This window comes from Staurois parvus, unplaced genomic scaffold (genome assembly GCF_062004578.1).
Source record: "Staurois parvus isolate SC_StPar_1 unplaced genomic scaffold, SC_StPar_1.0 ptg000447l, whole genome shotgun sequence".
Taxonomy (NCBI): domain Eukaryota; kingdom Metazoa; phylum Chordata; class Amphibia; order Anura; family Ranidae; genus Staurois; species Staurois parvus.
Window position 1 is genome coordinate 1,138,408 of NW_028318243.1, and position 72,089 is coordinate 1,210,496.

General features: G+C 47.3%; 1 protein-coding gene across 1 annotated transcript; it reads right to left on the minus strand.

The window, feature by feature from the left end:
• Nucleotides 1-2,771: 2,771 nt before the first annotated feature.
• On the minus strand, nucleotides 2,772-52,768 carry LOC149453593 (ecto-ADP-ribosyltransferase 5-like). The gene is made up of 6 exons (XM_089688159.1): nucleotides 52,563-52,768; nucleotides 42,753-42,840; nucleotides 38,825-38,928; nucleotides 31,551-32,256; nucleotides 25,646-25,678; nucleotides 2,772-4,901 (listed from the first exon to the last, which is right to left on the minus strand). Exons 1-6 carry the CDS (start codon nucleotides 52,566-52,568, stop codon nucleotides 4,894-4,896), a joined length of 945 nt encoding a protein of 314 aa, XP_089544285.1. The 5' UTR covers nucleotides 52,569-52,768; the 3' UTR covers nucleotides 2,772-4,893.
• Nucleotides 52,769-72,089: the final 19,321 nt, after the last annotated feature.

Sequence of the window (72,089 nt, forward strand, 5' to 3'; positions counted from 1 at the left end):
ACCCCCTTTTGCTGCAATTCCAGCTGCAAGTCTTTTTGGGGACGTCTCTCTTAGCTTTGCACATCTAGAGAGGGACATTTCTGCCCATTCTTCTTTGCAGAATCGCTCAAGCTCTGTCAGATTGGATGGAGAGCATCTGTGAACAGCAATTTTCAGGTCTGGCCACAAATTCTCCATTGGATTTAGGTCTGGACTGCGACTGGGCCATTCTAACACATGTACGTAGATGTTTTGGTCTGAACCCTTCCATTGTTGCTCTTGCTAGATGTCTCAGGTCGTTGTCCTGCTGGAAGGAGATACTCCACCTCGGTCTCAAGTCTTTTGCAGACTCTAACAGGTTTTCTTTTAAGATTGCCCTGTATTTGGCTCCATCCATCTTCCCATCAATTCTGATCAGCTTCCCTGTCCCTGCTAAAAGAATTCATCCCCACTATATGACACTGCTACCACCATGTTTCACGGTGGGGATGGTGTGTTCAGGGTGATGTGCAGTGTTAGTTTTCTGCCACACATAGTGTTTTGCTTTTAGGCCAAAAAGTTAAATTTTGGTCTCATCTGACCAGAGCCCCTTCTTCCACATGTTTTCTGTGTCCCCCACATGGCTTCTTGCAAATTAAAAAGGGGACTTCTTATGGCTTTCATATGATGTCCTCCAAGAACGAGAGAACCGCCTTGCAGCCGTCATTTTACTATATGGCGCGCGGGAGGCAGTTAAAGGTCCTTTAGGTCTTTTCCTGGAATTACCCCCGCAGCCAGGCCCACAGTCACTCAACAGTACGGATCAGTCATTGTGTTCATTCATAACTGAAGCATGTGTAGCAGTGTGGGCATTATTGATGGAATAATGTCTGTTGGGATATGGACACTGGGGAGTGAGCTGTGACAAAGAGCTGGGGAGTGTGTGTAGCAGTGTGGGCACTGTGGATGGAACAATGTGTGTTGGGATATGGACACTGGGGAGTGAGCTGTGGCACAGAGACGGGGAGAGTATGTAGCAGTGTGGGCTTTGTTGAAGAGAAAAGCTCTAAAAGTAGTCAGATTAGAGAGGGGATCCTTTCCTAACACAGTATATTCAGTCCTGTTGGCAGAATCTTCCAGCAAGGAAAGAATATGTAACGGAACCGACCCTAGACAGCGCTTGGGAATTTCCGTTAGACTACCGCTTCCCCGTCCGAACACCACAGCCAACCAAACAAGACTAGACGACTGCAATCTTGAAGTAATCCAGAAGGTAGACTAGTTTATTTGAACACAGAAACAAGATATATACACTCAGGGGACAATCCCCCCTCCCTGCATAATGACATGGGGCGGGGCAATCTACATTTAGTAACAAGAGACACACCAACAGACAGTCCCATCAGGAGGGAGGGCTGCTGGAGACACCCACCCACCAAGCCAATACGCATAAACACATATATCCCATAATAGTTTGCTACCAAGCAAGACACACAACAATAGGATGCAACCACACAACACCAAACAATCTACAACCCCTGCCCAACCTACAGTGAAGGAAATAAGTATTTGATCCCCTGCTGATGTTGAATGTTTGCCCACTCACAAAGAAATGATCGGTCTAAAAATCGAATGTTCGGTGTATTGTAACACTGAGAGACAGAATACAACAACAAATTCAGCAGAAATGCATGTCTAACAAATAATGACTAATTTGCATGTTCATGAGGGAAATAAGGATTTGATCCCTTATCATTCAGCAGGATTTCTAGCTACCAGGTGTCTTTCATACAGGTAACAAGCTGAGATTAGAAGCAGTCTCTTAAAGGGAGTGCTGCTAATCTCATTTTGTTACCTGTATAAAAGACACCTGTCCACAGGAGCAGTCAATCAGGTTTCAAACTCTCCACCATAGCAAAGACCAAAGAGCTGCCAAGGATTGTAGACCTACACAAGGCTGGACTGGGCTACCAAACTATGGCCAAGCAGCTTGGTGAGAAGGTGACAACAGTTGGTGCAATCATTCACAAATGGAAGAAACACAAAACAAGTGTCAGTCTCCCTAGGACTGGTGCACCATGCAAGATCTCACCTCGTGGCGTGTCAATGATCATGAGAACAGTGAGGAATCATCCCAGAACTACATGTGAGGATCTTGTCAATGATCTCCAGGCAGCTGGGACCACAGTCACCAAGAAAACAATTGGTAACACACTACACCAGCAATGGGCAAACTACGGCCCGCGGGCCGTATACTGCCCGGCGGACCTTTTAATCCGGCCCGCGGAGCGTGATACTGTCAGGATGGCTGTCAGGATGTGTGTAGGTGGGGCAGCGTGAAGAACGTGAGGGGAGCTAGGCTCCTCTCACAGTCCGCCCTGAAGACCGGTGTAGCATGAAAATCTGTCTCCTATGAGGATCTGTTCCCCTCGACGTATCTGCGCATGTGCCGGAGATCGCCGATCGGCTGCTAATGCATGAAACTGGCACATGCGCAGATACGTCGAGGGGGACAGATCCTCATAGGAGACAGATTTTCATGCTACACCGGAACGGCGCGGGAACACGGCGAGAGGAACGCGCGGAGCAAAGGTAAGTGAATTGACACAGGGGGGACTTGGGGACTTAATATGGGGGATGAATTAATATGGGGAATGAATTACTATAGGGGGGATGAATTACTATATGGGGGATGAATTACTATAGGGGGGATGAATTACTATAGGGGGGATGAATTACTATGGGGGATGAATTACTATATGGGGGATGAATTACTATATGGGGGATGAATTACTATAGGGGGGATGAATTACTATATGGGGGATGAATTACTATAGGGGGGATGAATTACTATGGGGGATGAATTACTATATGGGGGATGAATTACTATGGGGGATGAATTACTATGGGGGATGAATTACTATATGGGGGATGAATTACTATGGGGGATGAATTACTATATGGGGGATGAATTACTATGGGGGATGAATTACTATATGGGGGATGAATTACTATATGGGGGATGAATTACTATATGGGGGATGAATTACTATGCTTACTATGGGGGAATATTACTATACTTACTATGGATGACACATACACATCATTCATCTACTCTTGGTCCGGCCCCCGGGTCCAATATATGAACCCATTGCGGCCCTCAAGTCAAAAAGTTTGCCCACCCCTGCACTACACCGACAAGGACTGAAATCCTGCAGTGCCCGCAAGGTCCCTCTGCTCAAGAAAGAACATGTCAAGGCCCGTCTGAAGTTTGTCACTGAACATCTGAATGATGCAGAGGAGGACTGGTTGAAAGTGTTGTGGTCAGATGAGACCAAAATCGAGCTCTTTGGCATCAACTCAACTCTCCGTGTTTGGAGGAGGAGGAATGCTGCCTATTACCCCAAGAACACCCTCCCAACTGTCAAACATGGTGGTAGAAACATTCTGCTTTGGGGTTGTTTTTCTTCTAAGGGGACAGGACAACTGCACTGCATCAAAGGGACGATGGACGGGGCACTGTACCATCAAATCTTGGGTGAGAACCTTCTTCCCTCAGCCAGGGCATTGAAAATGGGCCGTGGATGGGTGTTCCAGCATGAAAATGACCCACAATACATGGCCAAGGCAACAAAGGAGTGGCTCAAGAAGAAGTGCATTAAGGTCCTGGAGTGGCCTAGCCAGTCTCCAGACCTTAATCCGATTGAAAATCTGTGGAGGGAGCTGAAAGTTCGAGTTGCCAAATGTCAGCCACCAAACCTTAATGACTTGGAGAGGATCTGCCAAGAGGAGTGGGCCAAAATCCCTCTTGAGATGTGTGCAAACCTGGGGGCCAACTACAGGAAACGTCTGACCTCTGCGATTGCCAACAAGGGATTTGCCACCAAGTACTAAGTCATATTTTGTGAAGGGGATCAAATACTTACTTCTCTCATGAACATGCAGATCAGTCATCATTTGTTAGACATGCATTTCTGCTGAATTTGTTGTTGCTATTCTGTCTCTCAGTGTTACAATACACCGAACATTCGATTTTTAGACCGATCATTTCTTTGTGAGTGGGCAAACATTCAACATCAGCAGGGGAGCAAATATGCATTTCCTTCACTGTATACATGTCTACACAATATTAGGACAGATCACCTTGTACCCCTACCAGGCACAGGGTGACTTACACATAAGAGGGATATGGGGAGCTGAGACAGGGGTCTCCCCACCTCTCCAAAGTGAGCTGGGTTTCATGGCCCCCCCATCCAAAGTGACTCCCGTCACATAATACATTACCATCTCTTTTTTAGCTCATGGGAAAAAGGATTGAGACTCATATGTGCTATGGGCAGCAGCTCACAGCTTGATCATTGAGCACAGATGACAATAACGTCACCTAAAAAATAAGCCAGACAAGCTAATAAAAAAAATCTGAAAATCTAACTGATCTTATAATAAAAATATTTTTTCACAATAGGGTCAGGGGGAGTGTTACGGCATGATTTAGGTAAGGGTGTGGCCTAGAGAGGAGCCTCTCCTATACAGTAGATCACAACCATAGTAAGCGATTATTTACCAATTCAGTTACTCAGTCAAGCCTACATTGCTTTCAGGCTTAGCTCTGCTCTGTGCTTCAAATCACGACCAGACTATGGCATTTGCGGCAACTTAGGCCCGATGCTTTCGCTAACTTTTTTCCGACTGGCTTTAGGCTGGTCATATCCAACCGCTTCTTCCACCTTTAGGCCTTTATTTAAGCAAGCTTGGTCTAGGTCCTGGTGCCATCAGCAAACCCAACACCGACTGGGCTCCAAGAACCTGAGCCAACAAAGATAAATTCTTCTCCTGCCCCTGGCCTCGGTCCAGGCAGCCTCCCGTCTTTCTGTGACCCGAAGTGGTGTCCGGATGAGGTTAGAAAAAGTTTCCAGAATCAGTTTGGACCACTATTCAGACAACTAAGGAAGAAAAAAAACAAATGTTACACGCAATCCATTAAGATATACAATTCAGAATAGATTTATTTATCTTTATGTTAACATAAAATATTCATTATATGTTGAAAAATGTTCCAATATTGTAAAAAAAAAAAAAAAGAAACCCTCAAACAATTTAATAACTACTTATGTAGAGCCAAAACTTATTTTTTTTTAAGATTCGCATAGGAAGGGGTTAAAGCCTGTCACTTCTTGTTACATAGTTACATAGTTAGTCGCTGAAAAAAGTCCATCCAGTTCAACCATAGAAAAAAAAAATAAAAGTTATAATCCTATACTCACAGTTGATCCAGAGGAAGGCAAAAAAAAACCCCAGCAAAGCATGATCCAATTTGCACCTGCTGGAAAACAAATTCCTTCCTGATCCCCCGAGAGGCAATCAGATATTCCCTGGATCAAATAGACTAAAAAAGAATAGAATAGAGGTGCCTTACAAAATTCAAATTTTGAAAAGAATAAAATAGAATAAAACAAAATAGAATAGAAAAGAAAAGAATGGAGTAAAACAGAATAGAATAAAAAAAAAAAAAGAATAGAATAAAATAGAATATAGAGGAATAAAATAGAATAGAATAGAAAATAAAAGAATACAATAGATTCGAATAGCATAGAAAAAGCAATACAATAGAATAAAATGGAAAGAATATAACCGCATTCCGAAATCCGAATATCGAATAGAATAAATTTGAATGCCGATTCAATAGTTACATAAATTAGTCTGGCTGAAAAAAGACAAAAGTCCATCCAGTTCGACCATTAAGAAAAAAAAAAAGTTTTAATCCTACACCCACAGTTGATCCATAGGAAGGCAAAAAAAAAAAAAAACTAGCAAAGCATGATCCAATTTACTCCTGGTGGGAAAAAAATTCCTTCCTGATCCCGGAGAGGCAATCGGATATTCCCTGGATCAACTTTCCCTATAAATGTTATATCCAGTTATATTCTGTGTATCTAGGAAAGATCCTGAAGGAAAAACAGGAAGTGAGAGGAAGTCTCCACGGAGTGAGGAGACATCCCCTCAAAGAGCTGTCAGAAGAACAGGTGCCCCTGTAGGAAGACTTACCTCCTGTTCTGTTGACAAGTGCAAAGTTTTGGTCTCTCTTCACTTTCCGTCTTGGTGATAATGGTCACCAGGACAGCTGCAGCTTCACACGGATGCTGCCAGCTGTCCCATGTTGGTTCTAAGCCTGAGAACTGAATGATCATGTGACGTCTGATTGCTCAGTTCTTGGTCGCCTCAGAGCATCGATCTCCGCAGTGCTCCTACCCCACTCATTGGAGCAACAGAGGAAGCAAGCGCCGAGTGCTGAGAGGTGGAGCCAGATGTCAATCAGACAGCTGGGTGGATCCTGACAATATTGTCAGGACCCCTCCAGAGCCTGGAGGCAATCTGCCACATCAGCTGGCAATAGCTCGCTATCAGCTGATTCTGGGTCACAGGAGAGCAAAAGTAGGGGCACTCCTATGACCCACAAGAGAAGTATGGCCAAAAAAGCTTTGGCCAGGGGTGTCCAAACTATGGCCCTCCAGGTGTTGAGGAACTGCAGGTCTCATGAGGCCTTGCAAGACTCTGACATCCACAGGCAAGACACCCAGAGGCATGATAGGACTTGTAGTACTTCAACAGCTGGAGGGCCATAGTTTGGACACCCCTGGCTTTGGCCATACTTCTCATGACTTAGTGCTTATATGCCAACGTTAGGTTCTTTATATTTCAGGTTCAGTTGCTTGAAGAACTTTGCAGAATAGAGCAGATTGTTGTCCTCTGTATTCTTGGAATGGCTTGTCGTAGAACATGGAGACATGTCTCCGTGTTCTGCAATAAGGTACCTGGAAGTTTAGAGGTTGGACGTCAAGCTTTCAAGGTGTTCTGAGAGAACAGGAATTCCTTTCTCTTGTAATCAATGACGTTCCGCTTTGCAAAATCCTCAAGTGTATAGTTTGATATTTAAAATGTTTATTTCATGGGAGCGTTCTACATGGCAACTGTTTGGGATTGGTGGTTAAAAACCATCTTTTTTGATCAGGAGACCAGATCTTTGGAAACTTCTGCCATTTGTGTCCGAACGCACCACGTGCCACCCGCTCAGTGCTCAAGGGAGGCTTACCAGATGAATTTGACCATCATATTATAGAGTGGTCCTCCCCAGGAGCAACCCCATGCCTAATGCCATGCTCAAAGGTCCACTTTGCTGTGTCGCCCCTTGTAGGCTCGGCGCGAGCACAGATCCCGCGCTTGTGCGGTCCTTCACGGGCGGGCCCGGTGACATCACACGCCGTGCGGCACGCCGGGCCAGGGTGCATTTAATATCATTTTACTATATTACAAGGTAAAAAATTATCTAGGAACTGAGGCTATATTTTAGCATTTGCCCCTGTTCAGAAGGATGTTTTCTCAGTCAATTTATATGTCTTTTTCAGGCCATTTCGGTCCTTTATTCCTAGCCTGTAGCTGGGCCATTTAACACGTGGAAATCAATGGCCTTTGAGGGGCCCTATGGTCGTTGCGAAACATGTTGGGAGTTGCCTGCACAGCCTGAATATCCCCTAGCCCTTCAAAGGATTACTTTGTTGGTATTTTTCAGATTGTTACTATCCTACTGGTCGGTGGGTTATGGGATATCAGCTGAATTATGCAATAATATCATGTAAGATACTTTTTAGAGATGATGTGATGTTTAATAAAGGAACATTGATTTTATCTTTTTGTGTACAGAGTTTCTGTGCCTAGAAAGTCCATTTTCACATTCCTTCTTTCAATAACCATAGCCGGTCCTCTCTTTGGGATCTTCCTACATAAGCGTGGTGATGGACGTGCGCCCTTAATCTCTGATGATGTCATATCTGACGAAACGCGTCGGGTGGAGCTAGGGCGTACGTCACCACGCATGCACGCCTGCGATCATCTTGAAAGTGGTACACGCGGTTTTCTTGTCCTTATATCCCGCTGTGTTGGATTATCTTTGATGTAAGTGCAATACTTTGGTTTAAATAAAATTTGCTAATGGTTTTACACTATGGGAAGCTTTTTTGTCTATGTACTTGCCCTCAATATGCATAATATCGATCGTCCATTTGGAGTGCGGGAATGTTGTTTGACATATTTGAGTGTGCTTGTGCCCAGTTTGACCGCTCTATAATATGATGGTCAGATTCATGTGGTAAGCCTCCCTTGAGCACTGAGCGGGGTGACACGTGGTGAATTCGGACACACCTGATTATCTATAGTCACTGGAGACACATGATTGGATTTATGGACATTTTCTTTGGCACTGGGACTGATTTAATCACTTCACAGTGGTTGGTTTGCACTTATTTGTCATAATTTGTCCACAATTTATATAATTTTTGGTTATTAGCGCTGCACCTTTATATGCTGGAATTCATATTTTCCATGGAAAAGTGTTTATATCAGGATGATGCCCGCAACTGCAGTCGGCGTGACCTCCTAGCACCCGAGGGTCACCCCAACTCCTCAATAAATTATGACCGGCTGTGATTGGTCGCGGCCACTGCAACAGCAAATTTGCTATGGCATGGACATAAACAGCGCGGACCACTAAGAAACATGACACGAAGATAATGAAATACACCGCGTTCCAAATTATTATGCAAATTCTATTTAAGTGTCACAAATGTAGCAGGAGATATTAATCCTGTCTCATGGCTGTGATCTGCTGACTGGCCTCTCCTGTGTAACCTGACACTTGCCCTGACACAGACAAAGCAGTGAGGGATTTCAGCCCCCCCTTTCTCCTCTCAGACTGTAAGAGAGAGAGAGCCAATTATGAGAGCCATTAAAGGAGCCAATGTCAAGGACTCTTTCAAGCAGGAAGTGCAGCTGCAAAGCATTGTGGACGATGGAGTTTTGAACAGAAACGGCCTTATAGGCTAATATGGAGATAGAATTAAAAAAAAACCACGAAAGCCATCATGCTTAGGGAGAGTAGAGTGAAGGGGCCATCTTGGGTTTTCTCCTGAGGGAGAGGGAGATTGCATGTGGCAGGAGAGAGATTGGACCTGGCAAAGAAGTGCTGATGGGCAGTACACTGCATGCTTGGTGATCTGCATCAGACAAAGGAACATCCAAACTGAGAGAAGTGGTCTACAGTACAGTGCCTACACTGACAGTGTGAAGTGCTCCTCGTGAGGTGACCAGAGGAACCTGTCATTTTCAGGACGATCGTTTGGGCCTTTGTCACAGGATCTGGTGAGAGGGATTTCTCCCACTGTCATATGACAGGAACATTGCACACATACAGAGACATCATACCTTGCTCATATTCACCAGGCACTGGGTTGTGTAGATGGCCCTGCTGAACAGACACCGTGTTCACTTTGCTATACAAATACTGCCACAGGATTACAATTACACTTTAAGTGTTTAAGGAGTTTAAGTGCACCAACGAAAGTGGCTAGCTGAAGATTCCAACATTCATCCAGTTACAAAGAGACTGAAGTTACTGGTGTCATACGAGCACGCGCATGCGTAGTCAGGCCTCTATATTGCATGGTGTGTGAGGGAATAGCTTTACCTTGAAAGTAGCTATTAAGCATCAGTTGGGTACAGTGTTTTCCTATTGGGGTCATGGTGTCGGGGTTTAGAAGGAAGAAGTCTGACACAACAGAGAGTCATTCTTCTACTCTCCTCCTGCTTGGACATCATGGGGCCAAATTTATGAAGAGGAGTTAAATCCACTTTGAGGTTGCCATTTAAGTGTTTGCCTCTGCTCTTGGGGTTATTCATGGTTGGAATCCCCTGAAAGCAGCCCGAGTGTAAAAGTGAGTTATATTGCTTTCCATCACAGTATTTGTTGTTCTCTTGATTCTCCTAACATATACTGGTTGTTAATGTTTATTACTTCCCATAGAGGTCTACAGTAAAGCTGATCTCTGTGTTTTATTATAAAGTGTGTGCTTTTCATTGGTCCTTGCACTTACACTATTGCCAGGTGTGCCAGTGTGGGCTGAGACAGTTCTTGGGGTTGAAAGGAAGAGTGGCGGAGTGAACAAACTTAAGCAGCCCCTTCGGGGGTATCGCTACATGTGGGGGCTCGTCCGGGATTACTTGCTGCTCAATCACCCAACAACCACTCAAGCAGTGCCCTATACCAACTCCTAAGATGGACGTCGCAGCTGCGACCAAGTGGTGCAGCAGGGAAAATGCTTGCCCAGAACGGAGTGTAGTGGTCGAGTTCCCCAGAGAAATGGGGACCGAAGAACAGATTACCAAGATAGTGAATGCACTACCCACAGAGGGAAAGAAAACGTGGGTGATAGATGTGATACCCGCCTCAGACACCACCCTGGCATATGCCCTGCTAGAGTGGAAGAAGGGGATCCCTGACAGTTTCCAAGGAGCCAATATCCAAATAGAGGATGGGACAAGGCTCCAGTTACTTCAGTTGAACATCCCCAGGCCTAGTTGTGCAAAACCTGAGAGGGAAGAACCCCTGTCCCAGACACCTCTAGCCACCATAGGCCCGGAATTCCTCACTGCATTGGGGGACTTCATGTTAAAATGCCGCAAAGACCCCTCTCCATACACAGGGATGTATCGGAAGCTCCGATTCTTCTCGGGTAGGCAACCAATACCTACTGGGGAGGATGGCTTTGAAGAGTGGCTAGACCAAGCCATGCAAGCACTAAGTGAATGGGACATTCCTGAGGCCCACAAGAAACAGAGGATTACGGAGAGCCTAAGGGGCCCTGCATTGGAGGCCATTCGCAACCTAAAACTTAGCAAACAGGATTGCACTGCTCAGGGCTATCTAGATATTTTACAAGATGTATTTGGGCGCACTGAGAAGGCTTCAGACCTCATCTATCAGCTAGAGCATACCTACCAAAATGAAGGGGAGAAACTCTCCAGTTACATGGGACGTCTAGACAAGATAATACACCAAATTCTGCTAAAAAGGGGAATAGGCCCTGAAAGAGTAGATGAGGTTCGGGCGCAACAAGTCCTACGGGGAGCCAGGCCCCTAGACCCTATTGCCATTCTATTAAGAACTCGGCGAGATGGTGGCCTCCTGAACTATCCAGACTTGATCCGGACTGTGAGAGAGGAGGAAGCCATGTTGGATGACAAAGAGAGACAGTCAGACTCTGTTGTAGGGGTCCGGGTAGTCAATGTGGGAGGTGACACCCCTGAAGTTGAACTCCTTAAGACTCAGGTGTCCCAATTAATGGAGATGGTGACCTTACTAATGGCGGGACCGTCGGGTTTAGCAAGAGAGACGAGAGCAGTTTCTGAAAACCTGTCAGGAGTTGCCCCAACGCAAGCAACTAGTCCCACCATTCAAATGACCTGCTTTAATTGTGGAGGGACCGGACATGTCAGGAGAGTCTGTCCGAGCCCCAGGAAGCCTGAAGCTAAGCGCCAAAAACCGGCGGAAAACTTCAGAGGGCCCTGGTGAAGGAGCAACCCAGGGACCCCACCACCACAGCTAGCTCCACTCAACCAAGTAAAAGGGGGGCGAGGAGAAAATCTGGTCCTATCCAGAAGGACCCCACCATCCCTTACAAACAGCCTAGGGAAGATGCCACTTCACCTCAGGGAGTCAGTGCACACCTCAAACCTGGGAGTCAACCACAGCTTAGGCCGAATCAAAACTCCCCCAGGAGGGGAGTAAGGATAAGAACTGCAGAACAGAAGAAGACGGCTACCTGTTCACCACTCCCTGAGAATTTAGTGGGACCCTCCCCTGTCGTCCCGATTCAGGTAGAAGGGATTTATACCAGGGCTCTTCTGGACACCGGAGCCCAAGTAACCCTTCTGTATCGAGATTTCTATGACAAGCATCTGAAGCATTTGCCCTTGCAGAAGCTGGAAGATCTGGAAATATGGGGCATAGGAACCCAGAAGTTTCCCTATGATGGTTACGTATCGGTCAGACTAACTTTTGATCCTTCCATGACAGGGAAGGCTGAGACTTTTGAAGCCTTAGCCATCATCTGTCCCCGGCCGCCTGGGGCCAATAGGAGTTCCCTAATCATAGGGACGAACACCAATCTTGTCAGAAGGCTGTTGGCGCCATTGGTCGAAGAGCCCAATGATCAACCCACTTCTGTACATCCCATGCTGAGGCAAGCATATCAGCGCCTGGTACAAGAAAGGAGAACCCCAGCGGAAAGAATAGGGAAGATATGGCGCCTGGATCAACATGAGAAGGTGCTACAACCCGGAGAGGTGGCGTGTTTACAGGCATCAGTCAAATTGACCTGGAAGCAGCCAGGCCCCTTCATTGTCCTTGAGGCTGGTGGCTGTGAAGAGAACACAGGAGTGGAGATCCTCCCGGAGGTAGTGTCAACAAAAGCGCTACGGAGGAGCCACGGAAAGGTTTCGGTCAGTGTTCATAACCCAACTGCTGCCCCAGTGAAAATCCCAGCTCGGGTGCTGTTAGGACATGTGGATCCTGCAACTCCAATCTTGCCCACTGAGCTAGGGGACGGAAGAGAGAAAGAAATCCCTGTCGATGCGTTTTACCCAAGGAACACCCCCCTTTCCCCGGAATGGAGAGAGAGAGCGAAGAATCAACTCCTAGGGTGGCGGGCTGCATTCTCCAGAAGTGAGTTCGATGTGGGGTGTGCAGAGAGTGCCCATCATCGGATCCGGCTTCGAGAAGACGCTCCATTCAGGGAAAGGGTTCGACGAGTTCCATTGGGAGATTTGGAAGACCTGCGTGAGCAATTGGCAGAGTTGAAGAGGACAGGCATCATCAGAGAGTCCCGAAGCCCATACGCCTCTCCGATAGTGGTGGTCCGGAAGAAGAACGGATCTTTAAGATTGTGCATCGACTACCGGACGCTAAACCGAAGAACTGTTCCTGATCAGTATACCACCCCCAGGATAGAGGATGCTTTGCAAAGCCTATCAGGGGCAAAGTGGTTCAGTGTGCTGGACCTGAAGAATGGGTATTACCAGATCCCCATGCACCCAGAAGACCGAGAAAAGACCGCGTTCATAACCCCAATAGGGTTCTTTGAATTTGACCGGATGCCTCAAGGTTTGTGCAACTCTCCAGCCACCTTTCAAAGGCTGATGGAGAAGACGGTGGGTGACATGAATTTAATTGAAGTACTGGTGTACTTGGACGACATCATTGTGTTCGGGAAGACCCTAGAGGAACATGAGGAGAGATTGGAGAAGGTACTCAAGAGACTTCATGATGAGGGACTGAAGTTGTCTTTGGAGAAGTGCCAGTTTTACCAACCCTCGGTCAATTACCTGGGTCATATCGTATCTGCCGATGGAGTGGCCACTGACCCCAAGAAGCTGGAAGCTGTTACTTCGTGGCCGAGGCCCACAAATGTCACAGAGCTCAGATCTTTCCTGGGGTTTTGCTCCTATTATCGCAGATTCGTCCAGGGCTTCGCTCGGATAGCCCGTCCACTCAATGAACTGCTCAGAAACGAAGAAGACAATGATGATGCAGATCTTTCTAGACCTGCGAAGCCAGCAGTGGGACCCAGGAGGCCTAGGGAATCTATTCAAGGACAATGGACAACCCAGTGTGAAGAGGCCTTTGAACGGCTGAAAAAGAGTCTAACCACCGCTCCAATCCTGGCCTATGCAGACCCAGCCAAGCCGTATGAATTGCATGTGGATGCAAGTAGAGATGGGTTAGGGGGAGTCCTCTATCAAGAACAGAATGGATGCTTGCGACCTGTCGCCTATGTGAGTCGGGGTTTGGCGTCCGCTGAGAAGAACTACCCCACCCACAAGCTTGAATTCTTGGCCTTGAAGTGGGCAGTAGTGGACAAACTTCGAGATTACCTATATGGAGCAGAATTCGTGATAAAAACAGATAATAACCCCCTCACATACATTCTCACTACAGCTAAGCTGGATGCTACTGGCCACAGGTGGTTAGCTGCCTTATCGGAGTTCACTTTCAGCCTCAGTTATCGGCCAGGGATTGGGAATAGGGATGCAGATGCCTTATCCCGAAGACCTCACTGTTCCAAGGATTCCCCAGAAGAGTGGACTCAGGTGCCCTCTGAAGGGGTACGAGCCTTATGCCAAGGAGTGGAACACCGAACAAGAGGTGGGTCCAGGGCAGAAGACATTGGGATTTCGGCATCTGGCGTTCCCAGGTGTTATTGCAATGTCACCCAGGTTGGGGGTGAAGGCCTGCCCAAGCTTTCCAGGAAGGATCTGCGAAGAGATCAGTTGGAAGACCCCCTCTGCGGCCTAGTATTGAAGGCTTTAGAAAGCAAAAGCCCTGATTTGCTTCTTACATCGTCAAGGGAGGCCCGGCGGCTACATCATGAGTGGGATCGGCTACAGTTACGCCACGGAGTGGTCTACCGAAGGGGCCCCTCTGATGATCCTGAAGAGAAATGGCAGCTATTTTTGCCCGCAAAACACAGAGAAACGGTGCTGACTGCTCTCCATGATGACCATGGCCATCTGGGACCAGAAAGAACCTTTTGTTTGGTAAGAGACCGCTTCTACTGGCCCTGCATGCGGACAGAAGTTGAAAGTTACTGTCACTCCTGCATCCGATGTATTCAGAGGAAGACTCTGCCTCAACGAGCTGCCCCAATGGGCCACCTTCAAAGTCAGGGACCCATGGAGTTGGTGTGCATTGACTTCCTGTGCCTGGAGTCGGATCAGAGTGGACAGGGAAATATCCTGGTAGTGACTGACCATTTTACCAGGTATGCCCAGGCTTTTCCTGCTAGAGATCAGTTAGCATCAACTGTGGCAAAGATTTTAGTAGAAAGGTTCTTTGTGCATTACGGACTACCACAACGTATCCACTCAGACCAAGGGAGAGATTTCGAGAGCAATCTCATCAAGAGACTCTTGAGTCTACTAGGCATCCAAAAGTCGAGGACTACTCCATACCATCCTCAGGGAGATCCTCAGCCAGAGAGATTCAATCGTACCCTCCTGAATATGCTCGGGACTTTGACTTCAGTGCAAAAGCAACACTGGAGTAAGCATGTAGCAGCCATCGTACATGCCTACAATAGCACTGCCAACGACGCTACAGGATACTCTCCTTACCGGCTGATGTTCGGCCGGGAAGCTCGACTGCCAGTAGACTTGGCTTTTGGAACCTCTGTAGACCATACCTCTGCAGCTTCCCATAGAGGATATGTGGACCGCTTAAGGAAAAGCCTGAAGATTGCTTATGAGAAGGCTCAAGCCACCTCAGATGCCAGGGGACAGAGAAACAAAGAGAACTTTGATCTCAGAGTGCGAGTACAGGACTTACAATCTGGAGACAGAGTCTTACTGAGAAATCTGGGCATTCCTGGAAAACACAAGCTGGCGGATAGGTGGCGATCAGAGCCCTATGTCATCTGCAAACAATTGCCTGGATTGCCAGTTTACCAGATTCGACCGGAAAAGGGTGTTGGCCCACTCAAAACCTGGCACCGCAACCACCTTTTGCCTTTGTCAGATGCAGTCCGTCTACCATCACAATCTGATCCACAGTCTACCCCCTCAACTTCTCAGAGAACTAGACCTGTGACCAGGTCTCAACCCACACCACCTCCTGTAAATGAAGAGGACAGTGAGAGTGAGGAGGTAGGGACAGATTTGCTGTGGCCATCTGACATTTCCGAACCCACCACTCCTTGTTCCACTGGAGTGACTGACGTAGTTCCTCTTAGGCCAGAGGCTCCTGAATTTGTACCTCAGGCTCAACATACAGAAGATTTGCAAGAGCCTGAGCCTTCTCTACCCGAGTTAGAACCTGAAGACTCTGGGTCCATTGTTGCTGAGGGAGAAGACGTGGAGGAAGCTGAACTGGGAGAGACAGAGTGCGTTGAGCAAGAAGCAAGGGTTGATGAGTCAGTAGTGTCAGAACCAACATCGGAAGCAATGCCAGAACCATTGCTAGAGCCCAGAGAACAGAGAGAGCGTAGAGTTATTCAACCCCCAAAAAGACTGACATATGATGTGTTGGGTGAAAACTCTGAGGAAGTAGTACATGCTTCTAGAAGGAATCTCGTGACGCCTGGTTCTCCTACAGCAGTTTCGGTAGAGAACAGCCCCAACTCACCCCCTGGCACATCTGGTTGGGCCATTCCCATTAGTGTGGCCTATGGGCAGGACAACCCTCACTTTGCTACATGGTGGGAGGTTCCTCTGCCAGATTCTTATGCAAGTGTGAATAATTTAATTTCCTGTGTGTACTAATTTGTTTTCTCCGCGTGTATATATCAAGCATGTACCAGGTCAAGGATTGTTACTGCCTTTGGAGGACCAAAGGTTCTTTGGTGGGGGGAGTGTGTAGCAGGAGATATTAATCCTGTCTCATGGCTGTGATCTGCTGACTGGCCTCTCCTGTGTAACCTGACACTTGCCCTGACACAGACAAAGCAGTGAGGGATTTCAGCCCCCCCTTTCTCCTCTCAGACTGTAAGAGAGAGAGAGCCAATTATGAGAGCCATTAAAGGAGCCAATGTCAAGGACTCTTTCAAGCAGGAAGTGCAGCTGCAAAGCATTGTGGACGATGGAGTTTTGAACAGAAACGGCCTTATAGGCTAATATGGAGATAGAATTAAAAAAGAACCACGAAAGCCATCATGCTTAGGGAGAGTAGAGTGAAGGGGCCATCTTGGGTTTTCTCCTGAGGGAGAGGGAGATTGCATGTGGCAGGAGAGAGATTGGACCTGGCAAAGAAGTGCTGATGGGCAGTACACTGCATGCTTGGTGATCTGCATCAGACAAAGGAACATCCAAACTGAGAGAAGTGGTCTACAGTACAGTGCCTACACTGACAGTGTGAAGTGCTCCTCGTGAGGTGACCAGAGGAACCTGTCATTTTCAGGACGATCGTTTGGGCCTTTGTCACAGGATCTGGTGAGAGGGATTTCTCCCACTGTCATATGACAGGAACATTGCACACATACAGAGACATCATACCTTGCTCATATTCACCAGGCACTGGGTTGTGTAGATGGCCCTGCTGAACAGACACCGTGTTCACTTTGCTATACAAATACTGCCACAGGATTACAATTACACTTTAAGTGTTTAAGGAGTTTAAGTGCACCAACGAAAGTGGCTAGCTGAAGATTCCAACATTCATCCAGTTACAAAGAGACTGAAGTTACTGGTGCCATACGAGCACGCGCATGCGTAGTCAGGCCTCTATATTGCATGGTGTGTGAGGGAATAGCTTTACCTTGAAAGTAGCTATTAAGCATCAGTTGGGTACAGTGTTTTCCTATTGGGGTCATGGTGTCGGGGTTTAGAAGGAAGAAGTCTGACACAACAGAGAGTCATTCTTCTACTCTCCTCCTGCTTGGACATCATGGGGCCAAATTTATGAAGAGGAGTTAAATCCACTTTGAGGTTGCCATTTAAGTGTTTGCCTCTGCTCTTGGGGTTATTCATGGTTGGAATCCCCTGAAAGCAGCCCGAGTGTAAAAGTGAGTTATATTGCTTTCCATCACAGTATTTGTTGTTCTCTTGATTCTCCTAACATATACTGGTTGTTAATGTTTATTACTTCCCATAGAGGTCTACAGTAAAGCTGATCTCTGTGTTTTATTATAAAGTGTGTGCTTTTCATTGGTCCTTGCACTTACACTATTGCCAGGTGTGCCAGTGTGGGCTGAGACAGTTCTTGGGGTTGAAAGGAAGAGTGGCGGAGTGAACAAACTTAATCAGCCCCTTCGGGGGTATCGCTACACAAAGATGAAATATTTAGTTTTCAGTTTAACTCATGGATGGCATTGTGTGTCAGGGCTCTTTTGATCACTGAAAACAATCTCGGACTCCTGTGATAATTAGATTGGTCGGTGAGCCCAATTTAAAGAAAAACTACTAAAGGAGGGTGTTCCACATTATTAAGCAGAGCACCATTTTCAAGCAACATGGGGAAGAAAAAGGATCTCTCTGCTGCCGAAAAGAGTGAAATAGTTCAATGCCTTGGATGAGGTATGAAAACATTAGATATTTCACAAAACCTTAAGCGTGATCATCGCACTATGAAGAGATTTGTGGCTGATTCGGAGCACAGACGGGTTGGTGCAGATAAAGGCACATTGAGGAAGATTTCTGCCAGATCCATGCATCGGATCAAGAGAGCAGCTGCTAAAATACCATTACATAGCAGCAAACAGATATTTGAAGCTGCTGGTGCCTCTGGAGTCCCACGGACATCAAGGTGTAGAGTCCTCCAGAGTCTTGCAATTGTGCATAAACCTTCTATTCGGCCACCACTAACCAATGCTCACAAGCAAAAACGGCTGCATTGGGCAGAAAAATACATGAAGACTTATTTTCAAACAGTCCTGTTCACTAATGAGTGCCGTGCAACCCTGGATGGTCCAGATGGATGGAGTAGTGGATGGTTGGTGGACGGCCACCCTGTTCCAACAAGGCTGCAACGTCAGCAAGGCGGTGGTGGAGTCATGTTTTGGGCCGAAATCATGGGAACAGAGCTGGTCGGCCCCTTTAGGGTCCCCGAAGGTGTAAAGATGACCTCTGCAAAGTATGTGGAGTTTATGACTGACCACTTTCTTCCCTGGTACAGAAGGAAGAACTATGCTTTCCGTAATAAAATCATCTTCATGCGTGACAATGACCATCTCATGCTGCAAAGAATACCTCTGTATCAATGGCTGCTATGGGGATAAAAGGAGAGAAAGTCATGGTGTGGCCTCCATCCTCCCCTGACCTCAATCCTAATGAGAACCTTTGGAGCATCCTCAAGCAAAAGTTCTATGAGGGTGGGAGGCAGTTTACATCCAAACAGCAGCTCTGGGAGGCTATTCTGACATCTTGCAAACAAATTCAAGCAGAAACTGTCCAAAAACTCCCAAGTTCAATGGATGCAAGACTTGTGATCTGCTATCAGATAAGGGCTCCTATGTTACAATGTAACGTGACCGCTTCAAATGTTTACAAAGTTAAAATGTTGTTAAAAGTTTGATTGAAATAGCTTTTGATTTCAGTAAATATGCTGCAAACACAACAAATGACAATTTTCAGTTCTTTACAACCTATAAAGTGTTTTGAAACTTACTGTGCGGAATAATTTGGAACAAAAATCCTGTTATCATTAGGAGGTTTGTTCAATAAAATGTGAATTGTACTCTTAATAGTTGTAACAGAGAATTATGCTGACTGTTATTTACATCAATTATTTAGGGAAATGAGAAAAATATAATTTGCATAATAATTTGGTACAGGGTGTAGAACAATAATACGGGGATCCCAATACACAGTCTTTATTGCACTGCCCCCTGCTGGTAATCAGAGAAATAATCCTTCGTGGATAGCTTCTATACCGAAGAGTCAATTTTTGCGTCTAAGGCGTAAATCCACATGGAAGAAAAATACATTCTTACTATATTCTTCCCAAATACATTGACATATATTTCAAATACTACAAGTTTGGCCATATTCAATATATTTCAATATATTTGTGAATATATTGTTAACAATATATTCAGAACACACGCTGCTATATATATCAAAGTGTCATTTGGAATGCATTTACAAGTATATTTAAAAATCTATGTTGAAATGCATTTTTTAGATGTTCAAAATTATCTGGAAAATATGTTTTGAAAAATATATTTTTAAATATATGCCTTTGGAAAATATATTTTAATTTACATTTTTGGAATACAGGTTAAAATATATTCGAGTAGGCCAATATATTGTAAATATAGGTCGCAAGTATATTTTTTTTTTGAAAATATATTTCTCTTCCATAGGGGATATAATGATATCGATTTGGATAGAATTATATCAGAGGTAACTTGGAGGGACAGGAATTCATTATTAACAGAGATACCTAGATCATTTGCTGATCCTAACCCTTTGGGCCTCTCACTTATCACTTCCTTTTCTGCACAGCATTAGAAGGTAAAAAAAATCATCAAAAAACATTGGTCTGTGTTAAAGAACGATCGATTACTAGGCCCATCTTGCCCGAAAAGCCTTTAGTCGCTTTTAGGAGAGTTCCAAAATTGAGAAATAGAGTGACCCCTAACATTTACGATCCCCCTTTTTGCCCAGTATTTTTACATTACTATAAAGGTTTTTTTCCCTGTAGGAAGTGCAATATCCCACATGGAAGAAAAATATATTTTAAAAATATTCTTCCCAAATGCTACAATTTTGGCCATATTCAATGTACACTGCATGTTGAAATGCGTTTTTATTACAAAATATATGAAAAATATTTTTAAAAATAATTTCAAATACACTGTATGTCTTTAACCACTTCCCGACCGGCCGTTGCATATAAACGGCCGGACGGTGGCAGTGCAGGGTCGGGTGGCCGTTTATGAACGGCCTCCCCACACCCTGCTTGTGCGCGCTCCCTGGGAGCGCGCAGCACCGCGATCCGGTGCCCGCTGTGTCCTCCGGACACAGTGAAACACCGATCGTCGGACGGGACCTCTGTACGAGGTCCCGATCATGTGATCACTGATTGGCCAATCCGGTGCCCGCTGTGTCCTCCGGACACAGTGAAACACCGATCGTCGGACGGGACCTCTGTACGAGGTCCCGATCATGTGATCACTGATTGGCCAATCCCATGCAAAGTAGTAAGCAAGATGTCACTTGTGACATCATTGCTTACTACGTGTGAAATCTGTGAATGATCACAGAGGTCACATGGTACAAGGCTATTCACAACAGCCTTGTACCATGTGACAAGCTGTGACCAATCACAGCTCACTCAGTACTTCTCAATGAGTGCAGGAATGCACACAGAGAGAAAGAGAAATGATTGCTTTTACAACCTATATGGGTGTAAAAGCAATCATTGTAAAAAAAAAAATCTTCATCACCCCCCACAAGCAGTACAGTGTCACCATGGTGACACTGTACTGCTAGGGTGACAGTATGTAAAAAAAAATAAATAAATAAAAAATAATAATATAAAAAAATAAAATAAAAATGTAAAAAATTTTTTTAAAAATGATAATTTTTGGTTATAAACTAATTTGTTTTTTTTTTTTTTTTTTTACTAAAAAGATAACGAAATACATTTTGGCAAAGATTTATGATGAAATATTATTTATTTGCAAAATTTTATAAAAAAAACACTTTTGTTCAAAATTTCTGGACTTTTTCATTTACATAGCAAAAAAAAAAAAAAAATCACAGCAGTGAATAAATACCACCAAAATAAAGCTTTATCTGTCGCAAAAAAATGGTAAAAAATTAATTTGGGTACAGTGTTGCATGACTGCGCAATTGTCATTCAAAGTGTGATAGCGCTGAAAGCTGAAAATTGCCCTGGACAGGAAGGGGGTAAAAGTGTCCGGTCTGGAAGTGGTTAAGGATTGGCACCTTTGGGGAGGGGGGGGGCAGGTACCTGAATTTGACAGGTACCCGCTCCCACTTCTGCTGCGATCGCCTAGGCGATCGGAAGAAGTTATCCTCCTACCCTCCCTCCGCGTAGTCTTGTGGGACACGACAGGTCCCAGAAGACTACGGGACCATTCACAAAGCGCAGTGCGCGCATGCACAGTGGGCACCCGGCTGTGAAGCCGCAAGCTGTCACTGCCATGTGCTCACACTGAAGATGCCAGGGAGAGAAGACGGACAGGTGAAACCAGCGGTGGTGAGGACACCGAGGGACAGGTAAGTGTCTGTATTTTAAAAGTCAGCAGCTACAGTTTTTGTAACTGCTGACTTTTTTTTTTTTTTTTTCAGCTTGAACTCCGCTTTAAGCAATAAAAATGCCCCCGAGGGGTAAATGATGTAATTACACCCACAAAAAAAAGTTTTAATTTTAAATTAAAAATGAATATATTTAATTAATAATTAAAATAAAATAAAAAATGGAACAGAATAAAAATAAAATGACCTAAAAAAACAGCCAGGCGTCTCTGCAACACATCAAAAAATGGAAATATAAAAAAATACATTATACTTAATTAACAATAACTTAATTATTGTTAATAAAACAGTTAATGTCCCAATCGATATTCAAGCCGTATGGTACATGGGTCTGAAGGACATATACCCACTTAACCTCAGAACGAGATCTCTCTCTTTTGGCGTTACCACCTCTCCAACGAGGGATGAATTTATGACAAGGAAGGCAGCTCCTTCAGGGTTCTTATTATGGAAAAGGGCATAATGCCACAAAAACGATGCCATTGAAAAACCTTCCTAATGTTCGCCATATGTTCGTTAAAGCAAATATGTACTTCCCTAGTGGTGCGCCCTATATATTGTTTCCCACAAGGACAAATGAGCATATAGACTACATTCTTTGAATGGCAAGGGATAAAAGAATTAATGTCATAAGTCCTCAAAGTTTGAGTCAAACGGAAACTCGAGATCTTTTTATCTTTTAGTATAATAATTCTGCACATCCCATATGGAAGAAAAATATATTTGAAATACATTTTAAAAATATTCTTCCCAAATATATTGCCATATATTTGAAATGCTACAATTTTGGTCATATTCAATATATTTCAATAAATATATATATATATATATATATATATATATATATATATATATACACATATATATATATATATACATATATATATATATATATATATATATATATATATACATATATACACACTGCATGTTGAAATGCGTTTTTATTACAGAATATATGAAAAATATTTTTAAAAATACATTTCAAATATACCGTATGTCTTAAAAAATAGAAATCTACATTTTTGGAATGCATTTACAGATATGTTAACTTTTTTTATATGTTAAAAAAAATCTGAAGAATATATTTAAAAAATATATATATTTAAAAATATATATTTTAAATATATTCTTCAGATTATATGTAGATTTGCATTTTTAATGGGGAGCGGGGGACAAAGCATTAAAGTGGAACTTCCTTTTTTGGGTGGAACTCCGCTTTAATAGTTTTAATTTTAACCTTAGTGCTCACCTCTAGGGGGTTGAGACGTCTAATATTTATGCTTGGTTGAATATATTTCTCTGATTACCAGCAGGGGGCAGTGCAATAAAGATTGTGTATTGGGATCCCCGTATTATTGTTCTATTTCATTATCTTTGTGTCATGTTTCTTAGTGGTCCGCGTTGTTTATGTCCATGCCATAGCAATTTTGCTGTTGCAGTGGGTGCGACCAATCACAGCCGGTATTCTCTTTGGGATCTTCTTATATGTGCGTGGTGATGGACGTGTACCCCTAATCGCTGATGACATCATATCTGACGAAATGCGTCGGGTGGAGCTAGGGCGTACATCACTACACATGCACACATGCCTGTGGCCATCTTGTCCTTATACAGGACATTCCCCCCCCCGACCTCTCCATCACAACCAACAACGCCACCATCAGCCCCACCCCGCAAGCCAGAGTACTAGGTGTCATTCTAGACTCCAATCTGTCTTTCTAGCCCCAGATCCAATCGCAGACAAATTCATGTAGACTCCACCTCCGCAACATCTCCAAAATACGTCCGTTCCTAACCTCAGAAACTACAAAGCAATTTGTTCACTCCCTCATCATATCACGACTTGACTACTGTAACTCCCTCCTCGCCGGCCTATCCCAACACAGGCCATTTCCTGCTTCATTCTATCCTGAATTCTGCAGCCAGACTCATCCACCTTACCAACCGCTCCGTATCCGCCACCCCCCTCTGTCATTCCCTCTACCGGCTTCCGATTGCCCAACGCATACAATTCTAAATATTAACATTGACGTACAAAGCTGTTCATAACACTGCCCCAAACTACATCACCTACCTGATATCCATCTACCACCCACAACACACACTCCGCTCCTCACAAGACCTCCTTCTCTCCAGCTCCCTGGTCTCCTCCTCCCATGCCCGTCTCCAGGACTTCTTCAGGGCTTCCCCCATCCTTTGGAACTCACTACCCCAATCCATCAGACTGTCACCTACCCTCCTCACCTTTAGGCGCACCCTGAAAACCCATCTCTTCAGGAAAGCCTACCCCGCCCTCACATAATTGCCGATCTCCTCCACTCCTCCCACTACTCCATCCCCCACAGCTATTTCCTCCTGTCCCACTATCCCCTCCCTCCTAGATTGTGAGCTCCAAGGAGCAGGGCCCTCAAACCCCTTGTGCATTGTATTGTTATTGTTCTGTCTCATGTACTGTTTCCCATTATAATGTACAGCGCTGAGCAAACTGTTGGTGCTATATAAATCCTGTATTATAATAATAATAATACAGCGCTGCATTGGATTTTCTTTGATGTAAGTGCAATGGTTTAACACCTTCCCGTCCGGCCTATAGCAGATTGACAGCCGGGCGGGACACTCACCGTTGTGCCTGGGCGTCATATGATGTCCTGTCCAATTGAGCCGCGCAACAGCGCGATCTGTCACCGGCTGTGTCCACGGGACACAGCGGATGACACACCACTACACCGGCCTGTTGCCAGTGTCACGTGACCGCTGTGACCAATCACAGCAGATCACATATCAGTTGATTACAATGGATGGCTTCCTGCACACATGATTATCTATGGTCACTGGAGACACATGATTGGATTTATAAACATTTTTCTTTGGCACCGGGACTGATTTAATCACTTGACATTGGTTGTTTTTTCGCTTGTTTGTCATAATTTATTCACAATATATATAATTTTTGGTTATTAGTGCTGCACCTTCATATGCACATTTTTTTATCTTTTCAGTATCAGAATATAGTGCTGGCAGCTTATGTATTTTATTGACTAGCGCAGATTCTAATGCCATTTTCACTTGAATTCCAGCAACATACAGGTACATAGTTGGTCGTCAAGGGGTGGTTCTAGTGGTGCACCAAAATGAAAATTCAGGTGCCGAAACCTAACATTCAAAATGCACTTGGCCGAAAACCAAAACCGAAATGCGCAGTTTTTAAAAATGAATATATATTTTTAGGAAAAAAATACACTTTGATTAAAAAAAAAATATATATATATATATATATATACACCACAATTGTTTTTGTAAAATATGAAAGAGGATGTTATGGCGAGTAAATAGATACCCAACACGTCACGCTTTAAAATTGAGCAAGCCCGTGAAATGGCAAGAAACTGCGGTACTCAAAAATCTCCATTGGTGACGCTTTAAAAATTTCTCCAGGTTACCAGTGTAAAGTTACAGAGGAGGTCTAGTGCAAGAATTATTGCTCATGCTCTGATGTTCGTGGCAATACCTCACATCGTGTGCGGTTTGAACACAATTTACATATGTGGGTGTGGCCTATGTATGCGTTCACCACTACGTGCGAGCACGGGGTTACGGGAGCACTTTAAACTTTTAAAAGAAAATGTATTTAATGTTTTTTGGGGGGTTTTTTTTGCACTGTTCCTTTAAAAAAATTGTAGTGAATTTTATTCTTATTACAAGAAATGCATGCATCCCTTGTGATAGAAATAATTAGTGACAGGTCCTCTTTATGGAGAGATGTGGGGTCAATAAGACCTCGTATCTCTCCTCTGCAATGTAAAGCATTGGGGGAAAAAAAAAAAGCATTGATCTAAAAAAAAAAAAAGAAAAAAGGGGGGCAGGAACAGGAAGTGACTCCATCCTCCGAGGGCATAGAGATGAGTGGCAGCCATCTTTCCTTCACTCATCTCTATGCCCAGCGCCGGGATCGATGGTTTCTCAGGTATGGCTGAGAACTGCCGAGTGGCTGAAAGGGCTGTTTTCGGACGAAACGGTTTGGCCACGGAATTTTTGGTGCATCCCTAGGTGGATGAGTGCTTTGGATGGAAATATCTCTTACCGGGACTACACAGGGCTGTGCTTCGCTTCTCTTCTGAAAAACAATAATAATAGATGTTATCTACACCGGATTACCTTTGTTACAGCATGCAAGTCACACACACACACACTGCACTCCAGCCTCACTCCTTTGTGTTTACAGGTAGGTCAAATTTACACTAGCCACAGTGCCCGCCACCCCTCTGAAAAGTGATCTGTGGTGGGTCACCTTTCAGAGGTGTTTGACAGGCAGTGAGAAGGTAAAATGTTGCCTTCTCACCATCTGTTTTAAACCTGTAAATGCTGCCCTACCATGCTGCAAATGCATTCATTAAACACAGTAGTGGCCCCATTTTCTTGAATGGGGGGATCGTCTTTGCTGCAGTCATGGCATATGTGTAGCATCCTCATAGTCAGCTAGACCTCAGTTGTTAGCTAGGAGGGCCGGGTAGCAGCCTGGGTGTGATGGCTAGCAGGGGTCAAATCATGGTCAGATCTGAGAGGCTCTGCAGACTAGTCCTTTGGAATTTCCCCACACTCTATAACTTTGGACAAAGGTCTAAAGGCAGTGGGTGGATTTGAAGAGTGGCTGATCTGCACTTTTGAAGGATCCTGGCCGATCTCCAATAGGAGGCTTGGCAAGGGGCCAGGACAGCCCTTAAAAGAGTGAGAGCCTGCTCAGTTGTTCGGGTGGAGGACAGAGAGAGAATGTTAGGCTGAAGGCAGGAGCCTGGGATGAGGCCCAGATGGGGAGAGGGGCTCACCTACAGGCAGTGGAGCTGGGAAGTACGAAAACGCAGACCCTCACCGGTCACCAGAGCGAGGACCACCTGCATGTCAGAGAGGGACTGGACCAGCGGGAAAGCCTGGATACAGCCACCAACCCACCAGCCGTACAGGAGAAGGATTGAGTGAGAAGACCTGCACTCCCTGGGCCTGATAGGCGAAGGAGCATTCTGGTAGGAAACCAGATTCACCACCTACTGGGGCTGTCTAATGTCTTAAAGCCACAAGCACTGGATCTCCTGCTCAGGGATACCTCCAGACAGCTGGGTAAAGAAACATTTATCTGGGGTCTGGGGTGTTACTACGGAGATGCTGGCTAGCCTTTCCATAGAAACTGTGTTGCAGTAGAGACTTGTAAATAGTCCCAAGACGTTGTCCCCAGTTCATCGGTTCCATTGGGCATCCCAGTATACTTCCTTACCCCATCCAAGCTGAAATCCCCCTAAAAAAAAACCCATCAAAAACAAGCTCAAGGACTGACTTCTGACTCCTGGATGCAAATCTGTGGAAAGTGCGTGTTGCCTGGCTATGCAGAAGTATAGGGGAACCCAAATACTCAGCAACAAATAGGGGGTTAGTGCTACATATGTACACCCCTGTCTGGCTGCCTTTGTAGCTCAAGGGGGCAGCCAGACGGGTGGCTGTAGCAGTAAAAACACTGGTCAACCACCTGTTTTTAACACTTCCCAACCAGAAGTGTAAGCAAGCCCTAAGAGTATGACCACAATGTCCAGTACATTTTGTAACCTGAAATCCTTGGTCAGTCACACCCCTTCTCCTTCTGATCAACCGGACAGTGAAATCAGTTACAAATCAGAGAATGTGGGGGTACATGACTGCAGGGACAATCTGATCGGGCTTCAAATGTTCCAACTTACTAAACACCCTTAGTTCCCATATAAATTGCAGCCGGAAAGGTGACTAGCACCCTAGGTAAGCTTTCCAAAGGGGATGTCCTCCAACTCCAATCACCGTGTACCCCCATGTAGATGTTATTACATACATTCAGAATCAGGATTGTAAAGGAGCGGCACACCCCAAAGTAATAACTTACATATAGGTGTAGCCTGGTTGGCTGAGTCAGCCCCCTGACTTCTCGGTTTTGGATACTATAGGCAGTGAGATCTTCCTTCAATAATTCAAGAATCTTGTGATGGGAGTCACTTTGGGTGGAGGGCCCATGGAACCCAGCTTACTTTGGAGAGGTGGGGAGACCTGTCTTAGCTTCCCATATCCCTCTTATGTGTAAGTCACCCTGTGCCTGTTAGGGGTACAGGGTGATCTGTCCTAATATTGTGTAGACATGTGTAGGAGATAGGTGGGGTGGGGGTTGTGGATTGTTTGGCGTTGTGTTGCTGCATCCCATTGTTCTATTGTGTGTCTGGATTGGGAGTAAACTATTATGGGATGTATGTGTTTATGTGCATTAGCTTAGTTGGGGGGGGGGGTCTCCAGCAGCCCTCCCTTCTGATGGGACTGTCTGCTGGTGTGCAGTTTGTATACCTGTGTGTCTCTTGTTACTAAATGTAGATTGCCCCGCCCCGTGTCATTATACAGGAAGGGGGGACTGTCCCCTGAGTGTATATATCTTGTATCTGTGTTCAAATAAACTAGTCTACCTTCTGGATTACTTCAAATCTGGTGTCGTCTGGGTCTTGAGGCAACAATGGCCAGAGTCACTGGTATCGTGTTCAGAGCCTGAGAAGCAGCTTCTTGACGGAGATACCAGTCGTTGGTGTCTGGGGTCTGTTACAACTCTATTCAAACTCACCTAAGAATTTTGGGTGTTCTTGCCCTCCAAAATATAAATAAAAACATTCTTTAGGGACGGAGGGAGCCCCCCATAGTGGTCACAGGTGATTTAGGTTCAGCTTTAGCTTTTTCCAGGTATTCAGATGTTCCCCAGCTCCTCGGGGGTGGGCACTAGGCTGTTATTGTTTCTAGCAGAAGAACTTTCTTTCTAGGATTAATCTCACCATGTTCCATACCTAAGGTGTCACATACCTGGTGGAGGAGCCTGATGTGGAGATGAGGGCGTCCTCTTACAACTACTGCTCGGGCGGATCAAATAAAGGGAGCAAGCAAGTGGGCAGTCCAAATTCAGGCCAGAAGTCAGCAACCATAGGCAGATAGCAGAGGAACAGGCAAGGCGTAGTTAAAGGGTAAGCTGGGTCGGTGCAGGCGGAGTTCAAGCAAAGTCAAGACAGGTCAGGTTGGCAACAGGATGAGGATACAATGGACAGCAAGCAATCAGAAGGTGGTAGACCAGAAGGCAAGGACTCCTAGTGCAGCCAGTTCGGTGACAGGCGCACACGCTGGCGGGCACCCGGCACTGGCGCATAGATGTGCGCCTGGGCATTCTCTCTTCTCCCTGACACAACGAATGATAAATTCTGAATTTTGGCTTGGTCACTCCGAACCTTTGCCGTCAGGAAAGCCTGCATACGGGATCAGTGTTTCCCTTTTTCAAAGTAAATGAAAGGTTATCTTAACTGGCTTATATTTTACCATTCTTGGTTCTTCCCTCCCCCTTCAGTAACATGCTAATTACATTTTTCATTAAGCCTGTTTTCATTATATACTTTTTTTTTTTTTACACTCAGTGCTTTTGCACGAAACGCGTCAGCTGGGAGCCTACCGCGCTGACGTCACACACTGCCGAGGCCGTGTGCTGGGCCGGTGGCCATCTTGGTTTTCTGTCATCCAGTGCTTTACAGATGCTGAGAGCTCATTTTACCTCGTTTTACTTATGACTCAATAAATAACTACACTGTACTAGCAATTTTTTGTTTGGTGGCTTATTTTGAGCCATTCAAGGTGGATACTTACCGCGCCTGGCGTAATAATTACCTGGTGTAAGCTAAGTCAAGGAGCAGTCCCTGTATGCTGTGAGGGTCTGAGCTGTGAGGTCTGGAGCAGGAGAGGACTGACCATTTGGAAACTCGGACACTGCTCGAGGGCCCGGGGTCAGTAGGGGGCCCCATGAGATGCCCCTGGTACCTTTTTCAGAGGCTTTTTTGAGTTTGGGCAAGGACACAGGGGCCCCATGATCCCCTATTGCCCGGGGGCCCCATGAGTTGTCAGTCCGCCCCTGGTCTGGAGTGTCTTTCCTGTGTGCGTGGTGTACCAGTGGAGCCCCTTATCCCCGCCAGTACTCTGATGACCACCAGTGCCTTTCCAGATATTACACTACATGTGCATTAACCTCTTCATGCCAGCCGAACGCAAATGTGCGGCCTTCCGGCGTCTGGGCCGCACATTTGCGTTCTATTAAAAAAGGGTATATGTGCCGAGAGCGCGCACCCTGCACGCTCCCAGCACACATGTCCGGTACTCATGGAAAGGTCCCGATCTCCTCTTTCGATCGGGACCTTTCCCGATCATGTGACCGCCGTGACTACACGTGACGGCGGTCACATGAACCCTAAACCCCGCCCGTCCTGCCTCCCGTCTTCTGAAACTTTTAAAGGGCCGGGAGGTGCCGACGTGAAGGGGTTAATACTGTGCTTCCGGTGAGTGCAAGCACACCTCATTTCCTTACCACCGAGGTCACAAGCACCTATTTTCATGCATTGCTTATGAGGACGGCCTGTATCCCAAGACACCTGAATATTGTCACGTTACCCGTTTTTCTCTGCTTCTAGCAGACGTTTATGATATACGTTTATGTGTCAAGTATTTTCGTCACATCTTTGACGACACATCATTTGTCACTTTACATAGCGCTTTAATTGGCGCCTGATCTAATCGCTGGTCACTTTCATTTATGATTGTATATTATTTTAGCGCTGCATTTTATATTATTGAAAGTCATGTCATCACTGGGCCTCTGTGCTTCTCTACAACAGAATAAACTCTCCAGCGCTCCTGGGATCAAATGCCACAGGAAAGCCAAGGGAACCAGGACCAAATTCGCCTATGGATAGCCTTTCGGAGATGCTGCCCTCCTCAGATGGGGAAATCAACAACTGAAAAAAAGAGCAAACAGGAGGTGCACACCCCTAGTACATTATCCAAGGAAAGCTCTGAGAAAAGGGACTCGTCCTCGAAACGCGTCAGATATCCGACCACACTGACAGTCAGACACCCCGCCATTGTTATGGCCATCTCCACCGTTCTACTAAGCTGTACATTTATGCTATGTTTGTGAGTATATTATTATTATACAGGATTTATATAGCACTAGCAGTTTGCTGAGCGCTTTACAATATAACGGGAGACAATACAGCAACAATACAGTTCAATACAAGAGGGATAGGAGGGCCCTGATCCTGGGAGCTTACAATCTAGGAGGGAGGGGCTAGAGTATATTTTTTCATTCTTTGTTATATTATAATAAACCTTGGATACTGCACTAGGGGTGTGCGCCTCCTGTTTGCTCTTCTTTTTTCTCTATGGTTCTCTATGCAATGCAGGAAAATCATGGCTGGTGGGAGGGGCTAGCAGGGTGCTGTACATACCTTTCTGAAAACATCATAGAACCCTGGCTTAGTACACCTCTCAAGAGTCCTCAGCCCTGATGCAAGCAGGGGGCTAGTTCTTGCCAAAAGGCCTATATGGGTGGATGTTTGGAGGAGTGGGAATTCCTGGGCAGACTGTATGTGCATGCAGACCGTCCTCGGTAACGCCAACATGTGATGTTGAACCTTCACAATTGGAAGAACTGAAATTAAAAAGATAGAAAGAGGCGGGCCAGGAACAGTCAGGCGGGGGAGAAAAGAACTAGCTGGTGCTAGGCGTCCTCCAGCCAGGAAATGAAGCGGGATCTATCTGACTTGCTACAGCTTTTAGAGCACATTGTGGGAAGCTCGCAGTGTGCAGCAAAATTGGAATTAGCATGCTCAGTTCAGGAGAGGAGTCGATACAACTGGTGCAAGACTGAATGGAAGACTGGGGGTCATCTCCTCCTGGTGTACACAGACGGTTTTAGATGCCAACCAGGGGCAGACTGACCATTTGGAAACTTGGGCACTGCCCGAGGGCCCAGGGTCTGTAGGGGGCCCCATGAGATGCCCCTGGTACCTTTCTCATAGGCTTTTTTGAGTTTGGGCGAGGACACGGGCCCCATGATCCCCTATTGCCCGGGGGCCCCATGAGTTGGCAGTCCGCCCCTGATGCCAACCCAACCTCCATATACCTACCTCCTAGGTAAGCACAGTTGAAGTAGCTGCACAATTCACAGGTACTGTTCAGAATATAGAAGTTTCCTTCCTTCCTCACGTAATGGAACTTCTCAGCCACGGGAATCAGCACTTCCTGCTCCTTGGGATAAGCAGAAATTTTGTGGATGTCAACTCCAAAACAAGTCGTGATTTCGAAGAAGAGTCCTCCATGGTAAGCTTTAGCCACTTCAATGTTCAAGGAGGAAGAAGTGAACCTCCCAAACCTCAGAACCGTCTCGGACACCTCAAATGTCTTGTCGGTGCCCCGGTAGGCCGTGTGCCGCTTCCTAGAGTTCTTCTTCATGAGCTGTAAAGCTCTGGTGATGTAAAAGTGAAGGGCCTTATAGTGGAAGTTCAGCATGTAGTCTTCTCGGGATTTCCCCGCCAAGCTGACGTTCCTGTTGAAGGCTTTGTAGATGGGGTCACCTTCAGGCCAGTCTGTGGTGTAGACAGTGATGGCAATCCCAAACTCATCCAGAAAGCCAGCAGGGATACGAAGTTTTGGCTTCAATCTATTCCATTGCTCCTCTGCGCGGTTCCACGCGGCACCAAATGCTAAGTTCATGGACTTCTCCAGGGTCAGGACCTTTGACATCACATCGGTCTCCAGGACTTCTTCACAGCCTTTGTACTGGTCATCAAATGCATTGAACATGAAGTCCAGGTTCAGGGGATTACACAGGGCCTGTCCATAATAAAATCTAAATTAGTTACTTCTTTGTAGTATCAATTAAGTCATTTAGATCCAAAAACCAATAAAAATACAAATTAAGCCCACACAACAGTGAAAAAAAATATACTGCCAGCATGCACTTTTTGTGTATCACTCACAGCAAGATAATTCTTGCGAGTGTGATGACGTCACCAGCTTTGCTCTGCCCTTGCAAGTTACGTCCATGGGTGGGGACTTCTTCAGAGGCTGGTCGTAATTTAGATCCAAACTGCACACAAATATGGACCCTGGTACCCCAAAGCTACTACATAACAAACACTATACTGAAATTTAACCCCTTGACGCCGATCACACACAAATATGCGGCCTATCGGCATCTGAGCCATGACACCGAGCGGCCGCATATTTGCATGCAATTAAAAAATACATATGCCCTACTCGCTCCCAGCACATATGTCCACTACTCCCGGAAAGGTCCCGATCTCCCCTTTCAATCGGGATCTTTTCTGATCATGTGACCGCCGTAACGGCAAATCACGGCGGTCACATGACCCTAAAACCCCGCCTTCTGAAACTCTTAAAGGGCCGGCACCAAGAGGTTAAAAATACCCAGTTAGAGACAAACATTTAAATCTTAATGCTATCCAGTACAACAGTCCTTGCTGGAGATGTCTCCTACTGGGAAACAGAATGATTTAATAAAGATTTGTATAGATTTTTAATACATATATGTATCCTCTTGTTGCCCACATATCACACATATGTACCGGCAAAGAGGGTGGGCTTCAACACGCACATGCTGTCCAATGGCTCACCAAGGATTCTGTACTGAGAGCATGCTCACTGCATAGAGACTGAGCTGACAAAAGCAACTCCTGGTCACTAGTAATGACTGACTTGCTGGCTTCAGATCATGTGATAAGTATGGCAGCCAATCACAGTGGTCACATGATGGAGCAGACTGTCCCACCCACAAGGAGTCCAATGGCTCACCAAGGCTTCTGTACTGAGAGCATGCTCACTGCATAGAGACCAAGCTGACAAAAGCAACTCCTGGTCACTAGTAATGACTGACTTGCTGGCTCCAGATCATGTGATAAGTATGGCAGCCAATCACAGTGGTCACATGATGGAGCAGACTGTCCCACCCACAAGGAGTCCAATGGCTCACCAAGGCTTCTGTACTGAGAGCATGCTCACTGCATAGAGACCAAGCTGACAAAAGCAACTCCTGGTCACTAGTAATGACTGACTTGCTGGCTCCAGATCATGTGATAAGTATGGCAGCCAATCACAGTGGTCACATGATGGAGCAGACTGTCCCACCCACAAGGAGTATAATGGTCTATTACACCTCGGGTGGGATGGTCTGCTTGATCAAAACATCCTGTCTCCGGTGGTCTGCCCAGCTGGGTACATGGTTCACATACATCTAAAACACTGACTATTGGGCAGTTTTCCTTTCAATTCCTGTCAGGACAGGAAATTAAGTGACATTTTTCCACTGTAAAAGTCGACAAAAACAAACATTTTTATTTTTTTTTGTAGTGTGTAAAAGGGTTAGAACTTGTGACGTTTTAGTCCTTTTCTGTGCTTTTCAGTCCTGCTCTGCCTTTTCTTTCCCGGTGTCATGGGGACAGGAAGTGAGTGAAAATCTCCTCACTGGTGTCATAGACTTTAAATAAAAACCTGAAACATTTTTAAAATGTTCCCCATTTTAGAATAAAAACTAAGAAAAACATTTTTGGCTGGAGTTAGGTTTAACCACTTAATTGCCAACCCAGATATTTCTCATGTAAAAGAAGTTGCGAGCGCTAGAAAAAATAAAGCAGCCACAGCATCAAAAAGGATACCAATAAACCTTACAAAAGCATATAATATAAAAGATGCGGCGCTATATCACAAGTAATGAGAAGAAAATGGAAATTATCCAAGGTATCAATATGGTGATCATAGGTGATTAACGTGAACAATAAACAAAGTAACATGCAGTGCAAAAAACAGTCTTTGTGGTAATTTCTCTCCTTCAAAGTGCTGATTCCATGCGGTGAACGTGAGAAAGGATAAGGCTGTGCACTCACCAGATGCACAGCGTAACTGCGCATTTAGAGATAAATATATCTCTGAAAAATCCTCTGGTAGCTCTTTAAGGTCAGGTCAAATCAGGTATTCCTCCACCCGCTGGATATTGATGGTAATCCACAGTCTCTCTCAGAGATGGCTCTACAGGTGATATGTGACTCACCAAGGGCCACAAAGAAAGGAGACCAATAGCGTGATACCGTTTTAAAAGATTTTATTCTAAGCAGTATACATAGGTGGGGATAAATGAACAAAAACAAACACTGACCATGAGGTAGATTAAAAGATGGCCGCCGGGACCTCCATGGTGCCGGCGGCAAGAAGGTAATGACGCTGTAGCTCCTACCCTAGGGTAGGAGCTACAGCGTCATTACCTTCTTGCCGCCGGCACCATGGAGGTCCCGGCGGCCATCTTTTAATCTACCTCATGGTCAGTGTTTGTTTTTGTTCATTTATCCCCACCTATGTATACTGCTTAGAATAAAATCTTTTAAAACGGTATCACGCTATTGGTCTCCTTTCTTTGTGGCCCTTGGTGAGTCACATATCACCTGTAGAGCCATCTCTGAGAGAGACTGTGGATTACCATCAATATCCAGCGGGTGGAGGAATACCTGATTTGACCTGACCTTAAAGAGCTACCAGAGGATTTTTCAGAGATATATTTATCTCTAAATGCGCAGTTACGCTGTGCATCTGGTGAGTGCACAGCCTTATCCTTTCTCACGTTCACCGCATGGAATCAGCACTTTGAAGGAGAGAAATTACCACAAAGACTGTTTTTTGCACTGCATGTTACTTTGTTTATTGTTCACGTTAATCACCTATGATCACCATATTGATACCTTGGATAATTTCCATTTTCTTCTCATTACTTGTGATATAGCGCCGCATCTTTTATATTATATCCAGATATTTCTCATACATGTAAGAATTCTTTTTTTTTTTGCTAGCAAATTACCTAGAACCCCCAAACATTATTGCATTTTCTTTTAAGCAGAGGCTGGAGAATAAAAATGGTGGCTGTTGCAATTTTGTATACCAAACGATATTTGGGCAGCAAAAGAATATGGCTGCAGCTGCAGGCATCATCCTGGTATCCTGGTTTAGGGGCTCTAGGTAATTTTCTAGCAAAAAAAAAAAAGTAGATTTTTCATGTCATAGACTTTAAATAAAAACCTGAAACAATTTTAAAATATTCCCCGTTTTAGTACAAAAAACCCCAAAAACTAAGAAAAACATTTTTGGCTGGAGTTAGGTTTAACCACTTAATCGCCACCCGGTCATTTCTGATATTTCTCTCATACATGTAAGAAATCTTTTTTTGCTAGCAAATTACCTAGAACCCCCAAATATTATTGAATGTTTTTTGAAGCAGAGGCCCTGGAGAAAAAATGGTGGCTGTTGCAATTTTGTATACCAAACGATATTTGGGCAGCAAAAGCGATTGGCTGCAGCTGCAGGATTCATCCTGGTATCCTGGTTAAGGGGTTCTAGGTAATTTTCCCAGCAAAAAGTAGATTTCTTGTATTAGAGAAATGTCAGAAATGGCCGGGTGGCAAGTGGTTAACCCAAAAATGTTTTTCTTATTTATTTCTTCTAAATGGGGAACATTTTAAAGTTGTTTCAGGTTTTTAATTAAGTCTATGATACCAATGAGGAGATTTTCCCTCACTTCCTGTCCCCATGACACCAGGACAAGAGGGAGGATGTCATGTGATGTCCTACGGGCAGGAACTGGTTAACATATATCTGAGGCCAAGACTTTTTAAGCATTAGTTTTGGATACATATGAGACAGGGTTAAGACCTCGCTTGAGGTTTACTTTTTACCGTCTGTGCGCATTAAGGGGGATATCCCTTCACTTCCTGTCCCAGAGACACAACAGGAAGTAAGAGTAAATCTCTCCAGAGTCAGAGAATTCCATCTGCTGGCCAGAATATATGGAACTCTGATCAGTTGATCTCCTCTAGATACCCCTTTAAGACGGCACAGCCAAGTTAGTGACCTCACTTTATTCAACTGCAATTAGGTTTGGTCATCGGCCCGCCCCCAGCCTGCTGTTTGGACAAGGAGGAGCAGAGGCATACTGATGAGACCATCCCTTGTCTTTCTACACCTGTTCAGGACGGGTGGCTACCAGTGCGGTGCTATAGATAAGAGACCTGAATTTGTCCCAGCAGGGCCGGGACAAGGGCTGGGCAGGAGGGGCAGCTTCCCTGGGCACTGTGGGATCATGTGAGGTCGGGGGTGCGGCAAGGAGATTGCGGGGAGGAGATCTGTGTTGGGAGGGAGATTTCAGGGCACAGCAGGGCATAAGGAGTGTACTAGCAGTGGTGATTTGGAGGAGGAGGGATAGGAGAAGATTTGTGATAGGAGGGGGGATGGGAGAAGGGTTGTATTGGGAGGGGGGATGGGAGAAGAGGAGGATTCGTGCTAGGAGGGGGGATTTGGGGGTGAATGGGAGAAGAGGAGGATTCGTGCTAGGAGGGGGGATTTGGGGGTGAATGGGAGAAGAGGAGGATTCGTGCTAGGAGGGGGGATTTGGGGGTGTATGGGAGAAGAGGAGGATTTGTGCTAGGAGGGGGGATTTGGGGGTGAATGGGAGAAGAGGAGGATTCGTGCTAGGAGGGGGGATTTGGGGGTGAATGGGAGAAGAGGAGGATTCGTGCTAGGAGGGGGATTTGGGGGTGAATGGGAGAAGAGGAGGATTTGTGCTAGGAGGGGGGATTTGGGGGTGAATGGGAGAAGAGGAGGATTCATGCTAGGAGGGGGGATTTGGGGGTGAATGGGAGAAGAGGAGGATTCATGCTAGGAGGGGTGATTTGGGGGGGAGGTAGTGGGAGAAAGATTCATACTAGGAGGGGGGATTGAAGAAGAGGATTTGTGCTAGGAGGGGGATTTGGGGGGGGGGTAGTGGGAGAAGAAGATTCATACTAGGAGGGGGGTTTGGGGGGATGGGAGAAGAGGATTTGTGCTAGGAGGGGGATTTGGGGGTTTGTGCTAAACAAATTCATGTTATAGAGGGGATTTGTGTTAGGAGGGGTTTTTTAGGATGTGAATTTGTTCTAGTAGGAATGAATGGGGGGGGGGGGGGATTTGTGCTGGAAGGGGGCTTTGGAGTGGGGAGGAGAGGATCTGAGCTCGTAGGGGAAATTTGAGAGCTGGAAGATTTGTGCTAGGAGGGGAGATTTGTATTTTGGGGGGGATTTTTGCTGGGATTTTTGGAAAGAGAGGGTCTTAACTGGAAGAAAAGATGAGGGGGCAAATATTTCTGCTGGGAGGGGGAATTTGAAGTGGGAGGAAAATGATTTGTGCTGGGAGGGGTTGTATTGGGAGGGGGGATGGGAGAAGAGGATTTGTGCTAGGAGGGGGGATTTGGGGGGGATGGGAGAAGGGAATTTGTGCTAGGGCGTTTTTGGGCAATCTTTTGTGTAAAAGATGCTAAAAATGGCAAAAAAACGCAAAAGGCCGGTCATACATTGGTTGAAATTTGACCATTTTTTTGTGAATAATCGGACGATTTTCGCTCTGTTAGTGGGTCAATGGCACCGGCCGATTTTCGTGGTTCCTCCCCTTTTCGGTGATTGGGCACATTGGAAAATTTTTGACTCAATGATGGTCAAATCGTACGATCGTTTTTCTGAAAAGACTATGTGCATGAGCCGTGACCTGGAAGGAACAGAAGTTTTGCCTGTTATATGGGGTGAACTTTATGACTCGGTCGGCTGATTTTCAAAATCATTGATGGCACCATCGGATTACCGAGCGAACAACGTTTCCGATTTCTGGACGAAAAATTGATCGGATTTGACCCGTGTATGGCCTGCATTAATCAGCTGGAAACAAAACCCAGAACTAGTGGGTTTCTAGAGGAGTTTTTGTAGCTGTAAAAGCACTTTAACGCTGGTCAACGCGGAAAAAAGGCAGCAAAACAGCGTTTTGGGGCATTTTTTGAGCAAACATTTTATTTTTTTGTGTAAAAGATGCTAAAAAATGGCAAAAAACCGCGGCTAAACACTAATGCAGAAACGCTGAACAACTTACTTTTTTAACGCATCTTACGCAGTGTTATTAAAACGTGTACATGGAGACTTAGGCCGGCCATACATGGGTCAAAATTCAACCGATTTTTTGTGAATAATTGGCTGATTTTTGCTCTGTTAGTGGGTCAATGGCACCGGCCGATTTTTATAGCTCCTCCCCTTTTCGGCGATCGGGCACGTTGGAAAATTCATTAAAAACGACCGATTTTCGACTCAATGTTGGTCAAATCGTACGATCGTTTTTCCAAAAAGAATACGCTCATCAGCCATGACCTGGAAGGAACAGAAGTTTTGCTTGATATATGGGGGGAACTTTATGACTCGGTCGGTCGATTTTCGAAAACATTGATGGCGCCATCGGATTACCAAGTGAATGACGTTTTCAATTTCTGGACTAAAAATCATTCAGAATTTGACCCGTGTATGGCCTGCATTACACTTTGTGGTTTTACCTCCGGCCATAGGTTGTAGCTCTGTCCTCCTCCTGTCATCCTTTTGGTTTTGGCCTCCATCTTCCCGCCTGAGGTTTTTTCCTTGTATTCAGGATCATAGTAATCTGGAAAACAGAGGACACTCCTCCTTCATAAGTCTCTCTCCTGGCAGCAATTATTTTTCACAATCCAAGTTGCACGGCTACAGCTAGAAATGAACTACTGGGAGTAGCGACTGTTCACACAACAAATGGAACGAATGGCTCCCTATGGCGTTGGCTACACTGTAGCAGAGATTGGTGTCACGTGATCCCACAATGCTCCAAATGTGTGCAAATAATTGCTGCAAATGTTACAGCTGGAGTGTAGGTACTCCATGGGGAGCCTGATGGTCCGTCCAGCAATCGGCTGCTACTCCTTCAGCTGGGTATACGGGGAGTGAAGTTCGTCCGGTTCAGTTTTAGTGACGCAATAGAACTACAAAAATCAGTTTTAGGTTCACATACAAGTAAGGGCTTAACTTTTGTTGCCACTGACCACCAATGTGGGGCTTAACTGGATGGGGGAAGGGGTGATAATAGTACTGACACCATTGCTGGGGGTTGTTATTATGTTCACTGGGGTTACTATTGTGTCCACTGACACCAATGCTGGGAGTTACTACTACACTCATTGACACCAGTGCTAGAAGGTATTGTTGTGTGCATTGACACCAATGCTGGGGGTTATTATTGCACTCACTGACACCAATGCTGGGGGTTATTATTGCACTCACTGACACCAATGCTGGGGGTTATTATTGCACTCACTGACACCAATGCTGGGGATTATTATTGCACTCACTGACACCAATGCTGGGGATTATTACTGCACTCACTGACACAATGCTGGGGGTTATTATTGCACTCACTGACACCAATGCTGGGGATTATTACTGCACTCACTGACACCAATGCTGGGGGTTATTATTGCACTCACTGACACCAATGCTGGGGGTTATTATTGCACTCACTGACACCAATGCTGGGGGTTATTATTGCACTCACTGACACCAATGCTGGGAATTATTATTGCACTCACTGACACCAATGCAAGGGGTTATTATTGCACTCACTGACACCAATGCTGGGGATTAGTACTGCACTCACTGACACCAATGCTGGGAATTATTATTGCACTCACTGACACCAATGCTGGGGATTAGTACTGCACTCACTGACACCAATGCTGGGGATTAGTACTGCACTCACTGACACCAATGCTGAGGGTTATTATTGCACTCACTGACACCAATGCTGGGGGTTATTATTGCACTCACTGACACCAATGCTGGGGGTTATTATTGCACTCACTGACACCAATGCTGGGGGTTATTATTGCACTCACTGACACCAATGCTGGGGGTTATTATTGCACTCACTGACACCAATGCTGGGGGTTATTATTGCACTCACTGACACCAATGCTGGGGGTTATTATTGCACTCACTGACACAATGCTGGGGGTTATTACTGCACTCACTGACACCAATGCTGGGGGTTATTACTGCACTCACTGACACCAATGCTGGGGGTTATTATTGCACTCACTGACACAATGCTGGGGGCAATTGTTGTATTCACTGACACCAATGTTGAGGGTTATAATTACATCCACTGATTTCAGTGCTGGTGGTTATTATTGTGTACATTAATACCAATGCTGGGAATTACTACTGCACTCAGTGACACCAGTGCTGTGGGTTATTATTGTATCCATTGCATGATCATCTGTTTACATCCGCTATTGTCCGCATTCTTTGACATCTATTTTTTTAATGGAAGAAAACTCTATTTTTCTTCCGTAAAAAACAAAAAAACAAAAAAAAAAACACAGAAAGGGACGAAAAACTATGTAAACGTATGTAAACAGATCAAAAAACGATGAAAAAGGATGTAAACAGATGAAAAACGGATGTAAACGGATGACAAATGTATGTAAACAGATGAAAAGTGTATGTAAACAGATGAAAACCGGATGTAAACGGATGAAAAAATATGTAAATGGCTAAAAAATTTAAACAGATGAAAAACAGATGTAAACGGATGAAAAATGTATGTAAAAGAATGTAAATTGATGAAAAATGTATGTAAACTGATAAAAATGTATGTAAATGGATGAAAACAGGTGAAAAACAGATGAAAACTGTATGTAAATGGATGTGAATGGATGTACACAGACGAAAAAAAAAAACGGATGTAAACGGACATACTGTCTGGTTTTGTATTGGATGTAAACAAATGGTTGTAAACTGATGAAACACTGACATGAGTTGATCCATTTTTTCCTTGGAAAAAACGTGACTGAACAGATGACAAAAAACGGACCGCCCATGTGAAAAGACCCGAACGCACGGTCACGGTGTGAAAAGACCCGAACGCACGGTCACGGTGTGAAAAGACCCGAACGCACGGTCACGGTGTGAAAGGACCCCAACGCACGGTCACGGTGTGAAAGGACCCCAACGCACGGTCACGGTGTGAAAGGACCCCAACGCACGGTCACGGTGTGAAAGGACCCCAACGCACGGTCACGGTGTGAAAGGACCCCAACGCACGGTCACGGTGTGAAAGGACTCCAACGCACGGTCACGGTGTGAAAAGACCCGAACGCACGGTCACGGTGTGAAAGGACCCCAACGCACGGTCACGGTGTGAAAGGACCCCAACGCACGGTCACGGTGTGAAAGGACCCCAACGCACGGTCACGGTGTGAAAGGACCCCAACGCACGGTCACGGTGTGAAAGGACCCCAACGCACGGTCACGGTGTGAAAGGACCCCAACGCACGGTCACGGTGTGAAAGGATTCCAACGCACGGTCACGGTGTGAAAAGACCCGAACGCACGGTCACGGTGTGAAAGGACCCCAACGCACGGTCACGGTGTGAAAGGACCCCAACGCACGGTCACGGTGTGAAAGGACCCCAACGCACGGTCACGGTGTGAAAGGACCCCAACGCACGGTCACGGTGTGGATGGGCCCTGTCGGTGTTTCTGTTGTCCGGTTTCCCCGGCACAGGAGAGGAAAGAAGGAAGATCTCCTAACAAGGACTCCTGTTCCTGGGATTGGCCTTCACTTTGGGAACTTTCCCCTCACTTCCTGTGGTGTCACTGACAGAAGGAAGAGGAGGAATCCCCTCATTAGCAGCAATAAAAACCCATTGCCATCCCCCCCACACAATAACGAGTCCTGGTATAAAGCCCGGCCACACACAATAACGAGTCCTGGTATAAAGCCCGGCCACACACAATAATGAGTCCTGGTATAAAGCCCGGCCACACACAATTATGAGTCCTGGTATAAAGCCCGGCCACACACAATAACGAGTCCTGGTATAAAGCCCGGCCACACACAATAACGAGTCCTGGTATAAAGCCCGGCCACACACAATAACGAGTCCTGGTATAAAGCCCGGCCACACACAATTATGAGTCCTGGTATAAAGCCCGGCCACACACAATAATGAGGTCACAGTATAAAGCCCGGCCACACAAAATAACGAGTCCTGGTATAAAGCCCGGGCACACACAATAATGAAGTTGCAGTATAAAGCCCGGCCACACACAATAACGAGTCCTGGTATAAAGCCCGGCCACACACAATAACAAGTCCTGGTATAAAGCCCGGCCACACACAATAACGAGTCCTGGTATAAAGCCCGGCCACACACAATAATGAAGTTGCAGTATAAAGCCCGGCCACACACAATAATAAAGTTGCAGTATAAAGCCCGGCCACACACAATAACGAGTCCTGGTATAAAGCCCGGTCACACACAATAATGAGGTCGCAGTATAAAGCCCGGCCACACACAATAACGAGTCCTGGTATAAAGCCCGGCCACACACAATAATGAGGTCGCAGTATAAAGCCCGGCCACACACACCACGTCCTGGTTGTTCTCTTACCTGCGGTGAAGCCCACTAGTTCTGGATACACGGAGATGGAGGTGATGAAGAGCAGAATCATTGTCTGTAGGAGGATCTCCCCGATATCCTGCAGAGGACAGAACAGGTGAGGAGCGGCCAATCTACATCCCACTACATAGATCCTGGGTGTGTTCATAGTACTCCTGCATGATGATTGGCTGGCAGCCTGAGCTCAGACCCGCCTCTGAGACAGCTGATCCGGGATCTCAGGTGAAATCTACAGTGAGGCTGACATGACCCCGGGGGGCCCTCAACTGCTCAGTACAGGAGCCACATTGTATATTTTACAGATATTCACCGGACAGAAAAACCCCTCACCTCTTACATCAGAGTCCCCCTCACATCAGAGTTCCCCCATACATCAGAGTCCCCCTCACATCAGAGTTCCCCCATACATCAAAGTTATCCCTTTCATGAGAGTCCCCCCTTAAATCAGGGTCCCCATAAAAGTTCCCTGTACACCAGAATCCTACCTTACATCAGAGTCCCTCTTACATCACAGGTATCCCTTACATCAGGGTTCCCATCAAAGTTCCCTTTATATAAGAGCCCCCCCCCTACATCAGTGTCCCCAATAGAGTCACCCCTTACATCAGAGTTATCTCTTACATCAGGGTCTCAGAGTCCCTCTTTAAACAGAAGCTCCATCAGAGTTATCCCTTACTTTCATCAGGGTCCTCCCTTCCTTCAGAGTTATCTCTTACATCAGGGTCCCCATCAGAAAGCCCTTACATCAGAATTATCCCTTACATCAGAGTCCCCCCTTTCATCAGAGTTCCCACCAAATTTCCCTTTACATCAGAGTTACCCCTTTCATCAGAGTTCCCACCAAATTTCCCTTTACATCAGAGTACCCCCTTACATCAGGGTCCCTATCAGAGTCCCACAAACATCATAATTCACCCTTACATCAGAGTCCCTCTTACATCACAGGTATCCCTTACATCAGGGTTCCCATCAAAGTTCCCTTTATATAAGAGCCCCCCCCCCTTACATCAGGGTCCCCATCAGAGTCCTCCCTTTCATTAGAGTCCCCCCTTACATCAGGGTACCCATCAGAGTCCCACAAACATCAGAATTCACTCTTACATCAGAGACCCCTCTTACATCAGGGTTCCCATCAGAGTCATCCCTTTCATCAGAGTCACCCTTACATCAGGGTCCCCATCAGAGTCTCACTTACATCAGAGTCCCCATAAGAGTCCAACAAACAACAGAATTCACCCTTACATCAGAGTTCCCACTTACATCAAGGTCCTGATCAGAGTCCCAAAAACATCAGAATTCACTCTCACATCACAGTCCCCACTTACATCAGAGTCTCCATTAGAGTCCCCCCTTCAGCAGAGACCCCATCAAAGTTCACTTTACATCAGAGTGCCCCCTTACATCAAGGTCCCTATCTGAGTCCCCCCTTTCATCAGAGTCCCCATCAAAGTTCAGTTTACATCTTAGTTCCCCCTTACATCAGGGTCCCCATCAGAGTCCCACAAACATCAGAGGCCCCCCTTTCATCAGAGACCCCACTTTCATCAGGGTCCCCAGCAGAGTCCCCCCTTTCATCAGAGACCTCATCAAAGTTCACTTTACATCAGAGTGCCCCCTTACATCAAGGTCCCCATCAGAGTCCCACTTATATCAGAATCACCTGTACATCAGCCCCCTGCTGAGAGGGAAGGGAACTGCATGAGAGTCTCAGTCTAGTCGGGTGTCGGGGATGAATCCACATGTCAGGAGGGATCCGGGCACAGACTCATCCAGGAAGGACCGATGACACCCGCAGAAGGATGGGAGGGGGAGGGGACATCAGATCTCAGGGGTTCATGCTGGGACATGCAGCCCTTCACTTTTTCTAAATGTGACCCCCCAAAAGTTAAGAACTACAGGTCCCAGCATTACCTGCAGATGAACCCTCCCTGTGCATGTATTTGACATGAAAGCGATGGATTCACCACCTGTGAATGTTCGGTCCAAGTCACATTCACTGCTGTATGAAGTGTTGAATCATTTGTATTCCTTTCATGACATTGTAGGGATGGAAAAGGAGCCGATGGCGCCACCTGCTGGCTGAATAGGAGAATGTATCAGGTTTGTCTGCAAGATTTCACAATTTGACCTTTTTGTATAAAACAAAAATAAATAAATAATATAAAATGTTTATTATCAGTCTTGATGCAGATCACATGTTACTGTGGAGGTCTGGCTGCTACACCTCTGTGGAGGCTTGTAATATTACATACACATTGGGGGTAGCCATACATGACCATTACATATGGGGGTTCTGCTTCCTGGCTGGCCAACCATTATTTCCATTATGAAGGGTTCCCACCATCCCTGTGCTGAGTTCCCGAGTCTGTACACCAGCTGTGCCCATTATGAGGGGTTCCCACCATCCCTGTGCTGAGTTCCCGGGTCTGTACACTGATGTGTCCATTATGAGGGGTTCCCACCATCCCTGTGCTGAGTTCCTAGGTCTTTGCACCTTCTGGGACAATTACGAGGGGTTCCCCTTCTGAGCTCTTACACTTTATATAATGAAGAACAGATCAGAGGGAGGTGCAGCACAAACAGGTCAGTGTGGACACTCCATGGGGGAGCAAAATAAACACAGGTGGGGTGCAAGGCCTACAATTCCCATGGGGGGCAGAGTTAGGAATGATGTCAGGGAGACCACACATGAAGTCATGGACTCCACCCACAATAACCCTACAGATAACTAAACCTGACCCTGTGAAGGATCCGGGGTCAGGGGCAGACTGACAACTCATGGGGCCCCCGGGCAATAGGGGATCATGGGGCCCCTGTGTCCTTGCCCAAACTCAAAAAAGCCTATGAAAAAGGTACCAGGGGCATCTCATGGGGTCCCCTACTGACCCCGGGCCCTCGGGCAGTGCCCTAGTTTCCAAATGGTCAGTCCGCCTTTGGTCAGGGTCAGGGTTCCATCCTATGCTCCAGGGACACAGATGGGCCGCTCCCGGGACACAGGTTGGCCGCTCCCGGGACACAGACTGGCTGCTCCCGGAACACAGATTGGCCGCTCCAGGGACACAGATGGGCCACCCCCGGGACACAGGTTGGCCGCTCCAGGGATACAGACTGGCTGCTCCTGGAACACAGATTGGCCGCTCCAGGGACACAGACTGGCCGCTCCAGGGACACAGGTTGGCCGCTCCAGGGACACAGGTTGGCCGCTCCCGGGACATAGACTGCCTGCTCCAGGGACATAGACTGGCTGCTCCCGGGACACAGATGGGCCGCCCCAGGGACACAGGTTGGCTGTTCCAGGGACACAGACTGGCTGCTCCCGGGACAAAGACTGGCTGCTCCCGGGACACAGGTTGGCTGCTCCAGGGACACAGACTGGCTGCTCCCGGGACAAAGACTGGCTGCTCCCGGGACACAGGTTGGCTGCTCCCGGGACACAGGTTGGCTGCTCCCGGGACACAGATTGGTTGTTCCAGGGACACAGACTGGCTGCTCCCGGGACACAGGTTGGCTGCTCCTGGGACACAGATTGGTTGTTCCAGGGACACAGACTGGCTGTTCCCGGGACACAGGTTGGCTGCTCCTGGGACACAGATCGGCTGTTCCCAGGACACAGGTCGGCTGCTCCCGGGACACAGATTGGTTGTTCCAGGGACACAGACTGGCTGTTCCCGGGACACAGGTTGGCTGCTCCCGGGACACAGATCGGCTGTTCCCAGGACACAGGTTGGCTGCTCCCGGGACACAGACTGGCTGTTCCCAGGACACAGGTTGGCTGCTCCCGGGACACAGGTCGGCACTAGTGATGGGTGAACAGAAGTGAAAGGAAGTTTGACTCAAACGCAGGCCATTTGTGTGTTTGCTGAACACAAGAACAGTAAGGGCATTTGGCGGGCTGTTTGCCCGCCATGTACCACAATGCACTGCACCCTGACAGTGTATTGTGATTGGCCAAAGCAATTCACCTGACCACAGGTCAGGTGCAATGCTTTGGCCAATCACAGTGCATGATGATGTCACAAGGGGCTGGGGTAACCCTTGTGACGTCTTCACAGTATTTAAAAATTGTCACCCCGGCGCAGCTGTCAGACGGCAGGAATCAGTGTCGACAGCAGAGCGGTTTTTTTCTTTTTCTTTTTTGGTCGGCAGTGGCGGCGGGCATCGTGATTGACATTGGATCTACTTCAGGGGACTTTTTTTTGTTTTGTAACCGCTTCCCATCTGCCCTATAGCAGAAATACTGCCATTCATGGCCGCGGCTGGTAATTACGAGCCGGCGCTCAGTGATTTCCGACGATCACCAATTGGGAGGAGGACTGTTTTGTTTACTAACAGTCCTCATCCCTGTCAGCTCGGGCACACTGCACAGCACAGCCATCCAGAGTAGTGTGATTACACTGAAGCACCCAGACCCCTGGTAAAACACGCCCAGCACACAGTTAACCCTTTGATTGCCCCGTGTTAACCCCTTCCTGCTCAGTGCCATTAGTAGTGTCAGTGCTTTTTTTAGCACTGATCACTGTATTGGTGTCACTGGGGATGTCAGTGACACCAAGGCAGTTCCCCCCAGTGTCAGAATGTCCGCTATAAGTCACTGATCGCCGCCATTACTAATAACAATCCCAGTATCTATACCGCCATTTGTGAACAACACTATAACTTTCACGTAAACCAATTAATTTACACATATTGTTTTTTTTTTTTTAGCAAAGACATGGAGCAGAATACATTTTGGTGTAAATTTATGAGGAAATTTGAGTTTTATTTTTTTTTTTACTGGAGAGATTTAATAGCAAAAAGTTAAAAAAATATTGATTTTTTTTATAGTGAAAAAAAACCCCCAAACACACAGGCGATCAAATACCTCTGAAAGAAAGCTCAATTTGTGGGAAAAAAAGGCCTTAAATTTCATTTGGGTGCGGAGTTGCATGACCGCGCAATTGTCAGTTAAAGTAATGCGGCGCAGTAATGTGAAAAATGGCCTGGTCAGGAAGGGGAGTAAATCCTCCAGAGGGTGAGGGGTTAATAAAGGACTTGTCAATATGTATGTTGTTCAATATTGTGAATAGGTAGCGGTATCCCATAGTCATTCACATGGGGGGGGGGGGATCTGGGGACCCCCTTGTTATAGAGGACTTCCAGATTCTGATAAGCCCCCCGCCCGCAAACCCCCACAACTACTGGCCAGGGATGTGGGGAAGAGACCGTTGTCCCCATCAACATGGAGACAAGGTGCTTTGGGGGGGGCAATCGGAAGCCAGTGGAGGGATTGGCAGAGGGGGGTGGAGGACACTGAGTGGAGGCCAGAGGAGGGATTGGCAGAGGGGGGTGTCGGAGATGGAGCGTTTGGAAAGGTGAATGAGTCTGGCAGCCGTATTCAGGATGGACTGAAGCGGGGATAGCCAGCGACGAGGCAGGCCAGTGAGGAGGGAGTTGCAGTAGTCCAGACGTGATATGATGAGGGAGTGGATGAGCTGCTTAGTGGTTTCTGGGGTTAGGAACGTGCAGATTTTGGCGATGTTGCGGAGGTGGAGTCTGCATGTTGCGGAGGTGGAGTCTGCATGAGTTTGTTAAAGATTGGACTTGGGGCTGGAAGGATAGGTTGGAGTCCAGAATGACACCAAGTACTCTGGCCTGCGGGGCGGGTTTGATGGTGGGGTTGTTGGATGTGACGGAGAAGTCAATGGGGGGTGGTGACCGGGCTGGGGGGAAGACAAGAAACTCGGTCTTGGAGAGGTTCAGTTTAAGGAAGTGGAGCGACATCCAGTCTGATATGTCGCTCAGTAGGTGTGTGATTTGGGCAGAGACCAAGGGGGTGAGGTGGGGGGTAGAGAGATAGATTTGCATGCCGTCGGCATAGAGGTGGTAGTTGAAGCCGTGAGAGTGTATGAGTTGGCCAAGGGAGGAGGTGTAGATTGAGAAGAGAAGGGGCCCGAGGACAGAGCCTTGAGGGACCCCAACAGAGAGGGGGAGTGAGGGGGAGGTGGTAGCATTATAGGTAACGCTGAAAGAGCGTTGTGACAGGTAGGATGAGAGTCAGGAGAGAGCAGAATCTCTGAGGCCGAGGGAGTGTAGTTGTTTGAGGAGGAGGGGGTGGTCAACTGTGTCGAAGGCCGCAGAAAGGTCAAGGAGTAGGAGCACTGAATAGTGGCCATTCGTTTTGGCGGTTAGCAGGTCGTTGGAGAGTTTGAGTAAGGCAGTTTCGGTGGAGTGTAGGGGACGGAAGCCAGACTGTAGGGGATGGAGGAGGTTGTTGTCGTTGAGGTGAGAGCTTAGGCGGGTGTAGACTAGGCGCTCGAGGAGTTTGGATGTAAATGGGAGCAGGGAGATGGGTCTGAGGTTGTTCGGGTCATTGGGGTCCAGGGAGGGCTTTTTAAGTATGGGGGTGATGTGTGCATGCTTCAGAGGGGAGGGGAAAGTGCCGGAGGAGAGGGAGAGATTAAAGATGTGGGTGAGGGACCGTAGGATGGAGGGGGAGGGAGGTCGTAGGAGTTGTGAGGGGATAGGGTCGAGGGGGCAGGTGGTGAGGCGGGCATCAGAGAGGATCTTGGAGACTTCCTCGATGGTAGTAAGGTCAAAGGTGCGGAGTGTTGGGGGGGCTTCAGTATGAGGAATGTAGGGTTGGGTGGAAGTGGAGGTCAGAGCAGTGGTGGGGCCGTGGGAGAGGGGTGATGAGGGGGTAGTTGAGTGAGGGGGAACGGGATTGGAGGGAGTTTGAGCAGCGACGAAGTCCCTGCGGGTTATGTCGAGGGGGAGGGGGGATGAGGGGGTAGCTGTGTGAGAGGGGACGGGTTGAGAGGGCGTGTGAGTTGCGGCGATGTCCTTGCGAATTGTGTCAATCTTGTTTTTGAAGTGATTGGCAATCTCAAGGGCAGTGAGTGAGGTGCTGGGTGGAGGTGGGGGCAGAGAGAGTAGAGAGTTGAAGGTGGAGAAGAGTCGGCGAGGGTTGGAGGAGAGGGTCTTGATGAGGGTCAGGAAGTAGGCTTGTTTGGCTGCGTGGAGGGAGGAGGTGTAGGTGCGGAAGGCAGATTTGTAGCGGGTGAAGGCTTGTTGGGATTTGGTTTTGCGCCATAGTCTTTCCAGGGCACAACTGTGTCGTTTGAGGGTTTTGGTGTGATCAGTCTGCCAGGGCTGGAGCTGTTGGGGTCTGATGTTGCGTGTGGTTAAAGGCGCTAGTGAGTCAAGGGCTGCTGACAGCGTGTTGTTGTAGGCAGTCATAGCCAAGCCGGGACAGGACAGGGGGAGGATGCGGTCATGGAGTTGATCAGCTGCAGAGTGGAGGGAGGCAGGGTTAAGGTTGCGGAGGTTACGGCTGGTAGTAGTGTGACATTTGGAGGGGTAGGCGTTGGAGGACGAGGAGATAGAGAAGGTAATCAGGTTGTGGTCAGAGAGAGGGAAGGGGGTGTTAGTGAGGTTGTGGGGAGCGCAGCGGTTGGAGAAGACAAGATCAAGGATATTACCGTTGGAGTGGGTGGTAGATTGTATGCACTGTGCAAGTGCAAAGGAGGAGGTGAAGTGGAGGAGACGGGCTGTGTCCGGGTTGTTGAGGTTGACAGGGATGTTGAAATCCCCAAGGATGATGGTGGGTAGCTCAGAGGAGAGGAAGAAGGGTAGCCAGGAGGAGAAGTCATCCAGGAAGCGGGATATGGATCCAGGAGGCCGGTATATCACAGCAATCTTCAGGGGGGTTGGGGAGAATAGTCGGACGCAGTGGGCCTTGAAGGAGGAGAAGGATAGGCAGGGGGGGTTTGGGAGGACTCGGAAGGTGCTCTGTGGTGACAGGAGCAGACCAACCCCACCACCTTTACGACCATTAGGCCTGGGTGAATGGGTCCAGGTGAGACCTCCGTAGGAGAGGTCTGCAGGGGAGGTAGAGTCAGTGGCCTGGATCCAGGTTTCTGTGATCGCTAGAAGGTTGAGGGAGCGGGAAACAAAGAGGTCGTGGATGGCGGTAAGCTTGTTGCACACCGATCGGGCGTTCAGGAGTGCACATGAAAACTGGGGGGAGATTTTAGGGAGCAGGGGGACAGATACTAAGTTACGGGGGTTGCGGCAGGACGTGGAGGCAGGAGGGTGTTGTGTGGGTGAGGGAGGTGGTGGAGGGCCAGGATTCGGAGAGATGTCCCCCGCGGTTAGGAGGAGGAGAAGGGTGAGAAAGGTGGCATGGGAGCGGGATGTGCAGGAGCGTGAGAAACTACTAGTGGAGGTGTTCGGGTCAGTGGGAGAGTGGAGTAATAGGAGGAGGTGGTGGGTGCCGTAGAGGGGTGAAAGAAGCAGTGAGGACACAATATAAAATTGTTTGGGAGGAGCAGAGGGATATAGTGAATGGATTTTGGGAACGGAGGAGAGGAAAATGAGAAGGAGGAGTGGAAGAGGCATTTTGGGGAGGTGCAGAGGGCAGATAGGAGTAGTGGGAGGCTTGGTTGTCGATAGTCCAGCGGGCAGAGGCGTATCTCGTCGATATGTCTTCTGGTGGCTGGAGTTTAGGAGAGAACGGGGAGGGGATCAGGTGTGGATGGACGGTTGAGTGGTGAAAGTCTGGGGTGTAGAGGAGTCTCTTGGTGTGGTGGCTTTCAACAAGGGTTCAAGTCTTTAGGTCAAGTTGAGCCGGGGGTTGGTATGAGTGGAGGTGGTGAAGGCCCAGCGTCTGGAGGTGGAGTGGGCTAGGTGTTGGTAGGCGCAGTAGGGCCAGGCGTCAGTGGACACTCAGGGGACAATCCCCCCTCCCTGCATAATGACACAGGGCAGGGCAATCTACATTTAGTAACAAGAGACACACCAACAGACAGTCCCATCAGGAGGGAGTGCTGCTGGAGACACCCCCACCAAGCCAATACACAAACATCCCATAATAGTTTGCTCCCAAGCAAGACAAACAATAGAACAATGGGATGCAACCACACAACGCCAAACAATGAACAACCCCCCACCCCAATATTAGGACAGATCACCCTTTACCCCTAACAGGCACAGGGTGACTTACACATAAGAGGGATATGGGGAGCTGAGACCTCTCCAACGTGAGCTGGGTTCCATGAACCCCCCTCCCAAAGTGACTCCCGTCATACCCCTGCCCCAAAGTACCCCCCTCATGTTCAGTGCATGTAGTCTGGTATGGTTCAGGAGGGGGAGGGGGCGCTCGCTTGTTCCCCCTCCCTTTCTTGACCTCCCTGATTGCATGCTCGGATAAGGGTCTGGTATAGATTTTGGGGGGATCCCCACACCATTTTTGAAAAAAAAATTTTGGTGTGGGGGTGCCCCTCAAAATCCATACCAGACCCAAAGGGCTTGGTAAGTTTTTAAAAATGTTTTAATTTCTGGGCAATGCTGACAATTCTTTTGACATTCAGCCGTCAGCGGGGAACCCCTCTGACAGCTGAGACACGGATGAATGTTTTCACTACTAAAATACGGCGTGACCACATCATAGAACTCATGGGATATTTCAATAACTGAGCGGGATCGCACCACAGACTCAGACGCAGGAAGATGCCGCTCAGTAAACTGTCCCAGATTGAACTTCACGGTCAAACTTTTGGTATGTCTGAATGTTCGACCGCGAACCGAACGGGGGGGAGGTGTTGGGCCCATCACTGATGGTCACATTGGATCCTCTCCAGACAGTAGATGTAATATTTCGGACTGGATGTGAAATGTGATGAGGAGTGCGGCGGGGTGCGGTGCGTGCGGAGGCGGGGACGGTGTTTGTGCACTTACTAGTCCCAGTCCTGAGTCTATGAGAGCTGTGCTGTATACACAATGTGTGTGTGTCATGTCACCCACCCCGGGCATTCTCACACTCACCGACATGCAGGCCTGGAGTGTCAGCTGTGCGTCTCACCACGCCTCGTCCTCCCCGGGGATGGCGGTGGGGGGGGTCCTTGTACGGATTCCTTGAGGAGTTTTCTGACTTAGAGTTTCGTCTTCCTGTATACAAGAGAGAGAAGAGGAAGCGGATCAGGGAAGTGTCAGAGAAACCTCCAACTACGACACACGCCGATTAACCCTTCCACTGCTGGCAGAGAATCGCACATCGCTCTGCCCCCGGGATTAACCCTTCCATTGCCATATCACCGCCGTACAAAAATCGCACATCGCTCTGCCCCCGGGATTAACCCTTCCATTGCCATATCACCGCCGTACAAAAATCGCACATCGCTCTGCCCCCGGGATTAACCCTTCCATTGCCATATCACCGCCGTACAAAAATCGCACATCGCTCTGCCCCGGGATTAACACTTCCATTGCCACATCACCGCTGTAAAAAAATCGCACATCGCTCTGCCCCGGGATTAACCCTTCCATTGCCATATCACCGCTGTACAAAAATCGCACATCGCTCTGCCCCGGGATTAACCCTTCCATTGCCATATCACCGCCGTACAAAAATCGCACATCGCTCTGCCCCCGGGATTAACACTTCCATTGCCATATCACCACTGTCCAAAAATCACACATCGCTCTGCCCCCAGGATTAACCCTTCCATTGCCACATCACCGCTGTACAAAAATCGCACATCGCTCTGCCTCGGGATTAACCCTATCAATACCACACCACCGCTGTACAAAAATCGCACATCGCTCTGCCCTTCAGGATTAACCCTATCAATACCACACCACCGCTGTACAAAAATCGCACATCGCTCTGCCCCCGGGATTAACCCTTCCATTGCCACATCACCGCTGTACAAAAACCACACATCACTCTGCCCTCAAGATTAACCCTTCCAGTGCTACATCACCGCTATACAAAAATCGCACATCGCTCTGCCCTCAGGACTAACCCTTCCATTGCCATATCACCTCTGTACAAAAATCGCACATCGCTCTGCCCCCAGGATTAACCCTTCATTACCACCGTTGTACAAAAATCGCACATCGCTCTGCCATCAGGATTAACCCTTCCATTGCCATATCACCTCCGTACAAAAATCGCACATCGCTCTGCCCCCGGGATTAACCCTTCCATTGCCATATCACCGCCGTACAAAAATCGCACATAGCTCTGCCCCCGGGATTAACCCTTCCATTGCCATATCACCGGTGTACAAAAATCGCACATCGCTCTGCCATCAGGATTAACCCTTCCATTGCCATATCACCGGTGTACAAAAATCGCACATCGCTCTGCCATCAGGATTAACCCTTCCATTGCCATATCACTGCTGTACAAAAATCGCACATCGCTCTGCCCTCAGGATTAACCCTTCATTACCACTGTTGTACAAAAATCGCACATCGCTCTGCCCCCAGGATTAACCCTATCAATACCACACCCCCGCTGTACAAAATCGCACATCGCTCTGCCCTCAGGATTAACCCTTCATTACCACCGTTGTACAAAAATCGCACATCGCTCTGCCCCCAGGATTAACCCTTCATTACCACCGTTGTACAAAAATCGCACATCGCTCTGCCCCCAGGATTAACCCGTCCATTGCCACATCACCGCTGTACAAAAATCACACATCGCTCTGCCCTTAGAATTAACCCTTCCATTGCCATATCACCGCTGTACACAAATCGCACATCGCTCTGCCCCCAGGATTAACCCTTCCATGGCCATATCACCGCTGTACACTAATCGAACATCGCTCTGCCCTTAGAATTAACCCTTCCATTGCCACATCACTGCTGTAGAAAAATCGCACATCGCTCTGCCCCCGGGATTAACCCTTCCATTGCGATATCACCACCGTACAAAAATCGCACATCGCTCTGCCCCCGTTATTAACCATTTTACTGCCCGAAAAGTGTTACACATTGCTCTATCCTCCAGATTAACCCTCCCATTGCCCCAATACACAAGAATTGGACATTGCTCTGCTCTGTTTATTAACCCTTCCATTGCCCCATCACCACCCCACAAAAGTCACATATTGCCTGGCCCCCCAGATTAAGCCTCCCACTGCCCCATTATTGCCCCACAAGTGTCACATACCTCTCTGCCCTCCAAATTAACCCTTCTATTGCTCCATCACTGCCACACGTCTCATCTCACTCTGCCCTTCAGATTCTATTCACACCGTTAGTGGGGCAATGTCGATGGCCAATTTTCGCAGTTCTTCTCATTTCTTTTTATCGGTCATGCTGGAAAATCTATGAAAAAACAGCCATTTTTTGTAAGTATTGGTAGCAGCAACGACTGATTTTTCGTTTATCGCCGACAATTCGGGCGATAAACGTCCCGTCTATGGCCTGCCTTATCTGTGCGGACACAAGATAAGAAATATTGCATTGATTGCAACTGGGGATTCACAGCGGTAGAGGAAGATAAATCAATGATGATAATATTGTAAACTCCCAGGATCAGGTCCTCCTAACCCTCTTGTACTGAACTGTATTGTTGCTGTATTGTCTCCCGTTATATTGTACAGCGCTGAACAAACTGTTGGCGCCATAAATCCTGTATAATAATAATATATAAATCCTGTATAATAATAATATATAAATCCTGTATAATAATAATAGTAATAATAATATGCAGTTTGTTTTCACTTGAAAGATGGTGGACATTGTCTGAAAAAAATTATAAAATATTTAACTTCTTTTGTTGCTTTTAATATAGTGGTTAATAAAGTCAATATTTAAAAGTTCAGACCCCTATTCCATGCGTTAAGGGGGATTGTATCTCCTTCCTTAGTTTTGTTTTCTGAGCTGCCTTTTGTCTTGTTTTTCTTCGTTTTGGATACACATCTTTTATTTCTCATCTTTCCATTTGCCACCATCGGTTCTTTTAGTACTGGGGTTTTCAAACATTATTCTTTGCACTTACATTACTCTTCTTACTGTTATCCCAATACAAGGCAAATGTTCACCTGACACACATTTTCTTTCTTTGAATGGCAGCCAATGATGCATGTATTTATTCCTCCCTACACACGGCTCTCTAGCCCCATGATTAAGCTCCGGGGGGGAGTGAAATGTGTTGGAAGGTGTGGCCTGGTTGGAGGTCGGGCTGAGGCTGTCATACACCTCCTCCACCTCCTTGCTGTGGTGTGAGACCTTAGACAAACGATTTCAAACATCCCAGGAGTCTTCAGGAGGGGAGGAGGGGCTTTCTCAGCTAATCACACCCTCTTGCTTGCATGCCTAAACTAAGGGCAGATGGATTTCAGGAAGTCCGTTCTTAACCTCGGAAACTACTAAGCAACTTATTCACTCCCTGGTCATCTCTCGCCTTAACTATTGTAACTCCCTCCTCATTGGCCGACCTCATCGCAGGCTATCCCCTCTTCAGTCTATCATGAATGCTGCTGCCAGACTCATCCACCTTACTAACCGTTCTGTATCTGCCATCCCTCTCTGCCAATCCCTCCACTGGCCTCCACTCAGTGTCCTCCACCCCTCTCTGCCAATCCCTCCACTTGCCTCCACTCAGTGTCCTCCATCCCTCTCTGCCAATCCCTCCACTGTCCTCCACTCAGTGTCCTCCATCCCTCTCTGCCAATCCCTCCACTGGCCTCCACTCAGTGTCCTCCATCCCTCTCTGCCAATCCCTCCACTGGCCTCCACTCAGTGTCCTCCATCCCTCTCTGCCAATCCCTCCACTGTCCTCCACTCAGTGTCCTCCACCCCTCTCTGCCAATCCCTCCACTGGCCTCCACTCAGTATCCTCCACCCCTCTCTGCCAATCCCTCCACTGGCCTCCACTCAGTGTCCTCCATCCCTCTCTGCCAATCCCTCCACTGGCCTCCACTCAGTGTCCTCCATCCCTCTCTGCCAATCCCTCCACTGTCCTCCACTCAGTGTCCTCCACCCCTCTCTGCCAATCCCTCCACTGGCCTCCACTCAGTATCCTTCTCCCCTCTCTGCCAATCCCTCCACTGGCCTCCACTCAGTGTCCTCCATCCCTCTCTGCCAATCCCTCCACTGGCTTCAACTCAGTGTCCTCCACCCCTCTCTGCCAATCCCTCCACTGGCCTCCACTCAGTGTCCTCCACCCCTCTCTGCCAATCCCTCCACTGGCCTCCACCCCTCTCTGCCAATCCCTCCACTGGCCTCCACTCAGCGTCCTCCACCCCTCTCTGCCAATCCCTCCACTGGCCTCCACTCAGCGTCCTCCACCCCTCTCTGCCAATCCCTCCACTGGCTTCCCATTGCCCAACGGATAAAATTCAAAGCATTAACGATAACATATAAAGCCATTTATAACTCTGCCCCAAATTACATCACCAATCTTGTCACCAAATATCACCCAAACCGTACTCTCCGCTCCTCCCGCGACCTCCTGCATTCTAGATCCCTTGTCTCCTCCTCCCATGCTTGTCTCCAGGACTTCCCCAGAGCCTCCCCCATCCTCTGGAACTCTCTACCTCAATCTATCAGACTATTGCCTACTCTGCTCACTTTTAGGCGATCTCTGAAAACCTATCTCTTCAGGGAAGCCTATCCTGCCCTCAGCTAATAATGGAATCTTCTATTCCTCCTACCAGTCCATCCCCCACAGTTATTACCTTTTGTACCACTAGCCCCTCCCTCTTAGATTGTAAGTTCCCAGGAGCAGGCCCTCCTATCCCTCTTGTATTGAACTGTATTGTATCTCTTTATATTGTAAAGAGCTGAGCAAACTGTTGGCGCTATATAAATCCTGTATAATAATAATTATAAAGTAAATGCTACATGAATCCTCTGCCCTTACTCAAGATGGCCACAGCCAGAAATGCTAGGGGGTATTTTTGTTAGTGATTTCTCAGCAAAATTATATCATGAAGACATGGATGGATGGGGGAATTTGGCTTTGATTATTAAAAATTAATTAAATACCATTTTTTGTTTGTGGTGCTCAGATAAAGTTTAGTTATGCTTTAAAATCAGGCTGTGGTCAGTGTGAATGTACATTATTCCACAAGTTCCAAATGAAAATTTAGATCCTCCATTTGAGATTCTGGTCTTTGATTGGAAAGGGGTGTGTGTGTGGTCTCTTCTCTGAATCAATAGGCTTTATTGTGAGCACTGCAGCTATCAGATGCTTTTATAACCTTACAGCACGGGTATCACCTGGCGGCCCTCCAGCTGTTGCCAAACTACAAGTCCCATGAGGCTTTGCAAGATTGACAGTTACAAGCGTGACTCCCAAAGGCAGAGGTATGATGGAACTTGTAGTTTCTCAACAGCTGGAGGGCCACCAGTTTGGCACCCCTGCCTTACAGAGAGCTGGCCGTAACCATGAACTCGTGGTATGAAGAAGCCATACACAATATTTTATCTGTGCCAGAATATTAGAGCAGTAGGAAACCGCAAAAAAAAAAATCTCCTTTGTGAAAGTTAAGAGCATAATGTGCTAATAGGCATTGCATACTGACCAGGGGTGTATTTACCACAGGCAAACAAGGCATTTGCCTAGGGCAGCATTTTTCAGGTGGGCAGCACACCCCAGGAAGAAGGGACATATGTGGCATGGGGACCAGGTGGGATCTGAAAGAGGCTGCAGGCTGCTTGATAGTGTTTGCAGAGCCTGACTCTCGTTCCCGGGGATGTCCGGAGCTGTGAAGGGGAGTGTCTTTCTCTCTGTTACCGGGAGGGGGTGTTGGTTGGTGTCAGGCTATCTCCGCCAGGGGGGGGTCTGATTTTTGTGTTGCCTAGGGCAGCAAAAAACCTAGACACCACTGATACTGACACATTCTAAAAGACCTACCTGAAATTGAAGCCCTTCAGTGGAGCACTGTCACGGCTCCCCAAGGCTTCCACCTTCACCAGGTCTTACTCCGGGGTTTGCGGGCTGCGGCCATTAGGCTGGCCCAGCCGCGATGATGTCACGCATTAGTGGGAGTTTCGGCTGTGGCACGGCTCTCTCAATGGATAACACGGCTCTCCGAGGCTTCCACCTTCACCTGGTGTTCCTTCCGGGCTTGCGGGCTGCGGCCATTAGGCTGGCTCAGCCGCGATGATGTCACGCATGAGCGGGAGTTTCGGCTGTGGCACGGCTCTCTCAATGGAAGGCACGGCGTCCATTGAGAGTGCAGTGTGAATGCGCCGGTAAATTGAACGGCGCTACAAAAGTAAATAAATATCTCCTAAACCAGGGGTGGGCAACTGTGGCCCTCCAGTTGTTGTAGAACTACAAGTCCCATGAGGCATTGCAAAACTGACAGTTACAAGCATGACTCCCAAAGGCAGAGGCATGATGGGACATATAGTTCACCAACGGCTGGAGGGCCACAGTTGCCCACCCCTGTCCTAAACAGTAAATATCTCCTTTAGGAGATATTTACAGTACCTACAGGTAAGCCTTATTAAACCCTTGGCACCGGCACCTCCCGGCCTTTAAGGGTTTCAGAAGCCAGGAGGCGGGCGAGTTTTAGGGTCATGTGACCGCCGCGATTTGCCGCCACATGATCGGGAAAGGTCCCGATCACAAGAGGAGATCGGGACCTTTCCACGAGTACCGGACACGTGTGCTAGGAGCGCGCAGGGCTCGTGCTCTCAGCACATACGTTTTTTTTTTTATTACACGCAAATATGCGGCCACTCGGCGTCAAGGCCCAGATGCCGAGAGGCCGCACATTTGCGTGCGCTCGGCGTGAAGAGGTTAAGGGCTTACCTGTAGGTAAAACATAAAAAAAAAAAAGAGACTTTACTTCCACTTTAAGAAAAAATAAAGAAAAGCCAATGACATCACACCTTCCAAATTTGTAGATAATCGTCCAATGGCTAAACGGGATTTTATCACCTGCGTAGAACAGAAGGTCTTGAGATAAAGAACATCCAGTCTTATTACATTCCAAGCATCTTATTTTTTCCTCCATTCTTTTTACCAGCTGCAGACTGAGATAAGGTACATTGAAGACATCTGTCACTCTCATCCTGATGGGTTGAAGAGCGTCATCCATGATGAGCGGGATCCAAAGACCTTTCACCGCAACTTGGCCTGAAGGCTGAGGAGAAGAAACAAATGTGTTACCAAGCAAGAGACGATGCTGCAGAAATGTACTAAGTGCTCTGCGGGACTCGTAGACAGGGCTGTGGATAAGGGGGTACCACCAGTTCTCCTGTATGGGAAGCTGGGTGAATCGGATGTGGGCTGGGAGGGTGATCTACACAACGGGGGGTAATTGCTGGAACCGATCCCCTGTAGGACTCTCTCTGCAGCAGCTGAAAGCTGGCTTCTTCTCCTCTCCCCCCCACTGGCAGCTGCTGCAGAGAGAACCCTACAGGGGATCAGTTCCAGTAATTGACCACCCACCACACCCATCACCCTCCCTTTGCACCATACGTTTCCCCTGTGTGCCCCCACCACCACAGTGCTACCAGCTTCCCTCCTCTCCTTTCCAACGGCATCTGCGAGCACACAATAGGATCTTTGAGGATGGAAAGCGGGGGAAGGGCCCGGTAATTATGTCACATTTACCAGCCCCTTTGTTTCCTGAATGAACACAATGGGTGAGCGGTACTAATCACTCAGTGTTCATTCATAACTGAAGCATAGTAAACAGTGTTTTTTTTTTCTGTTTGTCTTTTAACCTCCCTGGCGGTATTCCCAAGTGTAGCTCGGGGTAAAGTTTCAGCACCACAAGCGGTAACCCCGAGCTACACTCGAGAATACACTGCAGCATTGCTCCGGGAAATGTTCTTCACTTACCTTGTCCTTTGCTCCCACAATGTCCCCCCTGCGGTGATAATGATTCGTGGGGGAAATTCATCATCAGACACTGAAAACGATTTTGGGACTTTGCTCAGTGATGTGCGAACTTGGCGCTATATTTCAAAGTTCAGTGTTTTTGGTTTGATTATATTATTGAATTAAATGTATTATTATTTTTTATGATTATTTATTAAATTATAATTTATGATTTTGTGTTTCAAATTGTATCATACCTGGGATGGTTACTAGACTCTTGTTCGGACAGATTTCAGTGAGTTATTCCTAAAAATTACAGCCTACAATAAAAAAAAATACATATTTCCATGCAAAATAATGTACTGCTTTCAGCACAGAAATATGGACATAATCAGACCGCTAGGGAGGTTAAGAATGTATCAGTGATGTGCGAACTTGGTGCTATATTTCAAATTTCAGTGTTTTTGGTTTGCTAGACTCTTTTTTGGAAAGATTTCAGTGAGTTATTCCGGAGAATTAGACCTACAATGAAAAAACTACATATTTCCATGAACAAAAAATGTACCACTTTGAGCACAGAAATATGGACATAATCAGACTGCTAGGGAGGTTAAAGGAGTAGGGCCCTGTCAAGTTGGTTGTATGGGACCCTGTGGTTCCTATCAGCAGCCCTGCTTGGGGTGTCAAACTTTCATTGCAGGCTGCATAAGCATTATGGTTGCCATCAAAGAGTTAGTTATATCTGTAAAAATAGATGTCCAAAGCACCCCCCCCCCCCCTTTTATCACATGTAAAGAGCCCCTCTACCATCAAAAGTTCAAAAGTCAAGACAAGAGTCCCCCACCCAATGTTACATCACAGTGCACCCCCCTTACCTTGTGCTGTTGCTGGGAAAATGTTGGGGATGGTTCTGAGAAGCAGAAAGTGCAGAGGAGGGCTGGAGTCAGCGGCCAGAGTCTGCTGAATGCCGAGACCAGGGGAGGTGAAGATGAGGGGGTGCTGCGGCTGCATGGAGGACAGTGGGCTGCTGCCAACCGCTTAGACGGGGGGATGGCAGAGCCGAGCCGATCTGTGGCTATATGGAGAAGCGCAGGATCTGGTGAAGGATTTCTCTCCTACTCTTTGCAGCTGGCAGCTGAGACATGATGGGGACAGAGACTAGGGGAATGCTGCGGCTGCAGGAGAGGTGCAAGGGCCACATGAAAAGGCCTGGAGGGCTGGATTCGGCCCATGAGCCTTGTGCTTGGCATATGTCATAGACAGATCCCAGTGTAGTGTCTTTTTCTTTTTGGCATAAAACTTCTCATTGATAAATACATTGAAAAATGTTTTTGGGTGGAGTCCAGGTATGGCTCCCAAGGTTTGCTCTGGTCCAGGTGTATGCCTTCGATTGTGGAATTAGAAGACAGTTGATTGAAGAATCTGACGATAAATTAATATTCTTGTTTAAAAGGTTCTTCAGTCCCCCCACCAAAAAATGAGAAGTCAGCAGCTACAAATACTTTTTTTTACAAAAAAAGGACACTTACTTGTCCAGGGATCCAGAGCCAACCTCACCCAGGCTGGTTCGTTGCCGGACTTTGGGTCACCAGTGCCGCCATGGTATACTTGCGGCTTCACAGTCAACTCCTCACTGCACATGCATGAACCATGCTGCACCTTGTGAATGGTCCTGCAGCCTCCTGGGACACGCTGAGGTGGTCTTCCTTCCGGGTTTGCAGGCTGTGGCCGTAAGGCTGGCTCAGCCGCGATGATATCATGCATAAGCGGGAGTTTTGGCTGTAACACGGCTCTTTCAATGGACGTGCATGAGCCATGCTGCACCTTGTGAATGGTCCTGCAGCCTCCTGGGACACGCTGAGGCGGAGCAAAACACGCCAAGGAAGAGCGAAATTCTGCTCAGAACAACCAGGCAATCCAGGAAAATTGGGGCTGGGTACCTGTCCAAACCAGGTATCTGCCCCCCCCCCCAAAAAAAAAAAAAAATGTGCCAAAAGTTGAACAGGTGGTTTGGAGGAGGAGCACAAAAGCGCTGTCATGGCTCCCCGAAGCTTCCTTCCGGGTTTGCGGACTGTGGCTGTTAGACTGGCCCAGCCGCGATGATGTCACGCATAAGCGGGAGTTTTGGCTGTGGCACGGCTCTTTCAATGGATGTGCATGAGCCATGCTGCACCTTGTGAATGGTCCTGCAGCCTCCTGGGACACGCTGAGGTGGAGCAAAACACGCCAAGGAGGAGCAAAATTCCGCTCAGAATGCCCAGGCAATCCAGGCAGAAGTGGGACTGGGTACCTGTCAAAACCAGGTATCTGCCCCCCCCCCCCCACCAACAAAAAAAAAGTGCCAAAAGTTGAACAGGGGGTTCGGAGGAGGGGCAGAAACATGCTGTCACAACTCCCCGAGGCTACCACCTTCACCAGGTCTTCCTTCTGGGTTTTCCGGCTGTGTTTCGCTTCTCACCCTTAGTCACTGCCCTAACTCCGCTTCTCCCACCCCACATCACTTTCTTACTCTGCTTCTTTTACCCTTAGTCACTGCCTTACTCCGCTTCTCTCACACTACATCACTGCCTTACGCCACTTCTCCTACCCTTAGTCATTGCCTTACTCCGCTTCTCTCACCCTTAGTCACTGCCCTAACTCCGCTTCTCCCACCCATCACCGCCTTATTCCGATTCTCCCATCCGTAACCAGCCTTACGCCACTTTTCCTAACCTCAGTCACTGCCTTAGTCTGTTTCTCTCACCCTTAGTCACTGCCCTAACTCTGCTTCTCCCACACATCACCGCCCTATTACACTTCTCCCAATCCACGTCACTGCCTTACTCCGCTTTTCCCATCCACCACTACCTTACTCCGCTTCTCCTACCCTTAGTCACTGCCTTACTCTGCTTCTCCCATTTGTCACTACCTTACTCCGCTTCTCCTACCTTTAGTCACTGCCTTACTCTGCTTCTCCCACCCCACCTCCTTAATCCGCTTCTCTTACTACACATCACAGCCTTACTCCGCTTCTCTTACTCCACATCACCGCCTTGCTCTGCTTCTCCTACCCTCAGTCACTGCCTTAGTCCGCTTCTCTCACCCTTAGTCACTGCCCTAACTCCGCTTCTCCCACCAATCACTGCCTTATTCCGCTTCTCCCATCCCACGTCACCACCTTATTCTGCTTCTCCCATTCCACGTCACCACCTTATTCCACTTCTTCCATCCCACGTCACCGCCTTACGTCGCTTCTCCCATCCGTCACAGCCTTACGCCGCTTCTCCTAACCTCAGTCACTGCCTTAGTCCGCTTCTCTCACCCTTAGTCACTGCCCTAACTCCGCTTCTCCCACACATCACCGCCTTATTCCACTTCTCCCAATCCACGTCACCACCTTACTCCGCTTCTCCCATCCGTCACTACCTTACTCCGCTTCTCCTACCCTTATTCACTGCCTTACTCTGCTTCTCCTACCCCATCTCCTGACTCCGCTTCTCTTACTCCACATCACCGCCTTACTCCGCTTCTCTTACTCCACATCACCGCCTTACTCCGCTTCTCTTAGTCCACATCACCGCCTTACTCCGCTTCTCTTACTCCACATCACCGCCTTACTCTGCTTCTCCTATCCTTAGTCACTGCCTTACTCCGCTTCTCCTACCCCACATCCTTACTCCCCTTCTCTTACTCCACATCAATGCCTTACTCTGCTTCTCCCACCCCTACATCAGTGCTTCACTCTGCGTCTCCCACCCTATGCCATGCCCTTACTCAGCTTCTCCAACTCTATGACAGGAGGGCTGAGGAAAATAAATGGGGCTGATCCAAGGGAAGGCAAAGCAACTCTGGGTTAAAGGCAAAGTCCACCTTTCATTCCACGTTTCATTTTTCACTCAGGGTGCAACACAGTAGCAAAGCCCAATCTCCAATCCTCAAACTGACCCCCCATAACAAAAGGTCTGTACCTCCTTACAGACCCGGGGCTGTGGTAAACCATGTAGGATTCTGAACACCGCACCCAACATGCACTGGTCATGGATGAAAAACTCTGCAGGCTTCAATACAAAAGTTTATTGAATGCACATTTTTTTATACTTTTTATTTCCAAAAGGTATATTATGTCTTTAAGGGCTTTGCCTTAGATGTGCAAAACATGTTCAATTGTGAGGATTGCTGGTATGGTTTGATTTTCTAATAAAAGCTTTTAGGTTTTTTTATTTATTTTTTTTAGATCTTGCAACATTATCATTTTTCTTGCCGGTTTTAAAGCAGAATTTTCTTTACAGGTTGCAGCTGCATCTCACTTAGCAAAGTGAACGATCATTAAGTAAATAAGGTGAAGATGTATTCATTTCAGTCACACTTAAAATGTCCTACAAAAGAACCTTTTTTTTTTTCATTTCCATCATTTATGATTTGTTATTTAATGTAAACACAGCTTCACTTTGTTTACTAAAAGTCACTCATAGCTGAACAGCCTGTATTCCTTAATCAATATAATTTTGTAGTTCATTTTTGTGGCCGCTGGGTGGCAGCATGGTTCTGTACTCATTTCATGGCTCTTCAAGGTTCAGTCCTGATGAGACAGTATGTCATATTTTTGCTCCATAAGATGCACCTAGGTTTTAGAGGAGGAAAACACACAAAAAAAAATATTCTGAACCAATGGACTGCAGACACAGTACAGGGGATCACCAGAGACTGCGGACACGGTACAGGAGATGACCAGAGACTGCGGACACAGTACAGGAGATGACCAGAGACTGCGGACACAGTACAGGAGATGACCAGAGACTGTGAACATAGTACAGGGGATGAACAGAGACTGCAGACACAGTACAGGAGATGATCAGAGACTGCGGACACAGTACAGGAGATGACCAGAGACTGCGGACATAGTACAGGAGATGACCAGAGACTGCAGACAGTACAGGAGATGACCAGAGACTGCGGACACAGTACAGGAGATGACCAGAGACTGCGGACATAGTACGGGAGATGACCAGAGACTGCAGACACAGTACAGGAGATGATCAGAGACTGCGGACAAGGTACGGGAGATGACCAGAGACTGCGGACACAGTACAGGAGATGACCAGAGACTGTGAACATAGTACAGGGGATGAACAGAGACTGCGGACAAGGTACGGGAGATGACCAGAGACTGCAGACACAGTACAGGAGATGATCAGAGACTGCGGACAAGGTACGGGAGATGACCAGAGACTGCAGACACAGTACAGGAGATGATCAGAGACTGCGGACAAGGTACGGGAGATGACCAGAGACTGCGGACACAGTACAGGAGATGACCAGAGACTGTGGACACAGTACAGGAGATGATCAGAGACTGCGTACAAGGTACGGGAGATGACCAGAGACTGCAGACAAGGTACGGGAGATGACCAGAGACTGCGGACACAGTACAGGAGATGACCAGAGACTGCGGACATAGTACAGGAGATGACCAGAGACTGCGGACACGGTACAGGGGATGACCAGAGACTGCGGACACAGTACAGGGGATGACCAGAGACTGTGGACATAGTACAGGAGATGACCAGAGACTGCGGACACAGTACGGGAGATGACCAGAGACTGCGGACACAGTACGGGAGATGACCAGAGACTGCGGACATAGTACAGGAGATGATCAGAGACTGCGGACACAGTACAGGAGATGACCAGAGACTGCGGACATAGTACAGGAGATGACCAGAGACTGCGGACACAGTACGGGAGATGACCAGAGACTGCGGACACAGTACGGGAGATGGCCAGAGACTGCGGACATTACAGGAGATGACCAGAGACTGTGAACATAGTACAGGAGATGACCAGAGACTGCGAACATAGTACAGGAGATGACCAGAGACTGCGGACACAGTACGGGAGATGACCAGAGACTGCGGACATACTACGGGAGATGACCAGAGACTGTGAACATAGTACGGGAGATGACCAGAGACTGCGGACACAGTACGAGAGATAGCCAGAGACTGCGGACAGTACAGGAGATGACCAGAGACTGTGAACATAGTACAGGAGATGACCAGAGACTGCGAACATAGTACAGGAGATGACCAGAGACTGCGGACACAGTACAGGAGATGACCAGAGACTGCGGACATAGTACAGATGACCAGAGACTGCGGACACAGTACAGGAGATGACCAGAGACTGCGGACACAGTACAGGAGATGACCAGAGACTGCGGACATAGTACAGATGACCAGAGACTGCGGACACAGTACAGGAGATGACCAGAGACTGCAGACACAGTACAGGAGATGATCAGAGACTGCGGACAAGGTACGGGAGATGACCAGAGACTGCAGACAAGGTACGGGAGATGACCAGAGACTGTGAACATAGTACAGGAGATGACCAGAGACTGCAGACACAGTACAGGGGATGACCAGAGACTGCGGACATAGTACAGGAGATGACCAGAGACTGCGGACATAGTACAGGGGATGACCAGAGACTGCGGACATAGTACAGGAGATGACCAAGAGACTGCGGACCCCTCTCCTGTACTGTGTCTGTGTCATCCTCTGTACTGTGTCATCTCCTGTACTATGTCCACAGTCTCACGTCATCTCCTGTACTGTGTCCGCAGTCTCTGGTCATCTCCTGTACTGTCTGCAGTCTCACGTCATCTCCTGTCCTATGTCCGCAGTCTTTGGTCATCTCCTGTATTGTGTCAGCAGTCTGACCATCTCCTGTACTATGTCCGCAGTCGCTAGTCATCTCCTGTACTGTGTCCGCAGTCTCTGGTCATCTCCTGTACTGTGTCCGCAGTCTCTGGTCATCTCCTGTACTGTGTCCGCAGTCTCTGGTCATCTCCTGTACTGTGTCCGCAGTCTCTGGTCATCTCCTGTACTGTGTCCGCAGTCTCTGGTCATACCCTGTACTATGTCTGCAGTCCGTTGGTTCAGAATATTTTTTTTCTTGTTTTCCTCCTCTGAAATCTCGGTGTGTCTTATGGAGCGAAAAACACGGCAATTAAAGAAATATTAACATTAAAGATGATGGAAAAGCTAAAAAAAGCAGAAAAAAACTAGCAAAAACTGATGAACCAGATGATATTTTTTTCTATTGGCGATTAAAAAAAAAAAAGCCAAAAAGGTCAAAATGCTTTAAAAGCGCTGTACCAACACAAGTCCCAGGTGTGAATGCAGCCTAGGTGCCGGTTCACAGCATGAATGTGCTGCAAGTTCCTGTGCGATTCACACCGCATGCAAAACACACTCCATTCATGATCTGAAGCGGGTGTTAAGAATAGGTTAATGACACCCCAAACGCAGTGCCTGAGCCTGCACCAGATTGCACGCCGCTTATTCTGTTGCAGTACGCTTCAAAATTAATGGGCTGCTTTCGCACAGAACTTCATGTGAATCACACGTGAAGGACATACAACGCATTCCTGTGGTGGCACGGTGCGAACCGAACCTGAAAGCATTTACCATTCGTGCCTTTCCTTCGAGCAAAGCATTGGGTATTTGTTCTCCTAAACCCTTCATACTTTACCCTGCTTCACCCACCACAAACATTTCTTGTCCTGCCTCTCACGGTCTGCAGTTTGGATAAAGAATTCTCTCGTCCAGCAGAATCCCAAGACATGAAATGCTCTCCTGTAACTGGTCTAACGGTCATACTGAGACCCCCGACATACAAGTGAATTTTATAATTGTTGGTTGCCTTTTGTACCACTAGCCCCTCCCTCTTAGATTGTAAGCTCCCAGGATCAGGGCCCTCCTATCCCTCTTGTATTGAACTGTATTGTTGCTGTATTGTCTCCAGTTATATTGTAAAGCGCTGAGCAAACTGTTGGCGCCATAAATCCTGTATAATAATAATTATGCAAACACCATAAGACCCAACACCTCTGTATGCGTGACATTGTGTTCCTGAGCAAGCACACAAGCTGAGCCAGGGATAGGTGTTAGGTGTCAGTACAGAGAGGGGGAGGGGAAGGTTAGAAATTCTGCAGCCACTTGGGAAGATAAATAGGAGTAGACTATCTTCTGGAGGAGATTCACCAACACATACTACACTGCCCAAAAATAATGAAAGGAACACTTTGAAAACCCATCAGATCTCAATGGGGAGGAATCTCCTGCTGGATCTCTATACTGATATGGACGGGGTGATGGGTGAGGAACGTAAGGATGTCCTATCGTTTGATGGAAATGAAAATGATCGACCTACAGAGGACTGAATTCAAAGACACCCCGAAAATCAAAGTGAAGAAATGATGCAGCAGGCTAGTCCATTTTGGTGAAATGTCATTGCAGCAACTCAGAATGGTCCTCAGTAGTTTGTATGGCCCCCACGTGCTTGTATCCATGCCTGACAACGTCGGGGGAGGGTCCTAATGAGACCACGGATGGTGTCCTGGGGGATTTCCTCCCAGATCTGGACCAAGGCAAAAAAAGTGAACTGATGAGTTTGAACCCTTTTCTGTACCTTAAACAAAACAAAACGTTTTTGCTATGTATACGCCGTACACCATATGTCATACATGTACAATAGAGCAGAGGTCCTGAACCATTGGTATATGTGCAGCAGACTGGAACACATTCAGGGCCCATTCATATTTGTGCATTGTGGCAACACACCGACTATGTGCAGTGCCTGGTGGTGTCATTCATTGTGCCTTGTGGTGTCATCCATTGTGCCTTGTGGTGTCATCCATTGTGCCTTGTGGTGTCATCCATTGTGCATGGATTGCAGTAGAGCCCAACACATACACTGTGGGGTAGCACAGTGGCTAGCACTTCCGCCTGGCAGTACTCAGGTCGTCAGTTTGAATCCCAACCATGGCACCACCTGCCTGGAGTTTGCATGTTCTCCCTGTCCCTGTGTGAGTTTCCTCCCACAGTCCAAAGACATGCTGGTAGGTGAATTGGCTCCTGTTTAAATTGTCCCTAGTATGTGTATGTATGAATGTGAGTTAGGGACCTTAGATTGTACGCCCCTTGAGGGTCAGGGACCTTAGATTGTACGCCCCTTGAGGGTCAGGGACCTTAGATTGTACGCCCCTTGAGGGTCAGGGACCTTAGATTGTACTCCCCTTGAGGGTCAGGGACCTTAGATTGTACGCCCCTTGAGGGTCAGGGACCTTAGATTGTACTCCCCTTGAGGGTCAGGGACCTTAGATTGTACTCCCCTTGAGGGTCAGGGACCTTAGATTGTACGCCCCTTGAGGGTCAGGGACCTTAGATTGTACGCCCCTTGAGGGTCAGGGACCTTAGATTGTACGCCCCTTGAGGGTCAGGGACCTTAGATTGTACTCCCCTTGAGGGTCAGGTACCTTAGATTGTACTCCCCTTGAGGGTCAGGGACCTTAGATTGTACGCCCCTTGAGGGTCAGGGACCTTAGATTGTACGCCCCTTGAGGGTCAGGGACCTTAGATTGTACTCCCCTTGAGGGTCAGGGACCTTAGATTGTACGCCCCTTGAGGGTCAGGGACCTTAGATTGTACTCCCCTTGAGGGTCAGGGACCTTAGATTGTACGCCCCTTGAGGGTCAGGGACCTTAGATTGTACTCCCCTTGAGGGTCAGGGACCTTAGATTGTACGCCCCTTGAGGGTCAGGGACCTTAGATTGTACTCCCCTTGAGGGTCAGGGACCTTAGATTGTACTCCCCTTGAGGGTCAGGGACCTTAGATTGTACGCCCCTTGAGGGTCAGGGACCTTAGATTGTACGCCCCTTGAGGGTCAGGGACCTTAGATTGTACTCCCCTTGAGGGTCAGGGACCTTAGATTGTACGCCCCTTGAGGGTCAGGGACCTTAGATTGTACGCCCCTTGAGGGTCAGGGACCTTAGATTGTACTCCCCTTGAGGGTCAGGGACCTTAGATTGTACGCCCCTTGAGGGTCAGGGACCTTAGATTGTACGCCCCTTGAGGGTTAGGGACTGATGTGAATGTACAATATATATGTAAAGTGCTGCGTAAATTGACGGCACTATATAAGTACCTGAAATAAACTGTGCATTTTTCAATACAAAAACATTCATTGCTGTAGTTGGCAGGCCATTCGTAACAAATGGACCCCCTTAAAGGGTAACTCCACTTTTGTTGGAAAAAAAAAATATATAACATATACAACTGCGACACAAGTCTTACTATACATGAATGTTATTAAAAATGTATTTTATTTTTCAATCTGCAGGGCTGCAATTTTCTGTACAATGCAATATGGCAGCTTCGAGGTGTTCTGTACACAGATGGTGTACAGAACTCTCCCCCCCCCCCCCATAAATGTGTGATTGACTCACTGATTTTCCCAAAGTCTGCACTAAGATACAGGTCAGATTTTGGGCATCCACTGCAACAAAAATGTAATTTTTTGGTGATATACTCCCACAGGGAAATCATGTCTAAAGGGATGCAGACCCTGCCGCTTTCTTCATTAGAACTCTGCAAAGACAGTAGCTGATAATTATAAAGCCACTCCCATTCACATTCACTGTGCACATCTACACAGAGAAACCAACAACTATTTGTTCAGAACAACAAAAGGTAGAAATCTGCAAAAAAAAAAAAAAATTCCTGCAATGTACACAGATTATCCAGACGGCGGGTGATTTTTTTTCTCAACAAAAGTGGAGTTACTCTTTAATGCAAACTAACAATAAAACGCTTAAAGTGTTACTAAACCCTGGACCCTGCATTCACTATACCCTGTCTCCCAGGACCCCGCATTCACTATATCCGCTCTCCCCGGACCCCGCATTCACTATATCCGCTCTCCCCGGACCCCGCATTCACTATATCCGCTCTCCCCGGACCCCGCATTCACTATATCCGGTCTGCCCGGACCCCGCATTCACTATATCCGGTCTTCCCGGACCCCGCATTCACTATATCCGCTCTCACCGGACCCCGCATTCACTATATCCGCTCTCCCCTGACCCCGCATTCACTATATCCGCTCTCCCCTGACCCCGCATTCACTATATCCGGTCTCCCCGGACCCTGCATTCACTATATCCGGTCTCCCCGGACCCTGCATTCACTATATCCGGTCTCCCCGGACCCTGCATTCACTATATCCGGTCTCCCCAGACCCTGCATTCACTATATCCAGTCTCCCCAGACCCTGCATTCACTATATCCGCTCTCCCCGGACCCCGCATTCACTATATCCGTTCTCCCCGGACCCTGCATTCACTATATCCGCTCTCCCCGGACCCCGCATTCACTATATCCGCTCTCCCCGGACCCCGCATTCACTATATCCGCTCTCCCACAGTACACAGAACATGGAAATGCAATTATTTTAGTAAATATAAACTGCTAAATCCCTTTTCTCATCAGCAGTTAGAGCAGTCTTGTGACTTCTAACAGTGAGCACTTGGTAAAGCTTGTAGTAGTTTTAATTCTCTTTTGACCGTTCTATGAGGCTGTATGACCTCTGCCCCTCTGTATGGACAGTGCCTATTGGCCCTGTGCTGATCACATGCACCCTCCGAAGAAAAAAAAAAACTTCTCTAGCAATACACACCTAATTGAGCATGTGCAGTGTCTCCACATAATATGTCTTATGAGGAGAACAGAGGGAGACACTGGATGAAGGAGATGATCAGAGAAAACAGGATCAAACAGCATTTTTACACAATGCAGAGGATTAACCCCTTAGGTTCCAAAGCGAGTATCATTGAGTAACACTTTAAGCTTTCATTGCCTTTGGTATATTGTTTAGGCTGACTTTTCCCTTTCCCCCCAAAAAAAAACTAGCAATACACACCAAACTGAGCATGTGCAGAGTGCCTCCT

Coding starts and splice junctions, on each gene's coding strand:
- LOC149453593 (XM_089688159.1), bottom strand. Junction 38,929..42,752: donor ACTAGTGGGCTTCACCGCAG/GTAAGAGAACAA, acceptor TCTGTTTTCCAG/ATTACTATGATCCTGAATAC. Junction 25,679..31,550: donor CAACTGTGCTTACCTAGGAG/GTAGGTATATGG, acceptor ATTGTTTTTCAG/AAGAGAAGCGAAGCACAGCC.